The sequence below is a fragment of the Electrophorus electricus genome, chromosome 1 (assembly GCF_013358815.1).
Source record: "Electrophorus electricus isolate fEleEle1 chromosome 1, fEleEle1.pri, whole genome shotgun sequence".
NCBI classification, from domain to species: domain Eukaryota; kingdom Metazoa; phylum Chordata; class Actinopteri; order Gymnotiformes; family Gymnotidae; genus Electrophorus; species Electrophorus electricus.
In genome coordinates, this window is record NC_049535.1 from 8091325 (window position 1) to 8163413 (window position 72089).

The window sequence follows — 72089 nt, forward strand, 5'->3', positions numbered from 1 at the left end:
GAATAAACCAACATACTTTCATTTCAGTTCAATTTTATTTTCATCTTTACAGTAATCTCAGACTTGTCCCCTCACAAGGCTAAGAGTTGTGAGGAAAAATTCTCAGAGGTGAAATGAGGAAAAAAAAAAGTGTGGGAGGTCGAGACTCACAAGGCCAATCCATGCCCTTCCGATCAGCAGCTGTGTGATCAATTACAGTCACAGATGACGTTTTCACAAGTGGGATTAAACAGGGCCGAGATATATGAGAGAAATGCCAGAGATGAATCTTGAAACTGTTAGATCTAGAGGCAATACTTATTATGTTACATGAGATACATGCATGTGCTGAGTAGTCTTATTTTCCAAGCTATGGATTCTCCTGAACACTTTTACAAACACTTAGGAAATTCACGAATTGACATTACATATTCCAATAATGAAAGTTTATCTCACGTCTCGTGGTGCAGGTCTACTATATCGCAAGAAGCACACAACCCTCTTCTAGCCAGCCGCTGCATGGAGGAAGCAGCTTTCCACACTGACAGTAAATGCTATTCAATTAAGACCAGTTAAATTAATGAATAAATCATGTTTGAATCCATTACAAATGGAAGTGCAGGATATATTAAGTTACACAGATTGAATTGCCTGTGAATTAGATTGCATCAAATCTGAAATCAAAATCATTAGAAATTAGAATGCAGTACAACCAGGTAAAGCACTGGCGGGATATTTTCACCCATCGTTGTAAAGACACATGTCCTTTCTGCTCTGCCTCATAAACATGTCATTACATACATGGCAAAAGAGAGGCAATATCAGCCAGGAAGTAGTGAGTAGTGAAAATCAGCTGATAATGAAGACTGAGAGTAGGGGAACTAGAGTGTACTACATAACGCAGCACAGCCCACAACCTTCCGCCCCAACATTGAGATCTGAAAGGTGTATGTGCTGGGGTTACAGCCATGAAGTGACAGAGCCTCCTTCTCGGGCCAGGCACCAGGGTTCCTGTCCAGAATCAATAGCATCAGAATGTTGATATTGATTATGTGAGAGCAAAGGTTAAGAGGAAGGGGGAGGGGTATGAGTAGAGAGGATATAGTGAAGGGTGTGGCACACAGGCATGGGTTATTGGAGGTCATTGCTCCCCTGGGTGTCTATCAGCAGGCCTATGCGTGCAGCAAACAGCTGCCTTTGCTCTCGTTGAGGGAAAAAAATCACAGCATTTCCGCCAATTAAGGGATTTGGATGGGGATGGAGTCCCCGAAGGAGAGGATTCCTACTCAGACTTGCCAAAAAACATTTCATATGGATGATGACCTGTTCCAGAAAGTCAATGGTGCCTGAGGACTAAACGGCAACCTGCTTAAGATACCAGCTGCTGGAACTGGAACCTAGAGAGAGTGTGTGTATAGGTAAGGCAAGTTAATTTATACAACACTGCCGTTTATACAACACTGCAGTTAATCAAAGTGCTTAACAAATAAGAAAATGCAAAGACACAGATATAGGAGAATAAAAATAAAACATAAATATGATTAAAGAGCATACTTAAAATATAAAGTAGAATTAAGGCAAAATTAACAAAATTATAAAAAATTTAAATTCATTTATAAAAGGTACAGCATAAAAGCATGTTAATTATTTTACCTTTAATGTATCTTATTACATTTAACATAGAGTGCAAGTTTTACAGCTCAATCATAGGCATGTGAAAAAATATGTTTTAATTCTGGATTTAAAAATGTCTACATTTGGGGCACATCCAAAATCTTCTTGCAGTTTGTTCCAGCTATATGCAGCAAAGCAGCTAAATGCTGCTTCACCCTGTTCAGCTCTGGGCTCAACTAGCTGACCTGAGTCCATGGATCTGAGATATCATTTTATATTCTTTAAACATATCTGAGATGTATTCTGGGCCAAAACCATTCAGTAATTTATATCTCTAGATCTTGTTGGGTCAACAGACTCTTAATTCTGGTTATATTTTTGAGAGGATAGGAGGCTGTTTTGGTGATGGCTTTGATATGACTAGTGATGGTGAGATTTGAGTCTATTAGAATGCCAGGATTTCAGAATTGGTCTTTGGTTTTTAGAGCCAAAGAATTCCAGTGCTCACTAATGCAAATTCTCTTCACCTTGTTGCCAAACACAATAATCTCTGTTTTATCCTTATTTAATTGTAGGACATTATGTGATTCAGACATTGACACAGTGGGTCTATTGAGCTGTAATTATCTGAGGAGAGAGCCTGGCATATTAGTGTGTCCTTTGCATAACTATGGTAATCATTGTTGTTCTGTAGAATTTTGCCCAAGGCAGTATATACAGATTAAACACCCTGTCACGTTCATAGCTGCCAATAGTGACAAAATAACTCTGACCTTCTAAATAAGAGCTGATCCAATTTAAAAGGACTGTGCTGGAAGGTCCTACCCAATTTTCTAATCTGTCCAGCAGTATTCTATAATCTACAGTTTCAAATGCTGCACTAAGATCAAGTATAACCAGAATTGATATTTTACCTGAATCAGTGTTCAGACCTATATCATTTAAGTTTTATAAAAAGCCGTTTCCGTACTATGGTGAATTCAAAGGCCTGACATTTGTTAAAGAAACTGCTGAGTTGATTGGAAACAACCATCTCAATGATCATGGCTATAAAAGTCAGATTTGAGACAGATCTGTAGTTTAACACAGAAGCATCCATAGTTCTCTTTTTCAAGAGTGGCTTAATAGCACTTAATCTTTTTCAAGAGTGGCTTAATGTTTTAGTGACTTTGGGAAAATTCTTGATAGTAGTGAGCCATAACCAGTGACTTTGCCATTCGGCTGCTATAAAGATAGATTTCATTAGAATAATTAAATGATAGGTAGAACTGAACAGAACTGTCACAGCTTCACTGGAAGTGCATGTTGCATTTTTGCATGTTATATATAGACAAGGGGGAGCCAGGATAACAGGTCAGAGGGGAGAACCAAGACCCAATGGACCCATGGACTAAGATCAACACCAGAGCTACTCTCTGTGGTAGGGAGAACAGACCCACCAAACAGCATGAGAACAGACCCACCAAAGACGGTGACTGAACAACACTGGAAAAGCATATGTAAGTAGGAGGCATCACACGACAACAATGCCTAGTGGTTGGTGAACTTAAAAGCAGACCACAGCAAGCTCCCTGAATAGGATCCAGTAGCCATCAAGCTAACAGATGTCCAAGAAAAGGATCTCAATGATGAAGAGCTGTACAGCTCCAGGCCCTGAAATTGTCCTCGCCTACTAGCTGAATAAGCTAACTGCATTCCATGAATGCCTGACAGCACAAATAAACCAGCTGCTAACAGATAGTTATCTAAAGTTAACTATCTAAAGCTGAATAGTTATCTGCAAGCTAGACAGTCCTGATCCTGAAAGACCACCAGAAAGGGGCAGTTCCAGCCAACTACCGGTCGATAAACTGACTGCACAAAATGGAAGCTCCTGTCAAGCATCACTGCAGCTAAGATGAGTAGGCACATGGTTCAATAGATGAGTGGGGCCCAGAAAGGCATTGGCAAGAACACCACAGTAGCCAAGCAAAAGCTACAGATGGATAAACCAATCACTCGAGTCTGTAAGACCAGACAGACCAATCTGTGCACCACCTGGATTGAGTACAAATATGAATCATGAATTCTGGAATACCTGTCTAACATCAACAGGACTCTAAGAGCCTTTATCAAGAACGCAGTGGAAGGGCAGGTAGGCCAGTGGAAGACATCCCTAGAGGCCAACTTCAGATTTACCAATGAGATTCTCTGCCCCAACTGCTTTCTACATAGGCTTGAATCCCCTCAATGAAATCATTTTCCAAGAGTGACTATGGATACAGGTTATGAAATAGAAAAACCATCAGCCACCTCTTCATGGATTACATCAAGATGTATGCCAGAAATTAATGAGATATCAACTCACTAATCCATTGCAATAGGGTATACAGTATATAAGGAGAGGAAAGGCAGACAGAACTGAGGGGATCATACTACCAGAAGACAACACAGCAGATACTGAGGGCAGATAAAAGTACCTTGGAATCCCACAGGCAAATGGGAACCATGAAGAAGCCACAAGAAAAGCAGCCACAGCCAAATACCTACAAAGAGTGAGACAAGTCCTGAGAAGTCAGCTTAATTGGAAGAACAAGATCTGAGCTATAAAAACCTACACTGTGCCAGTCATCAGATACTCTGCTGGCATAATCAGCTGGCCAAAGGAGCAGATAGAATGGCTGGAAAAGGCTGGATTAAAAGACAGCACAGAGGCACTAACCATGGCAGCACAGGACAAAGCTATGGATCCAAGATCAATAGAGGCTGGGATCTACTCAAGATCGAAGCTGTGCAAAGATACCCCTGAGACAATCCAGTGCATAACTGCAAGATGCTATCACACAGAGCATATATGTAATGCCATAACCAAGTGACAGGCATAGTATACACAAACATCTGTTCTAAGTACGGGTTGGAAGTTCCAAGGTCAAAGTGGGATATATCCCCCAAGGTGGTGGAGAAAGACCAAGCTAAGATCCTATGAGACGTCCAGATACAGACTGACAAAATGGTAATGGCTAAACAACTGGACATAGAAGTGACGGAAAAAGAGCAGAAGAGTGCCGTAGTGATAGATGTAGCAATCGCAAGTAATAGCAACATCCTGAACAAGGGCTAAGAAAATAGCTGGAAAAGTGGAAGGTGAACAGTGGTTTTCATGATAATCAGAGCATTAGGGGCTATGTCCCCCAAACTTGGAGAGTGGCTCCAGCAGATCCCAGGAACAACATCCGAGATCTCCATCCAGAAGAGTGCAGTCCGGGCAACAGCTAAGATTCTACGCAGGAACCTCTAACATTCCCCAAATTCCTCTTTTTATATATATATATATATATATATATATATATATATATATATATATATATATATATATATATATATATATATATATATATAAAGCAGATCAGTTTCCTTAAAGCACTAGTGACAGATGCACACACGCACACCACAAATAACATCCACTGCTCTCTTCATTGTGGCGCACCTATCCAGGTACTGCATGGGGCAGTGGTTGATGGGAAATCATTTAGTGACTCATTCTGGCTCCGCAGATAATTACATGGTGAGAGAAGCTATATGAATTACTGATGTAGGAAAACTGAAAAAATAAAATTCACGTTTCCTTTAAATACAAACCAACATGCAATTTTTTTTGTCCCCCCCTTTTAGAGGATAACTTTATTTTTATAGAAGTTAAAGATTAGATAGTAATGAAAATGTTCTATACGGGTCAACACTAACAATAACAATAACAATATTATAATAATGACAATTATTATAATAGGAAATAAATGTGTTTATATATGCATTATAAATAACAATTTATATGTGCGTGTGCACGCATGTGTGTATGTGCATGTGTCAGTGCAGACATACACATGGACTGATAGGTAGACAGACAAGCAAACATGTGAGATTAACTGGAGCTTAGTATTACTTCGAGACAGTGTGGGTTGTAGGCGACAAATTTGTATGTTAGAGAGTAACTATGTATGTTCCTAATATGCTATAGTAACTCTGTGTGAGCTATACTCGTTGACATTACAATTTATTGTCACAAATAAGTAAAAAGGTAAAGGTTCGTGGAAAGATGATTTTTGTTCACCATACTGTCAAAAGAATAAAAATAATGAAAGGCTAAAAAATGATATATGATCATCTTGCTAAAATTATCCATCAATGATTTTGTGTAATGTAAAAATTTCACCCATATACCATTTGGCCTGTAAAACCACAACCATACAGCATCATTGCTTACAGTATACCAGGCAGCTGTCCAGTTCACACTGCCACTACACACAACAACGGCCCCTACACAATCCTAGCACAACACAAACACAGACGGCTGTTCCATGTTCCAGCCCTTAATTTCGTCAGACATGTTTGCCTGAGACTCATATCTGAAGCCAGTTAGCATACCAGGTTCAAACTGTTTCAATCGGTGATGGACGAATGGAAAAATACAGTTTAATACTGTAGGGGAAAAAAACACTCATCTACATGTTGTCATTCCTTATCTGTGGAAAAAATACCTAGAGTGTAAAATTGAATTCTGATGGGCATTTCCTGGGTACTGCTGCCAGAGGAGAGATGGGGGTGCGGGGGTGGGGGGTGTGAATGGGCAGTCTGATTGGGAGAAGGGAGAGAAGTGAATGGACAGTCTGAGCACAAGGCTGGAAGAGGCCAGTACGTGTCTCTGTGACACGCCACTCTGAAGACCGGTGATAACGGCCTCTTCAGCCTCCACCCTCACACCATTCTCATCTGAATGTAGAGAGTGTTGTTGCCTGAGATCAGGAGGCTAACTTAGCCAGAGGCCTTTTTTTTGTGTTATATATTTACTTATTTATTTATTTGCATGGTTGTGTAGTGTTATGTCAGTGTGTCCCATGATAAATAGGATACTGGGTGAAGATGTCCCAGCATAGAAAAAATCTCAAGGAACATTCATATTTGCAGAACACACTGTGTGACAACAAAATGCAATAGAAAGGTCATATCATAACTTAAAATGCAGCTAACCTAAGCTCCAACATGGAAAAAACCTTTCAAATAACTAACAGTACAAATAGTGGAAAGCAGGTGTATCTGAGATATAATGGCCATAAAGAAACCAGTCTCATCGCAATCATAAGTTCATTATAGACTTGTCTAGACTTGTGAAATTATTCTGCTCAAACCAAATGTGATAATTGAAATCACTCACAACTCCCAGTGGTCCATTTGCATTCTTCCCACAATGCCAAGCGAGCTGTCAGCTAACGCTGTTTTCATTCTGCACTATTCACTGAGGGCAACTCAGTTCCACAAGCACTGATTGCAGAAGCTGTCAAGTAGCCTGCATCTCCCTCCCTTCTGTAGCTATGAAATGGCTACACCACAAGGTCATTGGCCTGAGAGGGTGGTGAACGCGCATCACCACAGGAGCAGTCTTCCACACCTGCTCGTACACACACCCTTCCGAGATCCTGACTATTGACCCCAGAAAAGAATAAGGACCCCAGAAAACAAAATCTAAAAAAATATAGAGAGCCTCTCCTAATTCACACAGGACAAATGCAGGTTGGGCCAGCCTGAACCACAGGCAATCAGAACACCAGCTTAATAATGCACGAGGCTACATAATCATAGTTTAGCTGCTTTCACTAATGTATTAATGTGTTATTTGACTCTGGCTATCCAGGTAATTTGATTAATTTTTTTGCACATTAATGACCTATGAAAAGAATCACTGTTTAAGGTGTGTAGTGTAATAAAATAAAATAAAAATATCCCCAACAGAGATGTATTGACATAAGGCTGTTCCAACTCAAATATGACCCTCCAGATAGGCCTGGCCACCTGCCCCTTTCCTGCTCCTCCACACGCAGGGAGCAGGGGACTGACAGATGGCATTTGGGGCCTTGGAGAATCAGGAACTGGTGGTTCAACTCTCTGACCCTCACAACCAAATCCACTGCTCATTAGAGATGCCTGAATGAACTGAAGGCCTGAAAGACTGGAAAGAGACCATGTTATAAGCTACCGTCTGGTGATGCGTGAACAGTTTCAAAGGCTACAGCCTCAAGAATGGCCAAAAAAAAAAAAACTGTCTGTGAGCACTGATGCACTATGTTGCTGTGAATGAGGCATCGCTACTAAAATGAGGATGCGAATTAATTCCTGAAGATGCAAGAGGCAGGACCTTAGCAGCGTAAAGGAAGAACAATAGAGGGTGCTGCCCAACACTGCCACAGGAGAGTTGGGATGGGGAGGAAAACCTGATTATAGAAATAATGGCCAGCTGTATGGAAAGAGACAGAGATGGAGACAGAGATGGAGACAGAGATGGTCGTTCTTCACTGTGCTGTCCTTCCCCTCTTTTATTATGTTCACTTAGTCTTAAGATGTCTGCAGCAAGGCCCTGTGGCATGTACAATCTGTCAAAACTGTCTGTGACATACCAGAACTCCGTCTCAGACGAAAGTAAATGCACACCAACAGTATCATATAAAGTTAAACAGAGAAAGACAGCCTAAGGTAGCCATGACTATACTTAATGGCCTCTTAAACCTCAGATTTAAATCTATGTTTAAGTCCATCAGGTGACCTAAGCTACCAAAGTATTAAAAGAAACAGCCAGTAAAATTGACAATCAGTAGAGAATGATCATAAACAAAACATGCAATTCAACTTCACTGGCCTTCTTAAAAGGCAAAAAAGGGGGTTGACCACAGACTTTGAAGCTTTTATTAACTGAAATCCAATAGTTCCTAATGACCTTGATGACCCAGGACATATGTCTACTAAGAGACACCAATGCAACATAGAAAAAACTGCATTTCAGCATTTCTGTCACCTGAATGTTTTCTGTCGTTATTATTCATTTATAGAAAAATATATTGCAAGTGACATAATACATTTTGTTGTCTGAATAAAAGCCAGCACACATTCACTGATTAAAGTTTATTGCTCTAATCTGATCAGAGTAATACAGAGTGCAATATCAAACCACATAGACCTCATTACTCAGCACGCCCCTCAGCTCCCAAACAAACTCAGAGACAGGCTCCACATTTTAATGAGAGGGATCTTTCGGAGCAGATGTCTGAAACATCACAGCCAAACGTTTTGACTTTACAATTAGTGTCACTCGCTTGCTCCCCCTCTTAGAGCCTCTCTATCATACTGGTGTTTGAGAGAAACCCTGCTATTGTCTCTGACAGAGGTAACACTGTATTGGCTGATTGGGGTAAAGAGCTTCTTGCCTGGTTTCAGGAATTCCCTTTGAGGACTTTGTGGACTCAGCACAATTACTACATCTAATCTCCATCTCTATTCTCTTTCAATTCTGTTCTCCTTAGTCAAGTGTTTCCCCTCAGACACTATTTCACACTGTCTATTTGTCTGTCTATCTCACACACACACACACACACACACACACACACACACACACCGGATTATACAAAATGAAAAGTCCTGCATCACTAAATTCATTATGCGCTGAGAGTTAGACACCATCACCAACACAGCCGGTTTCAGCAACCATAGCACAGTGACCTAACAGCCATGTCAACTGAGAAGAAAGCAAGATGTTCAGAATAGAAATATTGTGTAAACATACTTGTTATTCTACTGAAGAGAGTAAAAATCACTCAAGTCCCAAAAGTTCGTTATCCAGTTCACAATTTGCCCTCAGTGCCGCCTACAAAGAGGCAGCCATAAAGCTGCTTCCTGCTCTTGCAGCAGACTTTACACACACACAAAAAAGCTCACCTTGATATTTGCTTAGAACGTAATCTATCCAGTCAAATCCAGATCTTAAGAAACAGTTTGAATGACATAAATGATTCAAACTATAGGATCAAAAAGAACAAAATACTGAAAAATATGCCTACTGGAAGCTGTCATCCTTCAAATGACCCCAAAACAATAAACACATTTAAAGCTATAAAGTACAATGAAGTATTATACAGTGTCAAATCTCTGTGAATAACCAATAGAGCACTACAGAGACACAGTATAAACTACTCAATACAACCACTACCATATTTATTCAATTAGGACTATGTCTCTAATGTACTAGATATGTTTTTATTGATCCTCTACCCTCTTGTCAGTGAAGAGTCATTCAGACTCATTTCAAACTCACACTATCGGACAAACACTTTCATACAGCGTTTGCTTCAGTGCCTTGACTGAATTAACAATTCCATCATGAAATGCATTAATTGCACCTTAACGCTCTTTCTCTGGGAATGTCATTCAATAGACACAGAGAGGACAGGGACACCCCATGTGCAGGATCTATAGTCCAAAAAACATCTAATTACTCACAGCACCGGCAGGTATCTGGGAAATCTATAGGTCTGTAGCATGAAGTAATCAGGCAGGCCTCCAATGGACCCTATGAGTTATTTACTTTAGAATGAGTCCCTTAAGCTACATTATCGCATCTGGCTACAGAGATTCAGTCACCGATGTCAATTAACACTTATAATGGCTTCGGTGTGTCTTTACAGGCATCAGTGACATCAAAGCAACTAAAAATGTGTAAAACAGTTTTCTTTAGTATCTGATTCACTCAAACAACAAACGATACATTTCTGAATTTTATTTAAATGAACTTCCTGTGTAGTGAAACTGCTTTAATATAAAACATTATTATACAGGTTCCTATAGTCTTTATGGAACAGGCAGAGTCTGGGTAAATATCTGCTGCTATGGTGAATGACTTCAATCACTGCCCTAATCTTTATGTACTGCCATGTAAGGGGCACCCTTTTCACCATGGTGGAAAATTAGGGCTTTCTAAACCAAAATTAATATTCATACTACAACAGTATCCCCTCTGATCAATTTAGCACACCTGATAATATCAATAATTTATAAGTAGGGTAAGAAAGTAAAAAAGGTATTTATAAAGAACATATGTGCAGTATCCACAACAGCCCAAATGTTCAAGATTGTTCCTTTTCCCTAAAACCATTTCCCAGTCCTTCAAGATCTTTCCTACATGCAGTTATATCCCAAACTCCCTCTAGGCACAAGATTTACCCTAAAACAACCACACCTCAGTTCAGAAAATCAAAAGACAGAGATCCACTTGGCCTAAGCATCAAATCGGATTCTGAAAAGAGCAAAGTGGTGAGGAATACACTGGTCTGGAGGAACCTGTCAACTATTACAGCTCTCAGCATGGAAACTTTAATCCAAACAGCACCTGCCCATGCTAAGGTTTGTGATGCCTCCTAGTATAATCAGCAGTCTCTGGAAAATAAAGGTTTCCAAATACTCAAGACAACCTCCATTTTTATATCTGTTCAATCCCAGCATGACTGAACCAGTTCAATGGTTCTTGATTACGTTGTTCAGGTGAATGGAGCAGGTACACAATACCAAAGTGCACTTGCTGGGACTGAACTGCTGGAAGAATTTATATATAGATATTCAGAATTTGTGTAAGTTTCTTTTTTTTTTAAATAATTCCACCTACAACTTTGCAAAGACAGGCTTCTCATGCAGTGAGTATGCATGCCATACACTCACAAAGAGTGATATGAAAGCTCAGAGACATGTGCTTTACTGCCAATAATAGTGTATAATGTAATCTGTCCCATCACCGTAGATATATGCATTTGTAAGTACTCATAAAGAAAAAAAGGCAAATCTCTGAATGAGTCAATAAAGCTTCCACTGCACCTGGTACCACACTACTGGGCCATATGCCAAGGGACATGCAAGGCCTTAACCAGCCATAAATGAGACATGTGAACAGCTGAAGCTAACTAATACTCCAAAGGTCTTCATTAAGATTAAAGCTCATGGAGGCTTTAGTTCCTCTAATGTTCCAGGACTGATGATGCATGTCCTGCCTTACAGCCCACTCACAGATACGTGAAGCAGAAGTGCTGAAACTCAAGTCCTTGAAGGCCACAGCACTGCAGAATGCAGTGTTTCTGCTGATGTCCCTATATTCATCTCATCAAAGGCTTGAATTAGAAATGTTAGAATGATACGGTTTAGTGTTTTGTGATATTACAGTTATGATCTAGAACATTTAAAGAGTACATAATCTTGCTTTTGTATGGACCCTGCTGTGAGCACTCTACTAAAAGAACCCTACCGGACTGAGAGACTGGACACTGTCCAACTTATTGAAATGCCCCTTACCTTTTTCTGATCCTCCAAACCATGAATCACATGTTTCTTCCTCTGATGCTGAGGCGGAGGTGCCTCTGCCCCTGAATCAGACATCCTCCAATGACTTCTGATATCCCTAGTGCTGATATCCCAAGTCCTTTAATTAAAAATCCAGAGGAAACAACTGTCCTCTCTACAATTTGCTCTCAAGTTCCAATACCCCCAAATCCAAAGTCAAGTCCCACTTTCTCCCTTTCACTTGTCCATCAGAACTATTTGGTTCAACTCATTACCTTTGCCATGGTAATGTCCAGTCATTCATGTGAATGGGTGGGATTTGGAATCACACTGTGCTGCTTGTCCGTGGCTAAAGCCCAGAGCGGCTGCTTTTTAGTGGGCATCAGGAACAAGAGGAGAGTGCAGCCGTGCACCGGTCCAGCGGTCCACACTTCATAGTTGCACATTTTTCAGTGCTCTCATAAGGTGCTTGAGTTCCTTAATCCACTGAGAATTTGGCAATGGTGTGACTGCATTTTTCCACAAGTTTACATCACAGTGGACTCCTGAGGAATCCCAAAACAAAAAATAATAAATAAGAACATGTGACCAAGAGGAGAAGAATTGACATTATGTGTGACTTCAACTCCAGACCTGTTTACCATTGCAAACAGATGGGTGTGTTGTGGGAAAAAAAAAAAAAAAAAACATTACAAAAGGAATTCGTTTAAATACAGCAAACATTTTAGAGAAGAGTAACTATGCATAAATCTTATTTATGCATACATTTTTTATTATTCATAGAGAATAAACCCATGCACATAATGTGGAGCACAGAATGATATATGATATGTTTTTACTTAACAAGATCTCTATTTGATTTAGTTAGAGCAGCATTAGACCACTGTATTTCTATTGTAGGTTGTCAAGTTATAAATGCGCTGCACCTGTGGTAACTAAGAAAGTCAGTGAACGGAGGCTGCTCCAGTGGACTTCACGGGAGTTCAGATCAACGATACCCAAAGATATCCAAACATAAAATTATCAAGGAACAAGAGTAAAAAATAAAAGACTTGTGCGCATATCTTGCAGAATCAGTAACCAGCGAACCGTTAAACGAACACATTTTTGCTTTCTGAAAGGGTCAATTTTACTAATGTATAGTCATAAACACACGACAAAATTACAAACTAATTTCTTCTTGTAATACACTCCGCAAATATGCATGGAATCGCTGGAACGTATTGTCGAAGCCTTCGTGATTAAATAACCTAGTTCTCTGTAAAAACAATCTTACCCTACATCAAACTGCATCCTAAAACATCATACCTTACTAGTGTGTGCAATACAGTCAGTGCACTCGAAACAGACAGTTGTAAAAATAAAATGAGATGAACTACTTACCATAACCGGACATGGACAGGGATGCTACCCAGGACCAGGCATGCGGGTCTACTTTCAGCACCCAGCACATGTATCTTTCCTCCACCGAGGGGACCCACCACCTCAAACTGATCACATTACGTCATGGCTCCGTGCGCCAGTGTTTTCTCACTGGCTTCGTGCCACGGGGCGTTTCCATGGAAACTGACAAGCCGAACGTTCAGGTTGCCATCTAGTGGCAAATAATTAAATGTCATACACGGAAACGATCTCTCTTTGATTAGTAAAATAAGAAGTTTGTGTGCTGCAAGATGTTTCAAAACGTGTAATGCAGATTACGACGATTGATCTGCTAGTACGATTATGAGGGCCCTATACTGCTCCTATAGAACGCAGACTACATTTTTCACTGGTCAGGAAAATCCGACAGTTACAGAGGACAGTTTTACGGAAATATTCAACAAGATGTGAATAGTCATCCTTCGTGCAGAGAAACTTTGGATACATGAGAATGATGACTAAAGCATTTACTCTCCCTAATAAGACATAATGTCTGGGAGACCGCAGACTCCTCCTCAACCGTAGTTTCATCCAGCTGTGGTTGGCTAGGGGTTGTGCAAGCCTGTGGCGGGATAGAGCGCGCTGCACGCGTATCGCTAGGCGGGACGGATGGCTGGTCAAATACTCTTTTTGGCTGCTTACTGCAATTTGTAAAACGGTTGTCCGCTCGAAAACCAGTGTATTTTATATTGAATTATACGTAACTTTATGACTAGGGAAATCTAAGCTTTGTAGGTTTAAAAAAAAGCTTTGGGAATTTTGTAATTCTACTTCGCTGTAGACTATGACCTTACAGCAGATGTGGCACTTTCAGACTAGCTAGCTATATTTGCTTCATTTAGCGAGCTAGGTTTCCAAGTGCTTAATGTGAAGCTTGTGAGAATTCTCATAAACTAGCTACCTTGTAGTTTCCGGATTTATTCAAGTAGACAGTAATATTTGCTGTTTAAACGAGCTGGATTTTGTCCGATGGATTTATGACTGAACGGTGTATTTTACAGAATTCACACTTCAACTTGGGTAAGTTACAACCGTGTTACACCTAGCTACAGACTAAAATAGTACAAGGGAAAAGTTGCTCAGCAAGCTAACCTAGTGAATGTACATAGGATAGTTAGCTAGATCTCAAACTGAGCAATTACGTGAAGCATTTAGTGTGGTAGCCCTGAATTTTGCCGCTCAGCTATTGGCTATCTAGCTAAATATCCCCAGATAAATTACTTTATGAAAGTAACAGGCTGTCCGTGGTAGATACCTATTTCAAGAATACATCTATTTGATAGTCAAGTTGTACCTGGCCTATTATCTGGCCGTACCTATATCATAAACAATAGTTTCATGAGTATCTACATTGTCACGATGAACTTTTAATTTTCAGTGCAATCGGCACAAATAAGACAAGCAAACAAGCAGAACACCTAGGTTAGCTAAGATAGCAAGACAGTTATTCCGCCATCTTCCTAAAATAGCTATGCTTCGTTAGCTAGCTAGCTATATAGTTAAGTAACATAGCAAGTAAAAATAAAAAGAGTGGAACTATATAACTAACCTAGTTAGTTAGCTAAGGTTTGAATACTAGCTATATATGTCGTGTAACCTAGATGTCAAATCTAAATTTAAGCAGTCGCACTATTTGGATAAGTAGCTAGCTACATTGGATGGCAGTAACCTGAACAGGTTTGCCCAATACTTGAAGAAATCATGTTTGCTAAAGCTCCTTTTTCGAAAGAGAAGCAAACCTTAGTTTAACTGTTTGGGTGTGTTTTGACATTTGTGGATGTTAAGAAACATGATTCAGGGGTTCTTTCCTGTTAGAAGTTGTGTTACATTTCTGAGTTCCGGTTTGTATCTTTGGAGCCTAGGAAATTCCGCGCCAAGATTTCAAAAAATGTGTACCTGCGCGGGACTCTGCGAAATTCCGTCTCGCGCTGCACATTCATTGGTTACTTTCGATGTGGGGGCGTGTACTTACGAGTTGTACTCTACAATTCGATAGAACGGATGTCAGTTACCGCCAAGCGTCCAAAAATAGTCAGCTACCAGGACCCGGTAATTTGAAATCAAATAACTTTGGTTTACGCATATTACAAAACATAGGTAGCTGGATCGGTTTGACAAAACACAAATCCTATGTGATAACATCTTGAGCAGATCTTCACTATGATTTCGCCCAGATTGTATAATGCTGTTAAGAAAAGGTAATCTTATTTTGTAAAATAAATAAATTATGCTGCTAAGTAATTGCAACGTAGCTAAGTTAGCTAAAGCAGTAGTGCAGGTCTTCCTATCATTCCACTCGATGTTTATTAGTTTTTATATATATATATATATATATATACACACACACACACACAGATATGTGTGTGTGTGTATGTATGTATATATATAGTTATATATAATAATATATAATTAGTTTTATATATATATATATATATATATATAATTTGTGTGTGTGTGTGTGCATGCAACAAAAAATATATATTTATATAACTTGTCTGTCACTTGTAGGTGGAAGATGGCCAGTATTTTATTGAATGGCCAAAATTTAGACCAGAAACTTCAGATATGTTCAGAGACCTCATCAGTTAATATACAGGTTAGTCAATTAATATCTTTAAAATCTTTCAAAAACTTTGGGTAAGTTACTTTGCATGTTAGCCAGAAGTGTTTGGGTCCATTACAGTGGATTACAATTTGTTGTAACAGGTACAGAGTACACCATAAATCTAAATATCTTCAGTAACTGACAGTCATGTTTTTATTGAAAAATAACCTTTTTTTTTTGTTAACTTATAATAACACATTTACTAACAATGTCTAATTATTGCTTCTTTAAAAGACATGGGGCAAGTTTGTGGAGCCTGTTAAAACCTCAGGGAAATCTGCAACCTCTGGTCCTGCACTTGAGAAGAACATGGGGCCTCTAACAACACCCACAAAGGGCCCGGATGCATCAGGAGAGCCCTGGACCCCCACCTCCAACTTGAAAATGCTCATCAGTGCAGCCAGCCCAGAGATCCGCAACCGTGAAAAAGAGAGGACTGCAGACATCACAGAACCAGAGGAGGGAGAGCGCTCTACTCAGGTAAACCAGCAATTTATGTATGTTACTAAAGCACTGTCCATTGATTTCAATTAAGAATGCTTTCTTTCTTCATCCCTTGTAGCACAAGTGTGTGCATTTGTCTAAGTAACTGTGATGTTTGCTGTTCTCCCCAGGAGCCCGAGCAAAGTGAGGAGGCTGAGAAGTTGCAGCTCAGCCGGAAGGAGAAGAGTCTTGGGCTACTCTGCAACAAGTTCCTGGCTCGCTATCCAGACTACCCAAACCCTGCCATTAACAATGACATCTGTCTTGATGACGTCGCTACTGAACTAAGTAAGCTTTGTTGGAACAATTAAAACTAAAGGGGTCATGTTGTGTAAGAATTTGCCACCTGAACTTGCAGATAATGCTACAATAAAATATCTAAACAGGATAAGTCTTCTTTCAGTGTCAAATGCCTTGTCATTGTTGTCTCAGACGTAGAACGACGTCGCATTTATGACATTATGAACGTTCTGGAAAGCTTGAACATGGTCAGCCGATTGGCCAAGAACCGCTACACATGGCATGGACGTTGCAAGCTGCCACAGACTCTAGCAACCCTGCAGCAAGCAGGTGAGGAGCACCGCTACAGTCAACAGATCCAGCAACTCCGGCAAAGAAGCCTGGAACAGGAGTTTGAGCTGGATGGAGAGGAAAAGGAGAATGAGGAGGCAGATGGAGAGCTCAGCCAGAAGGAACTGAGCTTCACCGAGCTTACAGTGGACTCTAAAGGAGGTCAGTAGCTGTGATCTCATCCACATGAGCACTAATGTATAAGATTATACATTTGAAACTGTAAAAGGAAGTCCCAGTCAGGTGTTTGTGAGTTCCTCTATGGTTCCCATTGGATGCCTGTGTAAGTGTTGTTGAAGGGGCTCCTGCAGGCCACAGCTCTGACTGCCTCCTGTTGTTGTACCGTCCCCCACAGCCAGCAGCCGGAAGGATAAGTCTCTGCGTGTGATGAGTCAGAAGTTTGTCATGCTTTTCCTGATATCAAACCCTCGCATCGTCAGCCTGGAGATTGCTGCCAAAATCCTCATTGGAGAGGATCAGGTTGTGGACCAGGATAAGAGCAAGTTTAAGAGTGAGTTGAGGTCACCAGCCAATCAAGCCTTTTGTACTCTGCATATGGAAATCACAGAGGGGCTCTGTTTGTAACAGAGTGTTGTAACTTTCCCTCTCTTTGCACTGGGTTTGTAGCTAAGATCCGTCGCCTGTATGACATTGCAAATGTCCTGAGCAGCCTGGAACTGATTAAGAAGGTACATGTGACGGAAGAGCGGGGAAGGAAGCCAGCATTCAAATGGACCGGCCCCGAGGACCTTCCCTCCTCTCAGGGTGAGCCTACAGGCTGTAACACACATTAACTGCAGCAGGAAAGTAGCCATGGTTGTATCCAAATATATGTCCCAGGTCTGCACCTAATATGCAGTTACAGAACTTGTTTGTTGCTAATTTGTTGATTTGTCATTATTTTTGTGGTGTTCTCAGATTTGAAGGTTGCTACAGCAATGGCAACTGCATCAGTGACCCGACCACTAGAGTCTCGTGCCTCCATCGATAACTGCACCAAAAACCTCTTCTGCTCACCGGGCTCCAAGCGAAGCTTCACCCGCCATCACTCTTTGGTCAAACTGGCTAAGAGCATAGAGAACGACCGCAGGAAGATCAGCTCAGCCCCATCCAGCCCTGTGAAGATGTCCAGTACGTTCAGGGTTTTCTCTGCAATGCTTCATGGCAGTAATTTAGTGTGAAGATGGTCATTTCCCATGCTTTTCTTCTTTTGGGTGTGTTAGGTGAAGCTGTAACTAGAGAGTTTTATCCCAACAAAATGGCCCACCTGGCAGCGATCTGCAAAATGCAGCTGGATGAGCAGGCAATGTAAGGAAGATTTTTCTTTTGTTTGTTTCACACTCGGTTTGTTTATACAGGGAAGTTGTTACAGGACACGTCTCCTGTTTAAGGTAATATGTACAATTCTTGTTTTAGGGATGTTCATAAGGAGACAGACCCTGAAGAAGGTCGAGTGGAGAGTACTGTTACACTGCCTGGAGGTGCTGCAGCCATATCTGTACTTGAAACTGGGCCCGCCTGTTCTAAAGCGGTTCCGGTTCTGTCCCCAGGGCTCATTTCGTACCTCCCCTCTCCCGGCTCTCCCCTCATACCTGTGCTGCTGCCTCAGCCCCAGGTGGGCCGATCCTATGCCCTCTACGTGCACCACGCCTCTGTCAAGCCCCACATCTCCGCCAGGCCACCACCCACTAGCTTGGCAGTGCGTTCCATGACATTTGAAAGTCCCAGTGCAGCAAACACGAAAGCGTCACCCGTTACCTTGACAGGAGCAGGTCAGGCGACTCAGGTGTCGTCGCAAAGTCACAACCACGGCAGTCCCTCCCTAAAACGTCCATGTGCAGAAATGAGTTTGGAAGGAAGTCCCTCCAAGGTCAGACGGACTGAGGCAAACTCAAAGGTGAGAGGAGAAAAAACAAGTGAAAATTCCTTTAATTGAGTGGTCAGATAGCAAATAGTAATAGTACTGCCAGTTTGTGACTCCTTGGGTTCAGCATAACTGTGTATGTCCTTTACAGAACGCTTCCCCAAAGTTGGGTGAGATCCTGCAAGCTCGTCTGAAGGCCCGCAGGGGAGCTCTGATCTCAAGCCGTCCATCCCCGAGAGCCCTGCACCTGGACCCTGAGTTTAGCAAGCCCCTGGAGAGGCATCCTGGTGCATCCAGCTGCCACAGCGCCCCACTGGAGCATAGCCTGGAGACCTTCCTGGAGGGGGAGGAGAGGGGGCGGGTTGAGGCTGGAGAGGCCACACCTATCTCCCTGCCGCCTGCTCACACAGACACGCACAAGAGCAGTCCGCCACTGCCGGAGGGAGCGGCCTCAGCTGGACATATACATACAGAGGTAGAGAAGTCTGCAGATGAGAATGTAAAAAAGAAAATAGATCATTTAAACTCTCAAAAGTAAAATGTTTTTATGCATCATTCAGATATATATCTTAAGCTTCTCCAAGTTGTGTAATATAAGTGCTGTTGTCCTGAAAATCTTCAGAATGTTGCGGTCAGACATTAATTTCTCTGGTTACTTTTAATCTGTGTGTGTGTGTGTGTGTGTAGACTTTGTTTCCTACAGGTTATATAATTCCCCTCTTTAAGGACAGCTCCAGTGGAGAGACGCTCAAAGCCTCCACCCCCACCTACAACATCTTTCACACTCCAACTGCAGGTCAGCCAAGCTTTATGCTAATTAACTACATAAAACCAGTATGGTTTATGCTGTAAATCATGTTGGTAATAATTAGTGTTGAACCATAGTGTTGTATTGCTCAATGGTTACTGATGGTGTGTGTGTCCTCCAGGCTCCAGACCGCCCCCATCCCAAGAGTTCACACCCACCAGCCTCCCCCTGCATCGGGTCTCTCCTGTCTCTCCTTTCCCTGCCCATGGGCAGCGGGCCCACAGCCCTAGCCCTGCCATCCTCAACTTCACCCTGCGGAATCTGGGGCTAATCCCCCATACGTCCACGCCCAGCGCCACCCCTCCAGAGCAGGGCAGCCCCGCTCCCTGCCCCCACCCAGGGCTTCCCCCACAGGGCATGATCTTCGTCAAGCCCATGTCCCCGGCCGGACCGCTTCCTCCCGGCACGCTGCATGCCCAGCCTCTCACTCTCATCAGCATCCAGCAGGTCAGGGGATAACCTAGCACTAGAGATTGTACACAAACGTGTGTTACTGTCATTGACATGATCTGTTTGTTATGCAGTGGTAGATCAGTGGTTAAGGTACTTGACTTGTAATTGGAAGGTTGCTGCTTCAAGCCCCATCACTGTCAAGTTGCCACTGTTGGGCGCCTGAGCAAGGCTCTTAACCCTCAATTGTTCAAGTTGTACTCAGTAATAATTGTAAATTGCTTTGGATAAAAAGCTTTACTGGCACTAGCTCATTTTCCCCGTCTAAATAGATGCTTATCTCCTGGTCTTCTTTTAGCCGCTCCTGACCACACCCAAAGGTGGTACCACCCTCCAGCACAGTTTCTTCCACACACCTGTCTCCTCCCTCCCCACCATAGCTACACCCCCAGCACCCAGGAGCCTCTACATCCCCCAGAGAAAGCTGGAAGTGAACTCGGAGGACATCTAAATTGTGTTTTACATCCACAATGATGAACATATTTGTAGCATTTATCTGCTGTCAAGCCACTATCTTCTGAGCCTTGTTTGCGTGTGCATGCATGCATGCGATCGAGTGAATGTGCACATGAGAGGTTTGTATGATTTTATTTAACTAGTACTGTAGATTTTTGCTTAATCTTTATTCCTCTGTTTTTCTGGGGTTTTCACTGTGCTTTTGGACTCTGTATGGTAGACTGAGCCAGAGTACGTGTGGGTATGGTGCTTTCCACTCAGATATGCCTCCAAATATAACCTGGTATAGTTCTATCCACCAGGCAGTGGTGGAGGGATTTTACCCTCAACACACATAAACCCAGGGCTTTGTAATCCAATAGACTTGACATTTGATGTGCAGACATTCTTTTGTAATGGATTAGCTTTGTAAATGTACAAAATGCTGTAACATGATTTGTATGGGGATTTTAAAAGGAAAAAAAAACGTATGGGTGTTTTGTTTTAATTCATTTTAATATTCAAAGACTGTGCCTGTCGTTTATACACATCTGTATCCTATCACCTTGACAACTGGTGCCAAATGACCCTAAAATATTACTGTGCCATATGTTTATAGGAATTGCTGGTGCTATGGAAATGAAGTATTATAGATGTATTAATAAAGTAGCGATCTTCCTACTGTGTATTCTTTATTTTCACAGATGTCCAAGCAAATGAAATTCTGTAAATTCTATAGTCATAATTAATTTCACTTTAATGTAATTTAGCAAAGTGGGTGTGGATTTTCTAGCCTTTTCTTACTATAACCTGGATGTTGTAACCAATAACACATTGAGTTCACACATCATCAATGTCTAGTAATTGCACGATTGCAAATGCAATATAGTTTCTCTAGCATGCTTTATAGATTATTGTTTTTCAATTGCAGAGATGTGAGCAGTGTCACAGCACTGTGTGTATTAACAAGTACTTCTTTGTCAGTGGTTATTTTAGGAAGATTCTATAATCTGGTTGTCAGCAACACTTCTGCTCCTGGTGAAAGTGGGTGAGGGGGTGTATACAGTTGGGTGGAAGATGCCCAGTATATAAGGTCTGTCTGAGGGTCTGAAATGGACTGAGTGAATACAGAGCTGGTTGTGTTTCTGGACTGAGTGGAGAGTACAGAGCTGTGTGTGTTTCTTGACTGACTGGGTCATCTCTTAGTAAGTAGTGTGCAAGGATTATGCATCTGAATTACTGAGCTAACAATATATAGAGGTGAAATGAATATTGTATAACTAGCATTTAGCATTTTGCTGTTAACCCTAAAAATACATACATGATATTCCCCTTGTTTAGTCATTACTAAACAACCAGGTACCTGTGCTGTGAAAGTAAATTTCCTGAGTTTCATATTTTCCAATAAATGCAAATATTTTTAATAATTTAATATTCCTTATGAAATGAAATAATTTAATGTTGCATAATTTCAGGACATGTTCCAGAAGTCATAATGTAATTCATACATTATATTATCTAATCAAAACATTGTACTAACCAACTTTAGACTTCACTCAGTGGTTTTATATTGTATTTCCTTAATGTTTTTCAGTTAATGACATTTTCATTAGGGGTGCAACTCTGTGAGACACTAATTTGAACAGGGCAGATTAGCAGGTGTTCTGTATTTTCTAAGCTGTTGCTTTAGCTAGAACTATTTGTGGAGTCTTATCAATGCATTCCACTCTAGTGACGGGGGTCTGCACATGGTTTGAACAGAACATTTGACTCAGACAAAGATAACACATAGTTTTGCTAGCCTCAAGATCACATTATAACCTCATCAGGGGTTACCTGATATTGCCTATGTATGGAATGGATGTGGGTGGGAAATGGCTGTGTGGCTAGTGGGTCTCGTAATATTAAATAAGTAATAGCTTAGAGAAGATTTATGGAATAAGAACTATAATAAGTATTAAGTTATACAAAATCAATTTGCTTATTACATTGTAGTGAAGTCTGAGAACAGATCAGCAGCAAGCAATGGTAGCCATGTTTGTGACTTTAATCGTAATGTTAACAGTCCATTGGGAGCTTAATTGAGTTCTCTTCTTCAAGCCTCCTAAATAAAGCCTTGTTCAAGCCAAGGATGCCAAACTGGGGTGGAGGGGCTAAGTGTGCAGCCTGTGAGAAGACTGTGTACCATGCTGAGGAGATCCAGTGCAATGGCAGAAGCTTCCACAAGACCTGCTTCATCTGCAGTAAGTGCAGCATCTGTTAAGCTTGTGTGGAAACTCCTTTTGGTTCGTTTCTCGCTGTTGTACTCGCTTCCTCTTTCTTCCACTTTCTAGCTGTCTCTAGTCAGTAGCCCTTTTTGTTCTTTCAGTCTTCTTGATTACAGGTATCAGATTTATCGGCAGCTGGTTTACATGACAAAAATGCTGACTAGGGAACTTCCAAGTCTATCAACATATTAACCATCATATAGGCCTTGCTGTCTCAAAATGAAAAAAGATTTAACCTGACAACTTTTACGGAGTCAACAATCTAACCTGCTTCCTTAAATTCTTAGGGTTTATGTGGATTAGGATGTACATCAGACAATGGCTTTGGAACACACCCTTCATTCAGGCCTTGCTCAGTAAATAATCTCCTTTTATTTAATTGCTTCATGTTAATCTGTTTGGCAAAGGCTTGCTGCCTAATGAAATGCACTGGAGGGTGTCCTTTATCAACAGAGGCCCATTATGGTGCTCTAAGCTCTTAGTCAGTAGCATCCTAAAGAAAGCACAGGACACATCTTCTGCAAGCAGAATGCAAGCCAATTAGGACTATCCAATGTCGGCAGCAAAGTGCCATGTTGATGGACACAGAATTCAAGTAATTAGAGAAAATGACCATTCTATCCATCCACCACATTTCAAATGTGAACAAATGCCATGTTAGTTATTCACTGTGCGTAGGGCATGGAGCAGACCAGAACATAGCTAGAAGGGACAACTGGGAGCATTCAGGCTTTGCGGATTCTCCTTGTAATTAGGTACCATTCAAGTGCTGTTTTTTCTGTTTATTGAGCTTTGCACTGGCATTAGGAGATTTGGTCTCCCTGCAGCGCCTGCCTGTTTAGCCCAAAATTAGACACTGATGCCAGTCTTGTTGGGAGTAAGAGCACAACAGCTGACAGGAGACAGGGAGGAGATGACAGGCACTAGAGATCAGGAGACTGAGATCAGAGTCCAGCTCAAGTTCTAGGCTTATCAGAGATAGTGTTCAAAAATCTGACCACATTAAGGACAGGTGGGTCAGTTACTTTAGCCAAACGTAATCAGCCCCTCTCAAGTTTCACATTTTGATGTTTCAGACACATCTTAAAATGGATTCAACTTTGTTTTCAGCAATCTATGCACAGTCCACAATGACAAAGCAAAAACAAAGTTTTGTCAATGTATTTACAAAAACTAAAATATTCCATTTGCATAAGTATTTGGACACTTTACTTCGTAGTTGGGTTAAAGCACCTATACATGACCCTACAAGCATGTCACTTTGTTAGAAGTTTCTTCTGTTAGAAGTTTCCATTCTCCTTGGCAGAATCATTCAAACATTGCCATGTTGGATGGGGAGAGTCTGTGTATACCCATTTTCAGGTCTTCCTGGGTTCAGGACTTAATTCTAGCTGGACCACTCCAGGATTTTTTTTTGAGGCTTTTACCAAAAGCCCCTCCTTGCTTTTCTTTGCCTTTGTGGTTTTGGGTCATTATTGTGTTGAAATGGAAACCGTCAACCCAGCTTGAGAGCTGCTCTAAAAAGTTTCACATTCCCCTTCCTTTCATCCTGATGCATGCTGACTCAAGAGAAATTGTAGAAGCACTTGAAGGACTATCAATAGGGGATGCACCAGAATTAATTTGTCAATATCATAACAAACGGTCTAAATATTTATGTAAATGCATACAAAACATTCTACAAAACAATTTTTGCTCGTTATTGTACAGTATTGTGTAGTTTGATGAGAAAAAGAGTTTAGTCCATTTTAAAATGAGCTTGAAACATACAAAATTGAGAAAAAGATGAAAGGGTCTGAAAATGTTCAATATACACAGTATAGATAAATAATATAATGTATGTTAATATTATGCAAATGTTGATTTTCTTGCTCCAGTAATTATATGAAAAACACATTTTTCTCTAAAAGCTACAGCCATTTGCCAGTCCTATTTCCTGTGTTTTCACAGTGGCCTGTAGGAAGGCCCTGGACAGCACCACTGTAGCAGCACATGAGTCAGAGGTCTACTGTAAATCCTGCTATGGCAAGAAATATGGTCCAAAAGGGTATGGATATGGCCAAGGTGCCGGAGCACTGAGTTCGGATCCAATGGACAACCAAACCCAGCTCCAGTACCAAGAGTAGGTCCAGATCATGCTTTCTGTGCATGAATGTGAAAGATATCTCTGTAAACATTTCAATTACAAGAAAAAATTAATATTATGAATAAGTTGTTCTAGAAAATCTGAGCCATTGTAAAATATTTCTAAACAGCAAAATAAACATAAACTAATTTATTATTAAAAATATAAGAGTTACAATATTTATCATTGTTATTCTACACAAATTGTATCAGTAGGAGCTGCATATAGCTGTTAACAGATATTAAACAAGTAAAAGGTGTAACCAGGTCAGATCAAATCAAGTTGTCTTTGCTTCCACTGAAGACAATATTGTTCTAGTCCATTACTTTGAAAAAAATCAGTGGATTTGCATTTATTCAGTCATAACTTTTAAAATTATATGAAAATCCATTAGGATGACATTTTATGAGAAAACATTTCCAGAAATCTTATGGTGAGTTATGTGGACTGAAAAAAAACCCACCTTTTGTTCTATTGCCAGTGACGAGATTCAATTATGGCACCAACATCACAAACAAGTGACTCATATAAAAGTTACATAATGCATGTTTGCTCTTTTTGTCTTTTGAGACCTAGACCACCTCAGCACTCATCCACAAACTCCAATCCTGTGAAGTTTGCCCAGAAGTTTGGCAGCTCTGATCATTGTGCACGCTGTTCCAAGGCCGTGTATGCAGCAGAGAAGGTCATGGGTGCAGGCAAGGTCAAGCCACTGTCTTTACCATGCATTAGATGGGCTTGACTAAAAAGAACCCCATTCTGACTGCTAAAGAAACTAAAAACAAATGTTACTTAATGATCATCAATAGTAATAAAACTTTCGTTTGGCTTTAGTGAAGTAAACATTACAGTGTGGTTTATCTGCAGCCCTGGCATAAGACCTGCTTCCGTTGCCTGCTGTGTGGAAAGAGCCTGGAATCAACCACAGTGACCGATAAAGACGGCGAACTCTATTGCAAAGGTATACACTGACTGGTGCACTTACCTTGTTGAGCTGATAGAACTGCATGCATTAGCTCATTTGAGTGCAGCTAATCCTATTACCATTGCTTAACTAAGATCTTCTAGTTCCTGACTCAGACACTGGAGAGCAGAATTGCCATTACCCTCTCTTGATGCAATCACCTCACCCACCCTCCTATGAGAGGGGCACAAGTACCCTTGATTATGGTGTGGATGAGGTGTACATCTTTAAAAGCATCTCACTGAGGACTGTTTTTGATCAATGGTCACTCAGCATAATGGAGTGACAGAGGATTAGAATGAGATCACATTAACTGATAAATGTGAGTCGGTAAACAAAGAGCTTTCATTAGCTCTGAGAGGAGTGCGTCATCAGCTGAAAGTGAGTGAACAACTTTGATCAAGAACCCAAACTCTGAAGAAAATAGCCTGAGATTTTATATATATATTCACCACACACCCATTTTGCATTTACATTCACTGGCCACTTAATTAGGTACAACTGTCTTATAGGCAAATTTTATTGTTGTTGTCACAAAGTAGTTCATCTGTCACCATCTGTTACCATGCATAATTAACCAACTATCACTAGTTTTCAGAGGATTTGGAGGATAGTTAATGCAAACTGTGCTTTAACCTGTCTCTAACCTGACACTTGAGCAATATTTCCAATAAATAACATGGATGAGGATGTAAATATTAGCATATTCAGAATACATTTTCCCACAGGCCTATAAGAGGAATGTTCAAACTTCATCAACTGCTTGAGTGGGATGAAAATCAGATACCAATTTATATATATATATATATATATATATATATATATATATATATATATATATATATATAAAAATTTATTTTAAACATTTTTTTTTTCAGTTTGTTACGCAAAAAACTTCGGCCCTAAAGGACGAGGCCTGGGCAACATGGGCGTGGTGGAGGAGAGCGAATGACAGCTTTGACCAACTGGCCAATCCTAAATGTCAAATACATTTTTTATTTACATGGAAGACAAGGCCATCTAGAGAGATTGTATTGAGAGTCCTTTGAAAACATATCAATGCAGCATGGACCTCTATAACAAAAACAATCTACAAACATTGTTTAACATTTGATTATTTTAGTAGCCTAGCTAGATGAATTATCAGGCAACTACATAAAATGCAAATAATGTAAAGCTCCCCTTAATGGGGGGAAAATAAGAGTTATCAATTATACTTCTCATCCATAATTAATGATGCATTTTTCCCTTATAAACTTCACAAATTTTCATACACAAACATTTCTAAACACTTATGTTAATTTATACAAAATTATTCATTAGTCCCTTACTGAACAAAGCCTCTCCTTTATACTAAAGCAGCAGGACAACCTGCATATTCTGCAATCATGTTACAAACACACTGCAGTACCACTTGTATAAAAAAAAGACCTGCTGTTTTATTTTTGAACAGAACTATTTATACTTGTTGGATCACAAATGCAGTGAGTCATCAAAACATCTATCTGGATGAAACACCTTCATAAGCAACTTACAAAACAGAGCTGGTTCTATTCCAAGAATGTATTTTACTTATAGCACAACGTGCTTTCCCAGTTGTAAAATTAAAAAACAGCATCAAATGAGACAAAAAAAAAAAAAAAAAAAAAAAGAGAGGCTGACAGTGTCACTGTATTCAGACACAATGTTCAGTCCTATACAAGGCAGCACTGAGCCCTCACATCTGAGGACAATTCAGTGACTGAAACTGCAGACAATTCTAAAAAAAGATCAGAACAGTCACAGCTGGAACATTCAGAGTAGTGGTCAACAGCTAGAAACAAAGAACTAATAGTGGGCAAATGCTGCAATTATGAGCAGAGTCCAGATATGAAATACAAGCACTTTGGTCCCTCTGATGCATGGTGAGGGGGGGGGGGGGGGGGATTTATTAAGAAATTGGATTACCATTATTTTGAATTAAGCAGAAACATTTTCTGATAGTGATTTCTCTCCATTAAAAAGGCTCAATATAAAAGTATTTTGTCAAGTTATGTACATTTTCTGCCTAACTGTTCCTCTGCTTACAAAATAGTTCAGATCAAAATATACCAGTGTACGTACACACACACACACACACACTTTATATATGTATGTATGTATGTATGTATGTATGTATGTATGTATGTATCTTTACAACTATATTCAGACTTTAAAAGAGCCTTCATTAAATTTAAAGTACAAATTTTTTTTTTCCTGTGAAATATATTACAAAATAAGGCAGACAGTTGCAACAACATGCCATCACTCAAAGCAACGTCCAGTTTTGATTGCACCTCCCCTGTTTGCAATGTATTAAAAGTCCAGAGAATGTGGAGTGTTGGGGAGCTGCTCCCTTTGGGGTTCACACAGTGTCCAGACTGCTGAACATGGGGTGCTCCCTGTTCAGCCCCAGCGGGAACTCAACCGACCAGTCCAGCACCAGAGGCTTACACAGACCACAGCAACGCAGCTGGAAGAAGTTCACTAGGTTCTTCAACACACCATGACTGTCTCACACACACACACACACACACACACACACACACACACACACACACACACACACACACACACACACACACACACACACACACACACACACACACAAGGTAGAAGGTAGTGAGAACAATTGTTTTAGATGCAGTCTTTAAAAGTTAAAATCAAAACATTTATATTTTCAGCATTTGGCAGGTGTTCTTGTCCCCAGAGCAACTTACATATTTATCAGTATTACAGTATGTGTGCTCCCTCGGAATCGAGGTTCTCTCATTCTTGCTTAAATACCACCATCTATTATTATGAACCTATATATGGAGGGAGGGATTGCAAAAGGTAGCTGTACCTAAAAAAGTGATCAGTGACTGTGGGTGCAAGGGAGGTGTTTCTAATAAAGAGTTGGGAGAACTCATACCCCATTTAAAAAGTATTTAATTAAATAAAATGAGACTGAACCATTACTAAATCTCCTTTTCATAGTCTTTATAGGGTAAGTGTAGTTACTTGAATGGGTTCTGCCTGAGAGAGAAAGAGTTAGGTAGCTTCTTCTGCCCATGCATCAAACTGGTCCTCTCAGCAGTTGTGAGACCAAGAAAAGCAATCTGAGAGAGAGAGAGAGAGAGAAACAATTCTTCAATCATTGAAATAACAATTCTTCAATCATTGAAATAAGCAAATCAGTAAACAGGAACATGCCACCCCAAGGTAGATCAAGAAAAATGGCACAAACATGTTCTTTATTTTTGAAACTCTATTTCCTAATGTTCAGAGAGTTCCTGGTTTTAAAATAGCTGCATGTTGATGAATGCTTCATTCTTTAAAAAAAAGTGGGGGACTCTGGAGATGTTCTGGCAGTGAACACTCCACATGCATTATTCAGTGAGCATACACTCAACAATGAGGACAGAAAGTAAACATGCAGTACTGAACTCCGAAGAGCACAAGAGTCTAATAAAAGCGAGGGCTCAGGGAGAAGAACTCAGGGAACTACAGCACACTGCTCTAGCAGGAAAGAAAGAACACGGGGAGGCAAGTATGAAATCTGCATAAGGATCAAGCAGTAGAGAGCAGCGCTCATCCATACAGAAATGATTCTGCAGAAACAGGACTTTTCAGAACCTCCAGAATGAGTCAGCTGATAAAAGACTCCACTTGCCCACCTTTCATTTTTACGGCATAAGTTTTAGTAATAGTCTAGTTTTAGGGAATTTTAATATGAATGGGAGATACTAAATAATATTATATATAAAATAATAAACACACACTGGTGAAAATGTAATGTGACAAAGGACAAATTCTGTAGCCCTAAAAGTTGCTCCTATTCACAGTCAGCACAGTGAGCCACAAACTAGAGAACAATATTGAAACATTACCATCCTAGATATAGAAATATCTGATGAATGAATGCTATTATATATGCTATATTACTTTGTGTGTGGTCAGTATTGCGGGACTGGACTGAAGTTCCACTGCAGTTTGGAAATAGGCTGACCTGATACATCTGTTGTGCAAGCAGGATGGAGACCCAGGTGGTGTGGAAAAAGGCCATGCAAAAGATGTAGAGTACCCAGGGTGAGCAGCCCACAAACCCCGTCACTGCTCCCCACATACCGTCGTCTGCATAATGCCCAATGCAATGCTTCGACCAGTCTGTGGACGGACGGGCGCACACACACACGCGCAAACACACTTCATAAAGTTGCTGGCCAGATCTGCCCTGAAAAGTCACAGCTTTTCTTATTGGATTTATATGGACTTAAATGTACTTAATATATGTGGATGATCTGGGCTCAGTGTTTCTGAATAAAAATGAACACTATTTCTGATTGTTTAAAGATCCATTTTTAGTGCAGCTGGTAATGCCTGGCAATAACAACTTACACATAAGGCTGCCATAAAACATCCAGCAACCCAGCAGGGTCAACAACACCAGGAACAAGATAAAGAACTGATGATTCCTGGCACCTATAGAAAGATAGAGAGATGAATTGAATAAGATGTGGCAAACTGGAATGAGAATGTGAGTACCAGAGTGAGATAGCTGGGGAGAGAGAGTTAGATAGATAGCTTAAGAGACAGAGAGAGAATGAGAGAAAGAGGTGGTGTTTTGCTTTTGCCGGTCACCTATACAGCCATTTATCCAGACTGAGTGGTGGTCCTGTTTAGTGATGCAAGCATTACAGGAGAAGCAGTGGTGGGCTCTCATTGGTTTTCGCATCTATACTCCAAAAACAAACAAACACACACACACACACACACACACACACACACACACACACACACACACACACACACACACACACACACACACACACACACACACACACACACACACACACACACACACAGTTAAAAACACTCAACCACTGAGGAAACATGGTGGGTGGGGAAGACCCTTGTTGCCTGTCATTTGAGAGCCAGTGGGTTTGGTTCGTACAGTAAGCAGTGGCACTGACTCACCATACATGATGTGCAGAAAATTCTAGGGTCCAAACAACCAGCTTCAGCCAGCACCACAATATTCTACAGAAAATGGAAGCAACCAATCAATACATTACATTACTTCACTTCCCAGAAGAACCAATTAGTTTCTACAGACACAAATAGCCAATCAGGAAAAATCAAAATAAAAAAAAAATCAGAATACACTGGAGAAATGATTAAAATAGCAGAAATAGGGCAGCATGTCAAAGTAGGAACCTCCAGGAGCCACATGCTTATCATCACCTTCTTCTTCTCCTCCTCTGTGACTTTGATGACCCCAGGGTCAGTCCTGCAGGTGCGGAGGTAGTAGTACAGGAGAGCTGTGACATTAAGTGTGAAGAGCACCTGCACCACAGCGCTGGGACCATGTGGCCACCACTGCAGTCAAGGGATTTAACACACATACACATGTCCAGATACAAAACAGACTGTAAAAACAACTACACATGTACACATCCAAATTTATAACACAGTCTATATACATTTGAACAGTGACCGTTTCTGGTGTTTTGGCTCTTAAAATTAAACAATGACTAATGAAAAGAATTGTTGTGATAGAGTACAAAATACTGGATTTAATTTGAAAATATTATAGAATAAACCACATAGGATTTATTTGTATTCCTCTTTATGTTAGAGGCCTTAATTATCAAATTAACATCTTAAATAAAATCGTTTAGTACTCGGTTGTGATGTCTATGGGTTGCAGAGTTGAAGGTAAAAAAAACAAAAACACACCTAGTATGTTTTATGCTGTGAGGAAACAAGGAAAAAACTCTGTCCTGAACAGTGTGTTAGACACTGTGTGCGCATGTACGTGTGCGTGTGTGAGTTGGTAAAGGATATCAGGCAAAAACCAGAGGCACCAGGTGACCAGCATTAAGAAGATAGTGGCTATGAGGCTTGTGGAAGGAATCAGGGATTTAACAGCAGCATTTGCCACCTGCCTAAAAGAGACAGACACAGACAGACACACACAAAATACATATAATCAAACCTCAAATATTGCTAAAGTATTGCTTTTTTCACAGCCGCAATTAAGTTTTTTAAACCTCCAGTTGTCCATTTAGTTTTTTTCAAGTCACAATTAAGAGACCATTAGCCTGCTGCGTGAGAAACGCCTCTGAGCATTAGAATGCATCCAGTGCCATCTTATGGTGGTAAATAATATTGTATGGAAAATATACTAATAAGGATTGTGTGCTTTCCTTGTAACCAACTACCAACCAAGATAAAAAAACCCAAAAAACTCTTGATTTAACTGGCACGGCACAGTGCTCTCCATTTTGGCATTTTATGCAAGGGTTAGTGAGCGCATCAGCACAGAAAAGGACTCCGTAGTTATCTAGCTAAGACAATAGTGCTGTTGTAATGCACTGCCACATTCTCTCCCCTGACATAATCCTTTTAAGTGTCAGGTATTTACTGACTGAGCAAAACTATATGAGAAATCTTCCTATTCGGGTGTCTATGTTGCATACACAATCTTTATATTAAAGCAGTTATTAGCCACTTAAACATCTTGCCACTGTAGGCTCTGAAATCAGTGGCTAAAAAAGATCTAGTTGTAACAACCCATTAGGACAGTTTCCTAGATGGTGGCAGTCCTGCCTTCTTTAGCAGGGCTTGCATGTGTATGCATCACATAGAAGAGCAGACTAAGGCCAAGTGTGCATGTGATTGGAGGGGGGCACTGGAATACATCTAAAAGCTTAAAATCAGTATATAAACATACACTAGGTACATTATTTACATCACAGTGGGGTGTCCAGGGTGTGTGAGGCACTAGTTTTATAAGAGGTTTTTTTTTTTTTGTATGCAGCATGTGGTGGGTTATGTGCATTTGTGTACCTGCAGGTGAGGTTGATCACAGCGATTACACATGCCAGAAGCAATCCTTTCAGTAGCCAAGACTCTGTTTTCATATCAAATATAGCTCCCACAGCCCACAACACACACACATTGAATAACCACTGCAGGTAAACCTAAGAAACACACCCCCCCCAATAAAATGAATAGAGCAAAATGTTAGATAGAACTGAGAAAGCACAAACAAATAACATTACTGCATTTAACAAAAATGGACAGGCGGGCATATCAGATGTACACACGCGCAAACACATACACGCACACCCATGCACACAGATTAAAACTGACTAAAGGTGAAGGTCTAAGTAGATGCTGTAGCTAAAATTAGTCAAATGTGCATAATGAGCAATAAGCAGTTCCTGTTTACTCATGTTCCCAAAGGATTACACACCAACTAATGCATATTTTGAGAACCATCACAGTACGCGTGTATACCCGGTATCTGGTGAGAACTCTCCGGCAGGGTGAGTTTGCTTCCATGCGTTCCTTCTTCACCACAATGAGCATGTGACTCAATAAGGGGCTGTGCACCTGGTGGGCCAGGTCAATCGGTGTATGACCCTGCAAACAAGCAAACAGACAGACAGACACACACAGGCGAGTAAGCCAAAATATTGTTTTGTTGTTTACCACAAATACCAAAGTAGTTTACATTTACAGTTTTACATAAATCTTTTAGAATACAGAAGAGCAGACTTCTGAGTCTGATCACCAGCAGTCATATTCAGCACACCAGCCTTAAAATACTCCATCCAAAAACATTGCTGAAGTTTTGAGTGCTGAAGAAAGGCCAGTTTGGACCCATTAGCATAGCCTCAGCAGGTCCCTACTATCTTTCAATATTAAATCAGCAACATAAGCGTTGGGCAGGCAAGCCGGATGTGGCCGTCTCCAGTAGCAGTGCACTCACATTGGTGTTCTGCAGGTCCACGCTGGCTCCAGCCTCCAGAAGGAGGTGCACGGCATCCACGTTGCCCGCCAGCACGGCATAGTGCAGCGGAGAGTTCTGGTTCACCTTGTCCACCGCATTTACAGACGCATTACACTTCAGCAGGAAATTTGTGGGCTCAGGGCTGTTAAAGAGGAAATATATTACACAGGCCATTAGGAGTCAAGTGTAGGAGGGAGATGAGCATGATGCAGGGAGAGAAATAGAAATAGAGAGAGACAAAATTGGAGTGAAGTACACAAGGTTTCATTTACGGCATTTAGCTGACGCTTTTATCCAAAGCGACTTACAATTATGACTGAGTACAACTTGAGCAATTGAGGGTTAAGGGCCTTGCTCAGGGGCCCCCAACAGTGGCAACTTGGCAGAGGTGGGACTTGAACCAGCAACCGTCCAAGTCAAGTACCTTAACCACTGAGCTACTACTGCCCCTGTTTCAGACAGGTCCTTTGTGATTTAAACATCTACTTTTTCATATATAAACTGGTTCCTCCACCTACTCAATCAGAAGCTCTCTGCTTGCATGGAAAGGATCCACATCCATTCCATGCAGACTCTCCACTGGTATCTCCCAGGGCTCAGAATTAGGTCCTTTTGTCTTCTCTTTGTATACTTGTTTTCTCTGTGATACAATATCTCCTCCTACCATTGTTATGCTGACGACACCCAATTAATTTTTTCATTCCCTCTCTCCGACACACAAGTTTCCAGGTGTATCTCACCGTGCTTGACTGACATTGCATCATGGATGAAAGCCAGCAAAACTGAGCTTCTGTACATCTCAGGATCTCCCAAGCCTTACCATGACCTCACAGTTTCCTTTGAGAACACCCTGGTATCACCATCTGAAGCTGCTCGTAGCCTGGGCATAACTTTGGACAACCAGTTGTCCTTCTCAACTTATATTTCAAATCTGACCTGGACTTGCAGAACATACAAAGGAGTCGACCCTTTCTCTCGCAGGAAGCTACCAAGGTGTTCTTGTCATCTCATTGCTAGACTAATGCAACTCGCTTCTTGTTAGCCTTCCTATTCTCTGTCCTGGCTCCCAGATGGTGGAATGAACTATCTGGACAGAAGAGTCCCTCACAGACTTCAAACATAGACTGAAGCCTCTATTTGTGGAATATTTAAACGACCATTGATCCTGCACTTGTTGGGTAACCAAAACTTGTATAGTTTGTATAGCATGTATAGTTTGATATTGTTAGTTACTGAACTTCTTTGTCTGAGATAGAGCTTATACTTGTTTCACACTGGTATCAGCATTGCTGTCTGTATTTCATCAAGATTCTAGTTTAATATCTTACACACACACACATCCACGCACGCGCACACACACAGGCCAAAAAAAAAAAGGCCACACACTAATATTTCATTGGACCAAGTTTAGCTTTGATTATAGCACGCATTTGCTGTGGCACTGTTTCCACAAGCTTTTGCAATGTCACATTTATTTCTGTCCAGAGTTGCATTAATCCCCCCACCCCTTGACCACTGTGCAAAGTCTTCCCCAGCACATCCCAAAGATTCTCAATGGGGTTCAGGTCTGGACTCTGTGGTGGCCAATCCATGTGTGAAAATGACCCATGCTCCCTGACCCACTCTTTCACAATTTGAGCGCGATGAATTCTGGCATTGTCATCTTGGAATACGCCCGTGCCATCAGGGAAGAAAAAATCCATTGATGGAACAACCTGGTCATTCAGTATATTCAGGTAGTCAGCTAACCTCATTCTTTGGGCATATAACTTTGCTGAACCTAGACCTGACCAACTGCAGCAACCCCAGATCATAGCCCACACAGGCTTGTACAGTAGGCACTAGGCATGATGGGTGCATCACTTTAGCCACCTCTCTTCTTACCCTGATGTGCCCATCACTCTGGAACAGGGTAAATCTGGACTCAGACCACATGACCTTCTTTCATTGCTCCAGAGTCGAATCTTTATGTTCCCTAGCAAATTGAAGCTGTTTTTGCTGGTTAGCCTCACGGACACATGTTTTTTTTTGAGGCTGCACAGCTGTTTAGTCCCAATCCCTTTAGTTCCCTTTGTATTGTGCATGTGGAAATGCTCTTACTTTCACTATTAAACATATCCCTGAGTTTTACTCTGAATTAATTTCACCACACGTTTAAGTGATCGCTGATCACAATCATTCAACATTTTTTTCTGACCATATTTCTTCCTCAAAAGATGAGCTTTCCCCACTGTCCTTCCACTTTTAAATAATGCATTGCACAGTTCTTAACCCGATTTTAGTAGTTTCAGCAATCTTTTTTCAAGCAATTTTCTCTGCTTGATGCATGTCAATAATTAGCATGGTTGTTTAACAAATGAGCAGCTACTCACTGCATCAGTTAGAGTTAAATAACTTGTTACCAGCTGAAACAATCACCCATGCAGTAATTATCCAATGGGAGGCTCTTACCTATTTGCATAGTTAAATCCAGGTGGTGACCTTTTTTTTGGCCAGGCAGTGTGTGTGTGTACACACACACACACCAAAAACTTCAAAATATAAACAGACTGTTATTTTGGAGCAGTTACCCAATGATTTTTTGTGCAGCCAGCATCAAAGACGTTTGTCCATTTATGTCTGGTACATCCACTTCCTATGAGGATGAACACATACATACATACATACATACGTACGTACGTACACGCGCGCGCACACACGCACACACACACACACACACAGTTTCAACACTCACAGTACAGAAGGCTTTCAAAAAACACATCTTAACCCTGTGGATCATTCAGGACAATTTCATCAAGAGAATTTCACATCCAAAAATGTGTTAAACTTGAACAAGCAAAGAAAATGCTACTGTAATAAGTAATGAGCTTGAGACAATAGGGTCATCTGGCATTATACTAAGGAGATTTTGAATCTGCTGTTGAAGTGCTTCAAATGTCCTGTGTGTGTGTGTATCTCACCTGGCCCTTGGCCATCAGGTAGGCTGCTATCGGCATGTGTTGGAAAAGCACAGCGAGATGCAGGCTTCTGTAACCCTCACCGTCGGCCAGTGAAGGGTCGGCCCCATACCTCATCAGCTGGATGACCATTTGCAGGTGGCCCTGTCTGGACAACCCCCAGGAATGACACCCACATACCCATGTAGTACCACCACCCATACTGACATCTACATCCAACAGCAATGTAGGACACTACTACATCATAGCCAACTTAAACTCACGGTAGGTTAACACGTATAAGCAGTACTAGGGATGCAACGATTCATCATGATGCAGAAATGTGTGCATCTTGGCGATGGATGACATTTCATTCTGTTTATTATGCTATCTAGTACCATTGCATTGTCTGAACACCAGAGGTCGCACTTGACCTATGGCAAAGTTGTTACAATTGCAAATTTTGATACAGTAGCATGTTATAAACAAATGTTCCTTGAACTTTTAATTGCAGTGGAATACAAATTCTTTAATATCTGCAGTATTTGGCATTGTTTATGCTTCAGAAATAAAAAGGAATGCTTTCACTTGGTTATTTAATATATGATGAAACTACATTTTGTTTACAGTACATTTTGCTTAACTGTAAATATCTGCTCCCAATTTCTTTTAATTGCATGGGACTAAAGATTATTTTCTGTTGTGCAATGTTTTTTTTGCATTTTTAAAAATATCCCACGATCGTGAATCATACCAAATCGTGAACAGAGTGCATTGCTACACCCCTAAGAATTACAGATTTCAACTGCATGGCTCTATGATTCACAGTGTACATAATGGTATGCAACATGTATAATATGGTCCAAGGTACAGTAATTAATCACAGCTAGAAAAGCACAGAATAGAGTAGGCAGGATAGGATGGCACAGGATGTTTAGAGTGACAGTGATGTTCACCTTATGGCCCAGTGGAGGGGGGTGGAATTGAGGTCGCCGCCCAGCTGGTCTACAACTGCACCTTTAGCTATATAATATCTGCAGCAGAAGCACAACACAAACATGCTGCACCACTCGAATACAATATAATCTGAGATGCACTTCTAAACCATTAGCGCTAAACAACAGTATAACACAAGAGACGTTGTTTTTTTATGAAGTCTTGTCCCAAATCTCTCAAATGGTGATATCTAGTTACACATACATCAACTGACGAACGAGTGAGGGTGTGCAGAGACAGAGAGAGAAAGAGAGAAAGAGAAAGAAACAAGCGCTTACTTGACCAGATCTACCCGGTTATTGATAGCAGCCCAGTGCAGCAGAGTAACATTTTCCTTGTCGGGTTGTCTGACATCATAACCAGCTTCCACTAGCTCTTTACACCGCTCAAGGGCTCCAAACCTGCAAGTAACACAACACAATTTACATGAATGTGAACTGCAGCATAGATAGATGGAATGTCAGGGACAGACTGAGTGTATATGTAAAATATATATGTTGTATTTATTAAGTTGGATTTTTGAGGATTCATTTTATTATTGAACAACTAATGTTCTCAGTCAATCCAAAATGTTAATAAACCTCAAACCTGAATATATAAGAAAGTAAAAGTGAGGTTTTGGCTTTCTTAGGAGAATATCTGTGTGTGCATAATTATTGGGCGACTACAAGTTGGCAGAATTATTATGCAACTAAATGAAAAACAAATTTTCCCATCTTATTTTCATCTGTTAAAGTGAGAATAATAAACAACAACTCAAAATTTACAAATAAACAATTCTCACAATCAGTGACCAATATAACCACCCTTCTTTTCAATAACAGTCATAAGCTTTCCATTCATGGAGTCTGTCAGTTTCTTAATGTGTTGATGATCAACTTTTTATGTAGCAGCAACCACAGCCTCCCAGACACTGTTACAAGTTCTCAATAAGGTTTAGGTCAGGTGAGGAAGGGGGCCATGTCATTATTTTTTTCATCTTTAAGGCCTTTACCGGATAATCACGCAGTTCGATGCATGTGATGGAGCATTGTCATGGTCTTCTTGAAAGACGCAGACTTTTTCCTGTACCAGTGCTTGAAGAAAGTGCCTTCTAAAAACTAGCTTTAGGTTTCGGAGTTGATTTTGAGTCTATCTTCAACTGGAAAAGATCCAACTAGCTCATCTTTAATAATACCAGCCCATAGCAGTACCCCACCTCCACCAAGCTGGCATGAGTCCAAGTTGAGCGATGTGACAGTTACTGATCCAGCCACCATCCATCTGGTCTGCCAAGAGTCACTCTCGTCTCATCAGTCCATAAAACCTTTGAAAAATCTGTCTTTAGATATTTCTTGGCCCAGTCTTGACACTTCACCTTATGTGCCTTGTTTAGTGGTGGTCAGGTTTCAGCCTTTGTAACCTTGGCCAAGTCTCTGAGTACCGAGCACCTTGTACTTCAGGTTGCAGTTCTGGAATATGACGGCACTGGAGGTTAATGGGTTCCTGATTGCTTCATGTTCGATTCTTCTCAAATCTTTGGCAGTTAATTTGCATCTTTTTTTCTCTCAACACTTTTCACGCGACCCTACTGACTATTTGCAACAAAATGTTTGATGGTTCTGTGATCACGCCCAAATATCTTAGCAAAGTTTAAGAGTGCTGCATCTCTCTGAAACACTTTTTACAGTTTTAGACTTTTCAGAGTCATCTTAATCTCTTTTTTTTTTGGCCCATTTTGCCTGAGGAAAAGCTGCTGTCTAATAATTATTCACACCTTGATGTAGGGTATTGATCTCCTTAGGCCACAGCCTCCCTCATTGCACAAATACACATCACCTGATATGCTTAAATCCAACAAGCATAATTGTGCATACTGTGTGTGTATTATATATAGTGCCAACAGCGGCTTTTATATATATATATATATATATATATATATATATATATATATATATATATATATATATATAAATAAAAATAAAAGCTGCTGTTGGCACGATTTCAGCTGTTCCTGTTAGATACATCCGTGATCTCCAACAAAAAGGCCTTTTTCCTCACATGCTCAAACCCAGTCAGCAGAGAAGGTGCATGAAGATTAGCAGTCTAGAGAAAGGGGCAAGCTCCAAGGTTGCTAAAAACTGTTTTTCCTGCCTTGCACTTTCTCTGCACAATGAAGTCTTTGTCTTCCCGTATGGCTTACTCCTTTCATTCAACTAGTGCCTATAAGTGCTAATTCCTCACATACCGAAAAGCATGATGGCAGACTATCAGCACTACACCTGGCTCTCAGTATCACCATGAGAAAATATTTATTGCCAAGATAAAGCAAGAGATAACTTGTGCTTGTAGTCTACAGTAAAATCTTCTAAAGTAAGATCATACAAACTAGAGCAATGGATTCACTCTTATAGATTAAACCTGCAGTTTGAAAGAATACAGACAGCAGTCTGTATCAAAGCATGCTAAAGAAGTCTGTATCAAAGTCTATCTTCAAAGCATACTAAAGGAAACGTAGTCCATCCTCAGCATAATTCTAGAGAATTATTGTCAATATTATTATGTTCAAGACCCAACAGGATTCATTCAAAGCTTTGTGCAGTCAGCAGTTAGAATTCTGCCTGCAGGAGTTTCTTACTCAACCATTTAGGTACAATGTTTCAGTTTAGATACTATCAACTATTTAACAGTGATAGCTGTGAAACTTTAGGGAAGACGGCAAATACTGTTTAAACTTAGTGGAGTGGGGAGAATTTCAGGAAGGAGAGGTGTTCCTTGTTTCCTGCTCCCATAATCTAAATCTATGCACAAGATTCTGACAGTCATGACACAGCAAAGTGTGTCAGTGTCACAGGGATGAAACTTACTGTGTTGCCTTGACGATGTCCCAGCTGCTACTGTCATCCAGGTGTGAGTATTTCTTGGGCTGCTGTGTGGGATCCATCATGGCCTCGCTCCTCTGGTTGAACTGGGTGTGGAAACCAGGCATGAAACCATGCATCATGCCACCAGGCCCATGGCTATGGGAGTGGCCTCCATGTCCATGAGAGTGACACTGCAAAGAAAGACATTTAGAAAATGCTCACTTGCAGAGGCTTATTTACTCAGATTTAAGTCTGTTTAGAGAAATACAATTTGGCCAAAAACACATATAAAGTTGTGGTGCTATAGCCTTTACTTCTACATGCATTGCATACATTGCAATATCCTTACTGAAGGTATAGTTTGAGAACTGAGGTTAATGTTTGAAAAGAAGCCTAGAAAATGACATCAAAATTGGCATCATGTGTTAGTCAATTCAAAGTGGAATTAAACTGTCCTGTCAGACAAAACACACACATGCTCTTCACAACTCACAATTCTATAGCAATATTTGCAATATAGCGCAATAATAAGAGGTTTTAGACAACCTCAGAAAAAACTGTTGAAACTGATGAGACTAGAAGAGGCAAGTTGAGGATTTCTAAAAGACTTGGATCTCTATCAGTCCACAGTCAGGGAGCCACTTTGCAACTGGAATAAGTTCAACACTGTTGCTATTCTGAATAAGAGTGTTCCTCTAACAAAGACCATTGTGTGTAGATAACAGGTGGTAAGGCAATAGCTAAGGCATCCTTTGCATTTGAGAATATCTACAGTTTTCTTTGGGCAGATGGTAAATGTTACTTTATTGGAAGACCCTGCATGCCACCAAATATCAAAAAGCTATCCCTACTGAGAAGCACAATGAAGGGAATGTAATGGCAAAGAGCTGACTTGCTGCCTCAGTGCCTGGATGGCTTGCAATCATCATCACTGAGGGACCAATGCCTTCCAAACTGTGTGAGGACATTCTACAGTGGAATGGCAGGGCTTTTTTTCTTTTTTCTAAGGCAGACTGTACAATAAAGACATTCCAAAATAAGAAACAGCTTAACATTAAGGAATATGCCGAAATACACCCTAACTGCTGAACAAGACAGCAGCAGCTAAAGAGAGTACTAAGTAGAACTTAAAGCAAATATAATATTCAACACAAAATACTAAATATCACATACACCACCACCCCCCCCCCCCTCCCCAAATCAACAACCTTGTTTAAACCATTTGTTTAATAAAGATGCAGCGTTGTAAAATTGTGCCAAAATATCAGATTAACCTATACAAAACAATGATCTGGCCAGGCATAATCCCCAAGATGGTCAGATCCCTACATATGCAGGTCACAGAACTGATCAAGATGACCACTTTGCCACAAGTTGCCTGAGTTTGCTACTATTATAATCAACTTTACTGTCATTATGCTAAGTACTGTATTTATCGAGACAATTTCTCTCCCCTACACCCTCTTTCTAGCGAGAAGGGGAAAAAAGAGACGCGCATACCCAGTTCTATATTTTGATGTTTCAACCTAGCAATCAAGAGAGCTATCGCTAGCTACCTAACTAGCCTTTCGATATTTCTCTAGGATAAGTTAATGGGAGCGTTTCCAAAGAAAATCTCAGTAAATATGCTGATTAACATACACTTGTTTTCTAGATAGCTAAGGTCACTAGTTACACTTAGTTGACTAACAATTGCTCAAGGTATCGATAACTCTAGCTAGTTAGGTAATCTAACCGCTAGCTAGCTAGCGTTAGCACTCTTGCTGTCATCAATGCTAGCCAATGCTGAATAGGTTGGCTCAAATTTAGGATAGCTAGCAAGCTACTTTGTAGCTTAAGATCCTCCGGAAACAATATTATAAATTTAAATACCGAAAGACTGTATGAAACCCAAAAAAGAGAAAAAAAATCACCCCGTCGTCTTCTTTCCAATCCATTAATATTGCATGTAGCTCTCTAACAATTTAAACCAAATTATTCTATTAATCTGGCTAGCTGGTCTTAACGGCGTGTTCCTTCACGCTGTATCGCACTTCCTGGATACGAGACACAACTCCTAGCCGTTGATTGGTCAATTTCAACGTCACTGTGTTCGCCATAACAAAAGCTACACGCTAGACTTATCTCATATTTTACCCTTCGTTCCCACTGTCCTGGTATTTTTAGCCTTTTTAGTTTGCGATAATGCTGATGGTATGTATAACCATCGGACCTTTTTGATGCGTTTGCCACGTTCCCATCTGTTAATTCAATCTAATTTAGTGGTTAATATATAAACTGGGCTAATATTCATCAGATAATGTTTGAGTATAAAAGCAAACTAAATATTATTCAGCTTTCTTTAAACGCTAGCTAAAATTATGTGTAATTAGTTAACTAAGCTACTAAGTTGGTTTGCTAGAGGATTCATGAGACTCCTGTGATGAATAAATGGTTCACTCACCCCATCTCTCCCATCCATTTTCATAACGACGCTCTCCTATAAATTGTTTCACTTAACAGTGGTCTCTCTCAAAATCACAACTGAAGCATAATGAAGTGATGTGTACATATTCTCATTCCAGTAATGCATTAATAAACCGATAAGTGCTGAATTTATATGCCCTTTTTTGTTTTCGTTTATATAGTGAACGTATGTTCACAGCATTTCACTTTCAACTATCTATCTAATTCTGTCCACCAAATTGTACTCACTTAATGTAAGAGCTAGCTGTCCCAAGCCTTGTTGCGCTGCAATGGTGGCTGGCCAATAGAGGATGCTAGGCCGTCACCATCCCTGGGGGAAATGTTTTATTTTCATTTTTAAAATAAACATTTAAAAACATTATCAGTAACTACTTATTTTAAGCATTAATGCACAATAAAATGTAATATATAAAATATATTGGGGAAAATTAGCCAGTCAGAGCAGTAATGCAATCAATTGTTGACCATAGCTGACACAAGATACACATATGGCAACAAATTTAGCCAATCAGCATCCCCAAGTCAGAAAGGGCACTTTCGTCCAAAGCAGAGTCAGTCAGTGATGGAGTAGGGATATCTGACATTATCTGACATCTGACAATGAGGAACATGATTAGTCAAGAGAAGGATTTCAGCCTCCCACAAATTCAGTAAGATCTCCAAAATTCATTTGAGAGTTGAACTTTGGTGAAGAAACTACACATCAAAGAGCTTGGACCAGATACACCTGATATAAAAATCACACATCAGGCTAGCAAAAAAAGTAAAACATACATGTGAGTCATTCATCAAGTTCACAAGGCTGTTAAACTGTGGTTGCTGCTGACTTTCTGAGTTTTTGGTGATTGTATGAAAAGCTAAGAAGTATATTGTGCTACTCTAATAGTCTGCAATGATTGTATGATAAAATGACAGCAAGATTAGCATATCTTGCTACCTTTACATTGAATCACATTGGTGTAACTAAATCAGATTTAGTGGATGGCTTCAACAAGATAAACACGTATATAATTTTGGTGATGACTGAACTAACCCTTAAGGATTTTTTTTTCTGGTGTGGTGTAAATATTGAATATACCTGATTATATGCAGAATTTATGAACAGATTTGTAATGGCAAAGTTGTCAATCCTGAAACATTTTACATTGTGCCAGCATTCACTGTTCTTCTATTTTAAACAAAATGAGGTATTTCAGGTTAACCTTGTTTTCACCTAAATGACCACTGTAGCCTCCCCAGAAGCCGATTCACACCTTGGTATGACTCCTCAATATATCATGTCATAACAAAAATAGTATAACCAAATAGCAACTTTGGTCAAATGATTGCCAACTGATGATCCCAAGTACAGGTTTTTTCAACTTGGTGTGGAAGGGCTCCGCCCACAATGATTGACTGACATATAACATTTACATTGTACCAAAGGTTTGTTATTTTTGATAATTATTTACTTTGAGATTGTGATTATGATGTGACCAATTTTGAGTCAACTGAGTGAAAGACCTAGGACTAGTTTGAAAAATGCTTCTTTTAAATAATGGTGAATAGTGCAAAAACTGTGAGATGTAAAAAATCACTTCAAGAGGCAAAGTTTCACAGAGTCACATTATTTGAAGTCAATATCATGTAGACATATTTTAAAAAAAGATTTTGTCTCCCAGTGGCCAATTCCCATGAAGCTCCAGCATGTATTAGAGTGTGTGCCCACATATACCTTTCAAATTCTGTGGATTTCCAGTGGTAAGCCTTTCAAATGTGCTCTGGTGCACTGATAGCGTCCGCCATTTTGTAGACATTATATCACACTTATAGGCCCTGTGTCAGACTTGCATATAGAAGCTGTGTACCAAGCATCACTTTAATCAGACTATCTTGATGTATGGTAAAGTGTCTTGAATGTTATATATTTGTACAAGTCTGGTGAAAAATCTAAGGCTAGTTTGTGCTCAAAAATATGTGTCATTTTGAAGAATGATCTCAAAATCTTAATGCTTATTAAAAACAAAAGTTTGATGGTTTTTGAAAATTTTTAATAGACTGTAAGACTAGAAATATTGTCTGTATGACATATAGGAGTTATGGTCTGCAATGTGTTTGGGTGTGCTATAGCAGCACCTATAGTCCCATAGACATATGCTTATGTAGTGGGAAGGGCTGCTATCTATCGATCAAGTTTTATGTCTGACTTTCAGTCTGGTCTGCGCAATTTGTTTCACTGAGGAATCAGAATAATAAGAAAAAAGCTAACAAATATAATAGTGTTCCAGCACCTATGGTGCTTAGACCCCTAATAATAAATAAAACAAAGCTATTTTAAATTATGGGTATACTACAAATGAGGTGTAAAAAAGAATATTGAATATGAGCAATATCGGGAAAAACGTGATTGTTACCAGAAGAGTAGGTTAAAACAATAAATAATAACACATTAAATAAACTAGCACAAAGTACTTGCCCATATTACAAATAAACATGAAAGCCTGAATTATGTGCCATAAGCCTGATGCTTTTTTTTTTTTATCAGGTACAGTCCAATTTTGTGAGTAAGGACCCCATGTAAGGACCCTGGGAAAACAACAGAAGCAACAAACAGAAGCAACAGAACACAGGCTGTACTCTGTGGGAGGCAGGCTCAGTAGTGGGCCGACGTTTAGACCTCTCTATCGCATTATTTTGCCTCACTGCTCTTTTATTTCTTCCTCCCTCTTTTCTTCAATACCTACCCAATAATTCATTTTCTCTTCTTGAATGCTTGTCTCTTTGCTTATTTGTTTTTCTTTCGTTTTGTTTTTGATCCATTATAAAGCAACCTAGGCCACGTCCACTGAGTAGAGCCTGGAGAAAAGATAAATCATCCGTATTCATTAGTTTGGTGTATGTTCCAGTCGGCAAAGTCTGGAGAGTACCACTGGGTGGCAGTATACCTCTTCTGTAATGTTTTTGTTTTTTTTTTTTTTTTCATATTAAACCCATTAACTTCCATTAAAGCCCGTCTTGTGCCCTCACAGCAGCTTTATCAACTTAGTGGAAACTGAAAGACCAGATCCACAGTTATGTCCTTACAAAATCAAAGATCCACATTTATGTCCTTACCAAAATCAAAGATTTTTAGAGGTACATTTACATTCTTAACAAAATCATGTCCTTTTCACACTACTTTACATGAAGTCTGTACCTCAAAAATAAGTGAATATTGCTCCATAAAAGTAAAAGGGCAGTGAAAAGTAAAAGATGATCATTAATTTTGAAAATAATTCTATGAACAAACTTAAACATTCCTGAAATTCATTTTGTAACCTTTTGTAACATTTTTGTAACCTCATTTTGTTCTCTCTCTCTCTCTCTCTCTTTCTCTTTCCCCCAAAGGTAAAGTAGTTTAATTACATTGTACATCCAAATATATTTACACTGTGGTATGGTTTTATTGAATAATCACATATAGTTTATTAAGTTGAAACTGCAGTGCAATAGTTATTTTTTAGAATAGTTATATTTCTTCTAATCAACCCTCTTAACACAGGAACAGTTAGTATACAGATTCAGTAACATCAGAACAGAGGACTGAAGATATGTTCTCAGATTATGCTATTTTCGTTATAGTGGTGTATACAGAGTGTTTGATAAAGGTTTTATTTCACACGCCATATAAAAATAGCGCGTGTGTGTGTGTGTGTGTGTGTGTGTGTGTGTGTGTGTGTGTATATATATATATATATATAATATAAAATAATGTATAAAATGAATAAAATGTGTGTGTGTGTGTGTGTATATATATATATATAATATAAAATAATGTATAAAATGAATAAAATGTGTGTGTGTGTGTGTGTGTGTGTGTATATATATATATATAATATAAAATAATGTATAAAATGAATAAAATGTGTGTGTGTGTGTGTGTGTGTGTGTGTATATATATATATAATATAAAATAATGTATAAAATGAATAAAATGTGTGTGTGTGTGTGTGTGTGTGTGTGTGTGTGTGTGTGTGTATATATATATAATATAAAATAATGTATAAAATGAATAAAATGTGTGTGTGCGTGTGTGTCCAGCAGAGGAGGAGGGAAGAGGTTGACTGAATGGTTTGACCTTGGCCTAATCCAGACTACTGTCCACTTCCTCTCTTTCATCTTCCCTCGCTCTATTCCTCTTCTCCTACTCTTCCTTTTAGTCTCACTCTTATCATTATCATCTTCCTATTGCCAGGAGCTCTTTTGTGTTTCTCTCTCTCTTTTTTTCTCTTTCACTGTGACTCTCAGGCAGTGCAATGATGATGTTTGGTATGTGTGATCAGAGGTCACTGCAACATTTACAGCAGTGCAGATTCTTCACTTTTCCACAACACTCTTGTTCCACCTTTTACTGTTTCCTCTTCTACAACAGCAACCCATGCCAATGTCTAGGGATTTTTTCGATAATTGTAACCCTTTATGCAAACCAATGTTTTAAAAATGATATCTCACATAATTTTAGACTTATACACTATATGGCTAAAAGAATGTGGACACTCCTCCTAATTATGGACTTTAGGTCTTTAACAACGCCCATTACTAACAACTGAATAAAATCAAGCACATATCCATGCAGTTCATTTAGACAAACATTAGCAGGGAGAGCATCCTTGCACTGGCTAACAGTTAGCTACAGAGTGGAATTAAAGTTTTTATTTTTTGTTTTTAAAGCTCTACATGGCATGGCTCCAAGCTATATCACTAATCTTATCAGCCTCCATTCCACCCCTCAAGCACTACAATCTACTAATCAGATGATTTTATTTGCTCTACGTTTGACGCTGAAGTCAAAAGTTCTCTGTAGCTGCTCTAAAACGTCTGTTTTTCATCAAATCATCCCACACAGTAGGCATTTTTAGACCAGTAAAATTTAAAAACCTTTTTTCTCAGGCATTTGAGTCCTTTTAGAGATCATGCTTGCAGTCAGCTATTCTATCTTGGGTTCTTTCTGTCCTGTCATCAGTTGCTATGTGTCTTTTGTTTTTTCTTAATTGATTATTTTATTCTCTCAGCATGTTGCTTTTCTAGGTAAATTATTTTACTTACTGTGCAAGTCTTTGGTAGCTTTTGCCTTTAGTTATCTCTTTTATTTTTTCAAATTCATATTCTTATGCAGTTGATCAATATGCTATATAAATGTGATCTATAAATAAAGCTGTTGTTGAGCTCAGTGATTTTATATATGCCACTATAAGATGCTACCTTTGCTACCTTTGGTTGTGATTTTTATGCCCTGGTCAACTGTAATTTTTTTTTATTATTGGAATGGAAGTAACAAGGAGCAACAGCTCATCCACAGTAGTCCACAGTGTGTGCTGAGGCGCAATAGGGTGTAAACATTGCCTATCCTCGGTTGCATCACTTACTAAAGCACCCCAATCTCTGGAAACAACATCACCACAAGAACCATAATGGCTGGCATAGTGTACAGAAACATCTGTGCCAAGTATGGGCTGGAAGTTCCAAGGTCTAACTGTGATATACCCCCAAAGGTGGTGGAAAATTACTGTGTTAAGATCCTGTGGGACTTCCAGATACAGGCAGACAAGATGGTAATGGCTAACCAACTGGACATAGTAGTTGTGGACAAACAGCAGAAGAGTGCTGTAGTGATAGATGTGTCAATCCCAAATGATTGCAACATCAGGAAAAAGGAACATAAGAAGCTTGAGGAATACCAAGGGCTGAAGGAAGAGGCAGAAAAGATGTGGAGGGTGAAGGCAACTGTGGTTCCCATGGTAATTGGAGAACTAGGGGCTGTGATGCCCAAACTGGGAGAATGGCTCCAATAGATACCAGGAAGAACATCTGAGATCTGGGTCCAGAAGAGTGCAGCTAAGATACTATGAAGGACTCTCTTATCTCTGAGGAATATTTCCAGCACCTCGTTGAATCTATGACACACAGACAGTTGCGTTCTTTATAAATGTATATGCTTAATGACAACACACAAATGGAATACAAAAATATAGTGAATATTTTGTAAAAATGTAGAAAAATAGTGCAACTTATGTAGCAGTACTCAATGAAGATTGAAGATGCACTATTCAGTAGCTTGCGTAAGATGTGTGTTGTGTTGTCCATTATTCTGATCAGTTTGTGCAGCATCCTTCACTCTATTACCATCTCTAGGGCCTCCAGAGAAGTTCCAAGCACAGAGCCAGCCTTCTTTAACAGCTTGTTCAGTCATGCATAGCCATCCCAAGGTTAACTCTGCATATACCAGCAGAGAGCAAATGTGCATGTTGTACAGTTTAGAAGAGGCTAGAATTAGGGCTAACATAAGGACAAAGCTATACAAATACCTTTGTTATTGCTGTCTCTGCAAGTTCCTGATTATGACCTTCGGTCATCCAGTATCCAGTCTTCTGCGGATTCTGGGAAAATAATGTTATTTTTGTATTAAGACAAAATTAGCTAGTGGAAGCCAGGCTAAACAACAATTAGATTTTAATGAGGATCCCCCCCCCCATAATTTGAAAAGCAGGTACATTTCTATAAAGAGTCAGAAACTAAACATGTCCTTTTCAAGCATATTCAAAGTAGAGACACATTATGAGCAATAGACAAACAGCTGCCAGCAAGCCTACTGTAGCAAGACCTGTCAGTCTGCTAATAACATATGGCAGCATATTCCAGTGGGGAAGTGATATTTGAAAAGATTCTGCTTATGAACACATGCACACACAAAAAAAGTGATATAATATGACTCCCAAATCGATATTTGAGGGCTCTTTACTCTGAACTCAGAAATAAAGAGTCTCATTACCCCGCACAGCTGCAGTTAGTTTGACAGAAAATTTCAGACATTCTAATCAAAAACACATGTCATTTAGAACAGCAGAGTAGTGACTTGGCCATTTGATTTGCTATGAATCTGGAGGGAACAGTTAGCACCCCCCACCCACCCTAGTCCTCTAAAGATGACTCAGTTTCATTGTATGCACACTAGAAATAAAGTGGATAATGCAACTAATTTGACTGAGAAGCAAATAATAGGAAAGAATAAGCTAAGATAGGCCACTGAGAGTGTGATCAATCTGTACAGCTGTACCCATATACTAATGTTAAGTGGTAATGATATGATAATAGTGATATGTTAATGCTCTGGTTGTATAATAAGAGGTATGGTTTGAATTGATTCACAAACAGAGTTTGACTCCTAGTGCTGCTGTTTTTTCATGAATTATGAAACACGAGAGTCAAAAGCAGGGGATGTTTACCCCTCTCCCTCAGACTCCCCCCAGACATGAATAAGAACTGAATGACCACATTCAGGTCACTTGACATTCTGATGCAGGTGTCTTTGTGTGTGTGTGTGTATGTGTATGTTGGGTGTGTGTGTGTGTGTGTGTGTGTATGTGTATGTTGTGTGTGTGTGTGTGTGTGTGTGTGTGTGTGTGTGTGTGTGTGTGCGTGTGTGTATGTGTATGTTGGGTGTGTGTGTGTGTGTGTGTGTGTGTGTGTGTGTGTGTGTGTGTGTGTGTGTATGTGTATGTTGTGTGTGTGTGTGTGTGTGTGTGTGTGTGTGTGTGCGTGCGTGTGTATGTGTATGTTGGGTGTGTGTGTGTGTGTGTGTGTGTGTATGTGTATGTTGGGTGTGTGTGTGTGTGCGTGTGTGTATGTGTATGTTGTGTGTGTGTGTGTGTGTGTGTGTGTGTGTGTGTGCGTGTGTGTATGTGTATGTTGGGTGTGTGTGTGTGTGTGTGTGTGTGTGTGTGTGTATGTGTATGTTGGGTGTGTGTGTGTGTGCGTGTGTGTATGTGTATGTTGGGTGTGTGTGTGTGTGTGTGTGTGTGTGTGTGTGTGCGTGTGTGTATGTGTATGTTGGGTGTGTGTGTGTGTGTGTGTGTGTGTGTGTGTGTGTGTGTGTATGTGTGAGAAGCTCATTCATCAATCTATTAAAGCAGTAGTATCTTCTGGTATTTCAGCATGTCTGTCAAGAAGACATAGACTCCCAGGTGGTGGCATCTCCCATTCTCTGCCTCCTTCTCTCTCCCTTTCCCTTCTTCCCTCCCCCACCTATCCTTGACTCTCAAAGATTCTTGCATGCCAAAAATTACTATTGACATTTCAATTCAAAGCTGCCTTTTCCAGAACCTCCCTGTCCCTCTCTCCATCTCTTTCTTTCTCTCTCTCTCTCTCTCTCTCTCTCTCTCTCTCTCTCTCTCTCTATCTCTCTCTCTCTCTCAACTTGATGACATATTGGAGAGGAGAAAATTTACATTTGAATAACCCAGACAAAGTCATGCAGGCATTCAGTGCGTTCATTGAATTCCATGGCCAAGGTTGTGCTGTGTAACTGGTAAAGCAAAAACATCCAAACACAGTTTATACTGTGTTCAACTAGCATTAATCTAGAATGTTTCCGCCCCATTTAGATGCGGAAGTGCTGGCTCAGTAACCATCAGACTTTCAGATATTATAAATAACCATAATTTATCCCATGCATGTGTAACTCCTTAGTATCATCTACTTTTACCTTAGGTTAAATCACAGTTGTATTCTAAATTTAATCTAATCTACTCCCTTAACCAAGCCTTTTAAGTGCCCTGTGCAGGATGGCATACCCTTCTGAATCTCAGATTGGCTAAGGATTTCTTCCCTTATTCTTCTCTTATTTGCTTTTCTAGGTATTGCCACAGTTTAGTGTATGTTTGGCACCAAACATACAAAGCCCTTAGATACAAAGCTGCACAGAGGTAAAACAAATAGAATACCTTAACATTGCAGTTTTGCAAAAGCCTAAGCGATTCAAAACATTGACTCTTCAGGAGAGGAGCATAATTATAATGTTTAAGAACAAATAAGGTTTAGGGAGGCTTAGGGAAGTAGCTCTTGGCATTCTAAAGTGCACAAAAACAGTAAAGAAGACAGTCAAGCCTATTTTTTTATCCAGCAGATGTACAACTTAGTAAAAGTTCTACTGTGTATATGAACTTTTATGCGCCAAGGTTTACATTGGGTATTACACTTGGTTCACATTTGTTGGTGTGTCAGGGCCACAGATTTCAGACTATGTAAACAGACATACTTAATTTTGACAACTCTTTTAAAATTAAATTATGGCAAATACCTACTTCATCCCCCATGTAGGTCTTGTGTGTAACATAAATTGAATGGTAAATCAGGCGCTCATGTTCACTTTCTTCTTGTTTACCCATGCCAAAGGAGTGTTTGTGTGTGTGTGCATTAATGTGTGTGTGGTGGGGTGGGTTTGGGGGGACTGTGCTGGTGTTGAAAATCCTGTGACATAGCATAGATCTTCATTTTTGTGTCTATGCCAGTGCAAAGCATGATGTTAATTAAGAAAAATACCTGCTCCAGTTCTGTTGGCCTGCAGTGACTTCCCTTAGTTTTGCAGGTATGAAAGCCCCATCACACAGGAGAAAAAGAGTTCTACCCTTTGCTGAGGTTTAAAGCACCCACTCTCCATAATGAGGCTCCATTAATGCACTATGGTAGGGTAATTAGGCCAAAGTCAGTGCCCATTACCGGCTAGCCTTATTGACCAGATGCTTATGTTAATAAAAAGTTTCATCCAGCACATTCAGAACAGGGTAGGATCAATACCCAGGTTGCATTAAAGCAACCCTCCATCTCCTGGCAACTGGTCAGGAGCACAGGCACCTCCCCTATTTGTTTGCCTAGAATGCCTGAGGATCTAAGGATAATACTTTCAAAGGTCCCTCCCCTGTTCATCTGCTGGCTCTTTTTCTTTCTCAGAGATGGTAAACTCTAAAGTGTTTGGCCCTTTATGGGGCTGTTTCCTCTCGTTGGCGATTTGCTGGGTTTTTATTCGTGATCGTTTGCCCCAGGCTGATATGAGAATTGCTCTTAGCAGCAGGACAATTCAACAAGTCAAGATGCACTGGTCCAGGCTGGTCTTCTTTCAAACCATCTCCTAGTAATACATGCAGGCACCCCCCCCCGACACACACATACACACACACATACAGACAAGCTCTTAATGATACCTTCTATATTGCAGGTTCAACCTGCTTTGACTTTATGCATTTCCTTGTTGTTCAGTGGACAAACTAGAGGAGAGAGGCACTTAGGACTAATATCTCCAGGCCAGAGCCTTTTCCAGGTCATCTCCAGCTGCTCAAAAGTCCATCTCAGCATTCCCAGAGCATGTGCAGGGCCAGCACTTCAGGACAGGAAGACGTACAGCCTCTGAGGACAGTTCACCTATAAATCTCAAATAGGAAAAGCAGACAAGCCTAATGAAGGCTTCCCAGGACTCACAAAAGTAAATAATGTAAATTGTGGAAAAATATTACTAACCATTGACAACTTATTAGCACTAATGTGGTCCAGTAAATATAGATTTAGCCTTTGTCTTTACAGTCCATTGGTATGAAAATGACAATTGTTATGAATATTGGTGTTTTTTGTCTGTGATGGTGAGACACATGTCCTCAGAATGTAGATTTCTGCAGAGTCTCTGCAACCCACCCCCTCACACACAAATGCATTTCACCCATATATTTCTCTTGGTGTCTTCCTGTCCAAAAAAGATGAAAACATCTACTGTCACTCCAGTGTTCGTTCTGAGTCCAGTACTGTGGTGAATGCTGGATGGAGGAGAGAGGATGGGGAAATGGGGATGTCACTACAACACAGATGTTACAACCAGTGTCCACAGGTTTCCTTATTTTGAAATGCCCTGAGTGAAGCTCCATTCACCTCTCACTTACAGGCTCCTTGAGTGCTTGGACTCTGATTGTCTCTGTTCTGTTTGGGCCCTAGCAACTGCAGACTGGCTATAGGGAAGCAGTAGCATGCTGGACCATGCCACCATACTCCCTGTTACATCCTCAGAGCTCATTGTTCTCCCTGTCATTATCATGCAAAACATCCCCATAGTTAATTTGTCTAAATGAAATAGTCTGGCTATGCTGATACCACACTGAAGTTGGGCATGTACCATTAAGTTATTACAATCCCACACACACGTAGCTTCACAACAAATGATGTTTGTTTTGAATGCTGCTATTGCAAAATGAACTGTGATTCATTAAAAGTGAACATCTAGCCCTGATAGGAAATTTAGAATTTTATTAAAGGATTACAATGTACACAATAACAATAAGTTAACCATACCAATTAAAAGGAATAACAGCTACTTACTGCTTGGCTAATGAAGCTCAGTAGGGACAGTAAGCACCAGTGGCTCAGTGTGGTACAGCTTGAACTAAACAGGCTGAAATAAACTGGAAAGTTCATATAAGGGTTATTAACCTGTATTTTTTAACACACCTGAGAGACAGAGAGGATGAGATAGGGATGACAAGAGAAAGAGTTAAAGTTCAAAGCTAATCAACTCTAAGTCATAACATGAAGAGAGACATTAGTGAACAGTGGGAAGCAGGTTGTACAAGCATTCTCTCTCTCTCTCTCTCTCCTCGCCTCATCACCCACAATGTGATTAGCAGTGATTTAATTAGACAGAGAACAAAAGGAACGTGACATCCATCTGTGCAGAGATTAACAAAGCAACCTTCTTCAAGAAACTCTAGCCACTGGAATAAGTGCACCCACAGCTATAGGTGCTTAATGCCCATTATTGTTCAGATGAGATGTAAATAAATGCAGTACTCATTGATTTTGTAAGGAAAACATATATATATATATATATATATATATATATATATATATATATATATATATATATATATATATATTCAGGTGGCATTTTGCTATTCTTCTATTATATATTACTCTATGGGTTTGGTGAAATATAGAAAAACACTTTTTCTATGGCTACATTCTCCTAAATTATAGGACCATCTTTATAACAATTAGCCATAGACGCTCAGTTATATTTGAATGAGTAAGACTTCAGTAATTGAGGGTCAAGGGCCTTGCTCAGGGCCCCAACAGTAGCAACTTAGCAGTGGTGGGGCTTGAACCAACAACCTTCCAATTACCTTAACCACTGAGCTACCACTATCCTGCACATGGAGCAGCCTGAGAGAGGAGAGTCAGTATGCTTCCCCTGCATGCTTACAATGACTGTAATTACTCAGAAGGTCATTAAAGGAAGCCTACATACCTCATCGCCTCAACTGTGCAAATAATTTATGGCTAATTAAACAATCACCCTTCAGCTCAATGGGAAAAAAGCTGAAACAGGTGAAGAGAGAAAAGAGACAGAGAGAAATGGAGAAGGTAAACAAGAGACATCTCACAGATGCTGAAACACCCATCACAGTGTTATGAAGATAGAATGTACGAGGTCATTGCATGACTTGCTGTCAAGCAGCAGTTAATCTTGTTGCCTTGCTACCTGATTGATGTTACTAAATCCAGACAAAGCGAAGCTCATATACCTGAGATGTGTATCAGTTGTGTCAGTCTCACATGTCACAGAAGTCTCCAGAAGGCAACATCTCAGCAACAAGTCCTGCTGTTTTTCTATTTTAATGCATAGAACACTACAGTGCAAGCATTCAAGAAATTTGTATGGTCATATTAAGCAATACATTCTGAATATTAGACTTTAAAGAAGATTAGGCTTTGTAGAAAACAAAACCCACAAAACAATTATTTATAGTATTTGAAGTTTGTAGCATGTTTAAACAATAAGTGTGTATTACATTATATAGTAAACTGCTAAAGGTTTAGGTGGGCAAAGGGGTGTCAGTTGCAGTATACTTGACCCAAGGAAAAATGTGATTTTGCTTTTGAGTAAAGATTTCATTGACCATTTGCTCTGAATTGTTGGGAAATGTGCACCATAGGTAAAACCCACATTTATAAATACCCAAGTACACAGGTGTGATGACAGGCACACAAATTCATGAGAATCCATGGGAAGTTTAATCAGAAACACATTACCACACAATCCAAGGGTAAATCAAAAAACAAGGTCAGAATACAAAGTAAAAGTACCAAAAAAAAACCCCCCAAAACAAACAAACAAAAAACCCAATAACAAAAACAGATAAAACAACCAGGGCAAAAATACAAAGGGGTAATCCAAAAGAACAAACATGAGAGTCCCTAACACTAAGGTCAATGGTTTCATTTCCCAGGGATCATAGGCACAGTCATACTGACAAATATGTGCAAGTTGCTCTGGATAATAACTTCAGCCAAGTGTTGTAAATATAATATAAAATGAGAAGCAATACAAAGGTCAAACACTGTAGTTACACAGCGAATAAATACTCAGAAATACACAGGCAAGGATTCACAAAATAAAGACAAGGATTCACAAAAAAAGTGTAGGAACAGGGGTATAAGGACTTCCTTCTGTAAAGGTGCAGCCATGGGTCCTTTGGTGGACCATTTGAACATGCCAGAACTGAGAATGAGGTCTACATTCATGGTCAACATTGACTTTCTGATGCCATCTAGGATAGGAGGTGCGTTTGCTCAAAATTTTGCCTAAGAACACTACCATAAATAAGGAATGGTATCAAAACATCAAGGTATCATGGTATCAAGAACAACTTCTCCCAACAATCCAGGAGCAATTTGCTGATGAACATTGTTTTTTCCAGCATGACAGAGCACCATGTCACAAGGCAAAAGTGATAACCAAGTGGCTCAGTGAACAACACATTGAAATTTTGGGTCCAAGGCCAGGAGACTCCACAGATCTCAATCTCTTTGAGAATCTGTCGTCAATCCTCAAAAAGAGGGTGGACAAACAAAAATACAGAAACTGTGATCAACTCTAATTACTGATTAGGCAAGAATGGGCTGCCATCAGTCAAGATTTTGCCCAGAAGATGATTTCCAGCATGCAAAGGCCAATTGCAGAAGTTTTAAAAAATGGTCAACACTGTAAATCTTTGCTTAAACTGGATGTATTTGTCAACAAAATGTTTTTAAAAACTTATGAAATGCTTATAATTGTATTTCACTATACCATCTAAACATATGACAAAAGGATCTTTAAAAAAAAAACTGAGGCAGTAAACTGTGAAAACCAAAATTTGTGTCAGCCTCAAAACTTTTGGCCACGACTTTAGATGCACATCTTTGCATATTTTGAGAGAGCATATGAAGTGAAGATAAGCATGACATCAATAAAAGCAATGACAACTGAGGAGGACACAACAACAAATGAACGATTAGAAATCCGGTACAATGACCAATCCATAGCTCATGGCTAGAGATTTGGCCAGTGGAAGTGACGAATGATGTGTTCCACTCTTTCCTGCTAAGGTTATGAGGGGAAGAGAATAGTGATACTTCATGGTAATCTCATGATGGCCATGATAGTCAATACAAGGTCTGAGATCACCATCCTTTTCCACAAAAGGCTCAGGACAAGAATGAGGATATGCCCAGTCATTAGTCCTATGTGGGGACTTTGGCCTTATTAAACACCTCAGCCAGATCTTGAAGAGAATGTCAGATGAGGAGTTAGTTTCAGGGATTTCAGGGGAAGTAATAAAACAGCACAAGGGCATATTATCACAAAAGCATTGGGGCTTCCATGTGGTGAGCTCATCCAGTTTCCAGAAGAAAGAAGCACTGTCTTGGCTGAGCCATGCCTGACCACAGGACCTTTCAGGGGCTTGATCAGAAAGGAGATGGGACTCAATGCAGGATTCAGTTAAACATTTTGAGCATTGTTGAACTTGTCCTTTTCATGGATTTTGTTGTCTATACCATACAAAGTGAGGACTGGAGAATCCTAAAGGAGAAGAACAAGAATTTCGGCAGCAGTTTCCCCTTCGATGAAATTTTCAACCACACCTGAATCTATAAGGGCTGAAAACATATGCAAACTGTTTGATCACCTGATCTTAACAGGAACTGTGCCTCTATGGCACTCAATGTTAGGGAGAATATTGTTTCTCAACTTGGATTTACTGAGCTAGAGATGAAAACAATGGAGATTGGTGCTAAATGGCCATCACCAAGTCAAAGACCTTACTAGTGAGGAGCAATTAATGATGCACCACGAGGAAACCCTTGCATTTACCGGATGAACCCTCATAGTTGGCAGAAGGTACAACTTAAGTGATGTGCATTCATATGGAGTCTATTTTGCCTGTTGGAAAGCCACCACAATTTCCTGCAGTGCAGTGATTACCTGCTGCACCTGAATGTTGTGATTATCAAGTATGGTGCCGTGTTTGGCAATTGTAGCATGTAGCTCCTGCAATTCTGCTGGAATATGTCATATAGGAAAAGTCTTATGTAACAGAAAGTACAAAAAATCAGAGATCAAATAACCAGGTCAGAAATACAAATAGGCAGTCCAAAAGGGATGAGATGTGATTGTGAGGGATGAGATGCAACATGAAATATAACACAGACTCAATCCAGTTAAAAAAAACAATGCAGAGGGAACATTCAAAAATGAACATTCAAAAACTAAAGCACAGAATGAAAACAAAAAGTGAAAAGCCAGAAAGATAAGATTATACATGATTATACAAGATGCAGGTAATGCCTGGACCAGATTACAAGAAAATCTGTCTGATTTTGAGGCTGATTTGCTCTTTCTTTATTTGCAAAAGTTCTCTCAGCATAAAGGTAATCTTAAATGATGATCTTCCTAGATTATTCTGTGTTGTGTGTTGTCTATAATCCAACCCAATTGAGTCCTTCAAAAGGGTCGACCCCTACAAAGCTCTGGGGCTGGATGGTATCCTAGTCACTGATCTCAGGGCATGATTAACTGACAGAGGTGTTCACTAACATCTTCAACCTCTCCTTGAGTCAATCTGTGGTCCCATACCTCTTCAATTTATTCATCATCATTCCTATCCCAAAGAAATTAGTAGTCTCCTGTTTAAACAACTATCAATCTGTCAGTCAAATGGTCATTATGACATACTTTGCACAACTAGTCAAATCCCACATCTGCTCCTCTCTTTCTGACAACCTATATACCCTTTTCACTTTGCATGGAGACCAAACAGTTCCACAAATTATATAATGTGGGTCACAGACTGCACTTACATACCTGGTCAAAGGGAGTACATATATGTGAATGCTCTTAACTGATTACAGTTCAGCGTTCAGTACGATCATTTCCATTTGCAGCTGGATATTTGACTTTTTGATGAGTAGGCCTCAGGTGGTGAGAATCGGCAGCTATGCCTCCTCCATGTTGATCCTCAACATTGGCACACATCAGGGTTGTGTGCTCAGTCCCCTCCTTTACTCCTTGTTCGCTTACAACCATGCTGCCAAACACAGATCTAACATCTAATATCTAATATCCAATATCCAAGTTTGCTAATGTAGTGGTAGCTCAGTGGTTAAGGTACTTGACTTTTAACTGGACGGTTGCTGGGTCAAGCTCCACTGTTGCTACTGAATTGGCTGAACCAGTTGCTCAAGTTGTACTCCATCATAATTATAAGTTTGGATAAAAGTGTCAGCTGAATGAATGAACGAAAATAATGACACAACCATTGTGGACAATGCCTATCCCTCAATCTCTCTTTAGTAAAACTAAAGAGTTGATTGTGGACCACAGGAGGCAACAGGGGGGCCAACACCACCCCATCTACATTGGTGATGCTGAGGTTGACAGCTGGTTGGTCAGCATATTCAAGTTCCTTGGTCAGTTGTGCACATCACTGGGGATGTTTCATGGACACCATGGTCAAGAAAGCTCATGAGTGGAGGTTTGGCATGAACATGAACTTCTACAGGTGCACCATTGAGCTCTTACTGACAGGTTGCATCATGTTCTGGTACAGGAGCTCCTCTGCTCACTACAGAGTTGCAGATCACTACAGAGAATGGTGGCAGTGGCACAGCACATCACTGGCAACAGACTCCTGGCCATTCAGGATATCTTCTAACAATGGTGTCTGTGGAAGGCACACAGCATAATAATGGACCACAGTCACCCAGGCAAGCAGGCTGCTCCCCTTTTTACCATCTAGCAGAGAATATAGGAGCATGGCTTCCCAAATTACTAGGCCGTCAGGCTTCTCAACTCTGAATCCACTGCTTATCTTCATGGACAATCAATCTATTGAACTATTGATCATGATTACGGCTAATGATGAACTCATCTGCTTTACTTCCTCATTGTGGTTCTGTTCCTTAGTTTTGTTTTCTCCGGCCCTTATGACTTGTACCTGCGTCTTATTTAGTGTCCATTACATCATGCATTTAAGACGTGTTAGTTAGGTGTTGTGGCTGTTCATTGTAAGTCGCGTTTGTTAATGGTAGTCGCTATCGTGTTTCCCAGCCGTGTGTTAATTTTAGTTTTCGTTTCTCCTAGCCTGTTTGTTATAACCTGCTTCGCCTTTCTGTTGCCGTGTGTTTGTGTTTAACATGTATTCTCGGACTCTCTTAGTTGGTAATTTGACCCTAGACTGTTACAATGACGCAGACTCTGGATTTGCCCCTAATTAATCTCGCTCTTCTCCGCACATGCGTCCGCCTCCTTACCGCTCATCATTACACATTTAGATTAGGGATTAATGTATAATTAATTAATTAATGTATAAGAACGCATTATTTGTTTTGTTGTTTGCTCCTGGAATTAAAAAATAGACCATTAACAAATGTGGCCTGGATTTAAACAATATGTTCTGGCTGCGTCCTGGAGCTGTTTCCATGGGGCGGAACAACCAATGATGACTCTCGATGGCTCCTTTTCTATCGTTTTTTTTTATTGGCCCAACTCTTCCTGTCGAATGCAGTGTGGCGATAGCATCAAAAGCGTCTTTATTTTTAATACCTGGCGCTGCATTAAATTGCTCACAAATGTGTCATACCTTTAGTGATCTAAATTACAATTAGTAATTGGTCATTTAAACTTTGCACATAAACAAATGGTTATTCCTCCGTGTATGTTGTAGTATGATGTGTAACAACCTTAAAATAAAAGACTATTTACATCAGTTTGTAACACAAGATTCAGTTACTTTGCACGAATGTAAAGAAAGAAATACAACGAACCTATTTGTCTACTCTGCATAAGGCACTTCATGGATATTTTAGCTATTCTTAAAAGTTACTTTGCAATGAAGACCTGTAATTCAGGCTGCTGTCATGGCTGCAGTAGTGCCTGTCAAACACATTCTAAAATTACTTTTAAACATGACAGGATTTGGAAAAATCAAACAAATTGTATTAATAATTTATCCACCTCTGGATTGAGTCTGTAATTTATGATGCAACCTCGCAACATACATGCAACGTACCTAGATAATTAAAAATTATAACTGTATTTCTTGAAGACAATGCTAGTGCCAAGGTTAATTAAATGTACATATTTCACAAGTTGTTAATTTTGACAGATTCACCCTCAGTTTGCCTACTGTTTGAAGATTTATGCTACAAATGACTGCAGCTAAAGGGACACATTTATGTATGATATACTCCATATAACATTTTATCATAACCTATGAATAACTAGGATAATATTCGTTTGTAACAATGGCAGAATATAAATGAACTGTCTTGTACCTTCACAGTGTTCCAGTTTTACATGTATGTGTTTCATTTTGTTTCAATCTCCAGCATAACAGTTTGGTGATGAATTACAGTGGCATGTCTGTTTATCAAGAATCACTGACCTTTACCAGACAAACTCCTGAATACTGTTCACAAAATTTCTCCACCAGATCTGGAGATTACATGAAAGAGTAAAACTAATTATTTGTTATTATATAAAACAATGAATTATATTTTGGCCACCAAATTTTGGTGCAGAGTACAAATGCTTTTTAAATCTACAGTATGAAAAACTATACTTGCCTCAGCATATGAACTCAAGAAAAAATGTCTTAAGGTCCAATTCCAGTGACATCAGAGGACATTCACTTCCCTGACACTACTTAGCTTTACTTAGACTTGGCTGTTACAGCAGCGCCATCGCAAAGTTGTCAGCTGCAATGTTGGCAGAGATGACATGTCATTTGTATGTAGTGGCTTAATCTTTGTGTGCTGTAGGCAGCAGCTAATCACAGGAATGGAAATGACAGGAACTGAAGGCAAGCCTGGCATGCGCAGGCACCACATACTAAGCACACATTAAGGCATCAGCATGCACTCTTACATTTGTGTGTTCAGACTGACATGAATGACCAACTGCTATGACTCAGAAGCCCACAGTCAGGCTACACTGCAAAGAACACGTGTGTGGGAAAGTCAGCAAGTCCAAAGCTAGGTGACTATGCAAAGAATGTGCATATGGAAGAGACTTTATAGGCACATTAGTGCTTTGAACTGTGTGAATATTAAAAATGTGAACTGTGAGGAAATGGTTACAGAATAACTGAAACATTACATTAAAAGGCATACCATGTAGAAGTGGGCTGATTTTTCTTCTTTGCTTCAAAAGGCAGCTACATTAGTGACAGGAACAAATCCTGTGATAGTACTGCAAGAACGTATGAACTTAAGCGAGAAATCTAAAAACACATTGATGTGTCTTTTAAAACTGTATTGGTGAAAAGTTGTTCACTGAAGAAAAACTAGACACTAATCTGCTACCAGCCATTCTGAATTTAACAGACCTTTCCCCAATACTGAACCATCTCTGCATATATATATATATATATATATATATATATATATATATATATATATATATATATGCATACTTCATATTGTGGTTTGTTCCTATGTTATTTTCTTTTTTTTTAAATTTCAGAGTTCCTTCAACTGATCTCCAACCACAGCTCTAACTAAGAAATGGTTGTCAACCATGGTAATGCCAGGACAGAAACAAAACGGATCTGAAAATTAATTTATTCAGTGCTTTATAGTTTCATGAATATTGGCATTATTATATAACACTGGGGTTTTTTTAATTTTTTTTTTATTTAAACCACCTGGTAGTCATATTCCACAATAGTTTACATGCTTTCAAAGTCAGAGTATTTATTAAAGACTTTCAGTTCAACTAGAAATTAGTTTGATTCTAAGATGATCAAGATTTTTAAAATTCTGTTTGAAGGGAAGTGGAAGCCAGTTGAAGAGGCACCCAAGATATACAAATTAAAATTAGATTGCTACCTTCAGTGGCAACTCATAATTATCACTTTCATTTTTATCACAAATTAATTTTATTTAACACCGGTTCCTAATCAATTTCTAATTCAAATAGATTGCTCTATTGTTGTGGTTGGTTAAAGAAAGAAATGAATGCTGCCTGAATGTGATTGCAGCCATATTGAGATAAACCATATGAGTCATCAAATGCGTCTGATTGCAGTCCCTCTTAATTGCGCTTCATTAATTTTCCAATCACCAATCATTGCGAGACATACAAAAGTTTACAGCAAGTCAGGTTATTTGTGAAAAGATAGAATGAGAAGTGGAGAGCTGAGGTTAATTAGCGGAAACTGGGAAAGCTAAGGACCTTTACTGCTTATTTGGTTTTTACTTTGAACAATCAACATGTTAATCGTACCCGCCTAAATCCAGTCATTATATGTATGTTTCACATGTTTATGAGTGACATATAGTCCAGTAGGTTTCAATCAAATTAACAGTGTAATCATCACAAAAAAAAAGCAAATAAATAGAGCCTTTCAGGGGCTTTCTCTGCTGTGAAGCTAGGTGGTCACTCTGAGGAGGAGAAGCAGAAAGAGAAGGGATACAAAGATAGATGAAGAAGAGAAAATGAAGACTTGGTGCATGGCAGAGGGAAGCAGTCAAATAAGCAGAAAATGACTAAAGAAAGCTGAGTTTGGAAACAAATCATGAGCAGCTGCGCATTTATTGAGTTTGTAAGTGTGAATTCAGAGAGATCACTGCTATATATTTTCATCCTGCTCTGAGTGACCTGCAGGCTCCCACATCAGGCCTGCAGAAGCAGATTGAGCCAGTCAGCAGCTCCAGAGCTCTGAACCAGGCCATGTCGTTACTGGAACACTGCAGCGGTAATGTCAGTGCAGAAAAGGAGGGAGTGTGTTTACATGACCAAACAAAACTGTGAATGGTTAAACTACAGCTTGCTGGAGGAAGCAACACAATGAGAATAACTTAGGACCTTGTAAATGCAGGTGATAAACCCAGGTAAAAGGTGAAGATTTTAAAAGCGCTTTCACCCATAATCAGTTATTGGCTTTGCTGTTCTATTGTGCAGGGAACATCCATAATCCACCCACTAACACACAGTGGCATGTTTTCTGTTTTAAAGCCAGTAATGGTCAGCATTCAAAAAGAATCTCACATGTTGAGTCTAGATTCAGGATCAGCTTTTGACCGTAAACAGAAACCTCTCAGCTGAGGTTTGGAACTCACCTTGATTGTGCTGTGAGCAGTACAGTTTATGGGACTGGAGAGAGTATGGTAAAATTATTAGTAGCACTCTCAGCAAAGCCAATTCAAAAATCACAGTGCTATGAAATATTCCAGAATCTATTATCCTACCCTTAATGTTGCTGCACGGGTCCATCTTATGGTCTAGTGCCTTTTTGCTGCTCTACCACATTTGCAAGAGTCTGGGATAGGTAGCAGACATTATCTGCTAATTTTAGCACAATGGGAAAGTCAGTCTGGAAAATGAAGAATACTACCTTTTATTCTGCATTATACATCCATAACTACATGATATTTCTGTACATTTTAGCTTCCAGCACTTGCTTTTTCTGGACTATTTCTGCCCAGCTGAATTTGTTTTTGCTAATTTTGTAATCTTAACAGAAACAATAAAATAATATTGCTAATAAATATTTGTACATTTGTAAAGGTGTGAGATGATAACATGGAAAGGAACAGAAACACGTTCTTTCTGGTGCTGCTTTTGGTTCATTACTTTGGGGGTAAAATCAAGACTACAATACCAGCCCAGCTGGCCTCAATTAGGACAATGTAAACACTCCATACTGGGCTGCTGGCACTAGGAAAAGCCTTGCGGAGCAGGCTTTCTCTCTCTCCCTGTCTCACTCTCAGACACACACACAGATATGCCCACCTAAATCTTTAATCATAAAAAAACACACCCATCCTCATGTCCAAGCTCACCACTTACACAAATAAAGATTAGTCTACTTTAGCATAAAATAGTTTTATCCAGTTTGTGATATATGAAGTTTGTGATATTGAAAACAAAACAAATAATGGCTATGTGCACTTGTATGAAGTGCATCAACTAAATAATTCGATTTTAAAAAAGAAACCTTTTATTCACTGGTATAAAAGGTATGAAAGTTCAGATGTTATGTTTATGTCTATGATTTATCAAAATACACACACACACACACACACACACTTTCTCACATAATGACAGAGGGCATTAGCCTTCAAGAGAGTTACACCCCATCCATCATGGTGGCACGAAGGCTAAGTTGACAAATTTCCAATATCGATAGCAGCTGTCGGGGCATGGTAGGCTAATAGTCCCTGCTGTCAGCAACACCTATTACTGCCAGACCCCCTGCTGGAGGACAGAGTAATTAATATACTCTCCCCATCTAACACTCCCACTCCACTTACACATGCATAGCACACACACACATGCAGCACTTACAACACACACACTTACATGGCTGGGAGAGAGAGGAGGAAGGGAGACATGTGAGCGTGTGCTTTTGTGCGTAAGGTTGGGGGTGGGGGTTGACATTAAGAGACTTGGCACTGCTGCTGATGAATACATGAATTCCTAATTTTTGTTCCTGGTGTCACTGTGCTGTGCTGTGTGTGTGTGTGTGTGTGTGTCAGCTTTCATGTCTGTAGGCCTGTGCTATTGCTCCTGAATGATGGACGAGTCCACAGACTAGCTGCATCTCTGTGGCAGCATCCTCACTGTCATTTCACTAAAGGACAGAGAAGCTGTAAATGTATTAATGTGTGTGGTGGCTAGAAGGTTATATGTAGATGGGAAACTGCTTTGAATGAGAGTAATGATAGGTCTGAACATGTGTGTTTTGTGCAAATCCTTGAGAGCACAAGGTCTTTATTATACTGGTTTCCCTCATAAATATTTCCGAAATCCCATGTTTGTGGTTGTTTGTTGCCACACCCATCTGTATAGTATAGAGACACAGACTTGTGAAATTAATTGGCATTTCTGACAATTTCTGTTTTGGTGACAGATTCAAAGATCAGATCCAAGAGGCCCCAAACACATCTTAACTCAGTGCGGAGAGCTAAAGCAGCTATGAGCACCTGCGCTGATTCACAGGGTTAGGTTAATGTGATTAGCTTGGATTATGCTCGTGAGCTAGTTTATGGTGATATCATATGGTCTGGTTTAGGGGAAGTATTAACTGATTTGGTGCCCTTCATATGATCCTGGTGGAAGGCAGGTAGAGGGCCATTTTTGTGTGCGCTAGAGTGGAAGCAAATTCACAGGTGTCCATTTTTGGCCACGGAGGGATGGCATTAGCTTTAGAGCACAAACGAGGCCTGGTTTGGTCTGGGAGCCCCGAGCTGGCTGGCTTCCTTCCTCTCATCCTTAACTGATGTATATTTATCTGTGTTTCCTGCTCTCCTGCTCTCCATGAATACAAATGGGATTACAGAGATAAACTAGACTGGGTGACTCTACACATGACCTGCTTTTTTTTTCCATGTGCATGGAGTAAATCTTTTCAGAGGATTCCTGTACTTGAGAAGATTCTTGCATAGTACATGTGAATATTAAAACCCACTACGTTTTACTACCGTGGAAACCAAAAACAACAACAACAAAAAAATCACAAAACATAACAACATAAAACATTAAATATATTAAGTAAAAACTTTGCAATTTTATTTGCATATAAAGGCAGCTAAATATATCACAATAAAAGGCGGAGAAGAACAGAAGATGTAACCCTTCCCAGGAGCAAGACTAAGGACCATAAAAAGGCCAAGGGGCATTTACAGTGACAGAGCTGAAACAACTATTGGCAAATTTTTTTGTGCTAGCAAAATTGCATTTACACACAGTGCAAAAAAACAACAACAAAAAACCAAAACAAAACTAACACACCAACCTTCCAAAACCCAAAACAAAATTAAAATAAAAACTAAACTATCATAATCAATAATACATTAAAGGACAACTAAACCTTATTTAAGCAAATGAGGAAAACAATCTTTTAGATTGTACATTAAAATATACCTTTGAATTAGCATACTGATTTTTACACATGGTACGGCAAATTTGCCATGAGGTGGGTAACATTCAAAGAACATTAAAAAAGTCATTAGAAACCAACAAGTGTGCATTGTGCACATTATCCTTTACAAGCAAAGCGATATTCTCTTCTGATAAGATGTTTAGAACAAACCTTTAGAGATTTTACAGCATACACATACATATACCTATATTCTTATTTTAAGACATTTACCAATTTATACGCAGGCGAAGGGGCATCCAGAGCTTTCTGAATAAAGTTTAATCAGAGTCTTCCCTGCTTTTGTACAAAAGTAAAAAGTGTTCTCTGAATGCAAAAGAAACATTTCAAATTGACACATAATAAATACGAGGCTTTCTCTTTGCTAGCAGAAAGGAGGGGTCCTAGCTGGGGAGGTTAAAGCTAGTTTAAGGCAGTTTCCCTGTCAGCCAAAAGAAAGCTTAATTGTCCTGAATATAATATAAAGAATGAACAATGGCATCCAATATCAAGGAATTATGACAATGGCAAAAAAAGAGAATTTTTACAAATTCACAAATGTTATCTTACAGATTTCTTCTTTTTTTTAAAGAAATTGTTTACCTTGACCCCACCCAACCCTTTCCACCCACTAAGTTCAAGTTCCACTGAACAATTTACAAAGAAACACTTAACATAATTATTTTAAAGTAATATTAAGGGGAAAAGGAGGGCAATGAGATGGTTTCAAGATGTTCAAGAGCTGGAGGGGTTTGGGAGGTCAAACACGATAGGAGGGTTAGTTGGCTGAAAGCTGACGGTGCAGGTAGAAGCATTAATGAATGTAGTGTACCCGTCTGTCATAATGCCATAGCCTATGGGAAAAGAGAAGGGGACACCATTAACACAACACACAAACTCTACAGAGCAAATTTTCATGATACTCCCAGAAATGAAACAGCATGGAAAGGTTTCCCAGCCTTAGGCCTGTACCTCTATGGCCATTTGCAAGGACTAAAGAAAATAATTGAAAACTGTCAATTTAAACATTTTAAAGCTCATCATTTGACCCAGCAGCCAGTTACAGTGCAAGTGTGACACATTTTTCATTACAAACATTTATAGGTTTTTAAAAAATGAATTAGTTAGACCTCCATTAAAAAAATCTAACCATTCATCTGAAATAAATTAAGAGAAAACAGAGATGTTCCTTGTTGCAACAAGTCTACAAAACATGAAATTTTAAAGCATTTATGTGAAAATCTGTTTTTCGAAACTTATGAGGGACTTCTGTGTTACTCTGGACTTGAATTTCAATTAACCTATTCATACATCTGCCTTCTTACACCTTAGGACTATTGTCCAAGTTAGAGTGGTAGTTATTTTATTCTGCAATTAATCTGTTTTACATTCCCTCACATTTTACATTCTCTCACATAAACCCTATTCAGATTAGATTAGTTTATCATTAACATTTGTAAAGAAACATTTTACATGTCTCCTCAGTGATGAAACTCATGCATCCAGATGGCATTAAAATTAATGATAATGATCTATACCTGTAATGATCTATACCTGTAATGATCTTAATGATTTATACCTGTACTGATCTATACCTGTAATGAGCTTAATGATAATGATCTATACCTGTGATGATCTATACTAGTAAAAACTTAATGATAATGATGTATACCTGTAATGACTTAATGATAATGATCTATACCTGTAATGATTTAATGATGATCTATACCTGCAATGACTTAATGATAATGATCTATACCTCTAATGATTTAATGATAATGAGCTACACCTGTAATGACTTAATGATAGTGAGCTATACCTGTAATGACTTAATGATAATGAGCTATACCTGTTGCTGCGATTATAATCATCCCTTTAATAAGCCTGTAGGATCTTGCTTCTCTCATTGATCTTAGTTTCCTTTTTCTAATGCAAGGTGACATTTGCCTGGTAAATCACAGGCGGATATCCAGGCAGCACTAAAATTATCAGCCGAGCACTGAGTTAGGTGGAAAACAGTAGATAAAACACTGACATGGCCAATCCTGGCGGAAATACAATCACAGGGGAGAACCTGTAAAAGAAGTAATTAGCACCCCATGTAAATGTAATCCTGTCCAAACGGACTACAGTAATGCAGTTTATCTTGAACATCTTAAAAAACTTGAGAGTGTGCGACTGGACCAGTCACGAGTTCTGACACAATCTTGAAAGAACTACTAGAAAGAACTACTTTGCTCATTTAGTATTTTACGGATAATGTATCATTGTTACAGTGCTTAATGGTCCTGCTACATTGCTGTGTGTACTACATCATTGTTCTGGATCATCCTGCACAGAACAGGCACTTAGTGTTTACAATGCTACAGTCAAGGCATGTAGGCTTTATTTTAAATGTTCCAAGGTTGTTATGGCTCCACTGCTTCTTTGGGGAGATGGCTCAGGTGTGTGTATGTCACTCTCCCTTTTTTGGTATCTTTGTCTGAATGAAACAGATCTAAAAACAGATTTCCGAAAATCTGTTTCGGAAATGCACCAGAACAATATTGATGTTGGCTGTATATATGAAGAGGTGTGCCATACAGGTGTGGGCATGGGGATGTCATTGTGTAGGTTGGTGCAATCAACATCTCAAAAACAGAAAGCAGTTACTACAAAACTTTTGCAGTCATTTATATTTGGCAAGGTGTGCGAGTATGTGTGTGCATGTGTAAGTGTGTGCACGTGTATGTGTGTGTGTGTGATCTCTTTAATCCTCACCCTCATGTATTCCCCCGAAGGTGTGCAATTTTGGTCGCACCCGCCGCTGCACTGTGTTCAACAGCTCCACACAGCCAACACGCTGCAGCTCCTTAGGCACCCAGTCACGAAAGCCTACACACACACACACACACACACACACGCACACACATTTTAAGAAAAAAAAATCTGTGATATTTTAACAGACTGATGGAATGCTAATACAGTAGAAATCACAAACAGGTTTAATTGACATGCTCTGACCTTTACAGAAAGACATTAATGTATGTGTGAATATATGAATAATTGTAAAAAGGACCATTAGGATTGGTTAATTGTACCCACCAAGAGGAGGTCCATGGGTCATGAGAATATCAACACCCTCTGGGATCAGGTTCCACTTATCAAGCAGGGACTGGCCCCGGGGTAGGTTAAAACCCCAGCCATTAAACCACGGGGTCCTGAGGGGAAGAAACACACACACACACACCGCAGTAAAAAACTGCAGGTTAGCATCACCAATGCAAATGCTAAATTCAAGTAGTATTCAACCCCCTGCAGATTTTGCAAATTCAACAAGTTGCAAATAATTTAGAGTCTTCAAACTTTGTACAAGAGTAGCAATTATTAACAGATGCCTAAATATTACAAACAAAAAGTACAAGTTGCTCAATTAAATTATAATACATTTTAAACATAAAAATTAGGGTCAATTATCATTCAACCCCTAAATTTAATATTTTGTGGAATAACCCTTGTTTGCAATTACAGCTATTAATCCTTTTTTATAAGACTTGATCAGGCCAGCATAGGTCTCTGCAGTAATCTTGGCCCACTCCTCCATGCAGATCTTCTCCAAGTTGTCTAGGTTCTTTGGGTATCTCTTGTGGACTTTGATCTTTGATCTTGAGCTCCTTCCTGAGGTTTTCAATTGGGTTAAGGTCAGGAGACTGACTAGGCCACTGCAACACCTTGATCTTTTCCCTCTTAAACCAGCCCTTGGTTTTCTTGGCCGTGTGCTTGGGGTCGTTGTCCTAATGGAAGATGAAATGACGACCCATCTTAAGATCCATGATGGAGGAGTGGAGGTTTTTGGCCAAAATCTCCAGGTAGGCTGTGCTATCCATCTTCCCATGGATGCGGACCAGATGGCTGGGCCCCTTGGCTGAGAAGCAGCCTCACAGCATGATGTTGCCACCACCATGCTTGACTGTAGGAATGGTATTTTTGGGGTCGTATGCAGTGCCATCCTCTCACCAAACGCCCTGGGTGTAGTCGGCATCATATACCTCGATCTTGGTCTCATCAGACCAGAGAACCATGAACCAGTCTGCCTCAGAGTCCTCCAAGTGATCATGAGCAAACTTTATACAGGCCTTGACATGACTTTGAAAGTAAAGGTACCTTACGGACTTGCCTGGAACAGAGACCATTGCAGTGGAGCATGTTACTTATGGTATTTATTGAAAGGGTTTTGTACCCCTTGCCAACCTTGTGACCCTCTACAATTTGTCTGTGATGGCCTTGGAATGCTCCTTAGTCTTTCCTATGTTGATCATATATGAGTGCTGTTCACTTGTTTGGGGAGAGGCTTTTATAGTCAGAAAAGGCAGGAAAAACTGAAACTTAATCCAAGCATGTGAAGCTCATTGTTCTTAATACCTCAATTACTTCTTAATACTTGAGGGAACCAAACAGAATTCTGGTGGTTTGATGGGTTGGATAATAATTGACCCTCTGGTAAACTTTGCAAAATTAAAAAACAAACAAACAAACAAAAAAAAGAGAAATAACGATTCTTTTTTGCTGCAGTGCATTTCACATGTCCAGGCCCATCTCCAGTCCAAATTACACAATGCTAAGTTAACTCCAAATGTGTAAACCTGCAAAATTTGCAGGGGGTTGAATACTACTTGGAAGCACTGTACACACACACACACACACACACACACACACACACACTCCCCTTCACCAAGCCAAAGGCCTTGTGATACACAAAGGACAGTGATACAGAGAATGGGGATCAATGGTCAGTGCATAGAAAATCTTGCTCCCTGTTAAAATTTACAATGTCTCCCAGAAAGCATATTATAGTGAAGATATTCAGAGGAAAGTTAAATTACAGAGAGAGGAGAGAGAGGAGAGAGAGAGAGAGAGAAGCAGACAGGAGATAGAACATGGTGTTGTGGGCGCTATTTTTGAGTCACTTATCTATGATGTTTTTGTGCTGAAATTGACAGTTGGGGTGGGGGTAAGGGGCTTGGGGAAACATCAATAACGATTGTTGCAGTGAGGGATCGCTACAGCAACAACACCAACCAGTGAGTATGGAGCAGCAGGCAGTGGGAGGAGGTAAAGCTCCAGCACAAAGAAAGCGGACCCCCGCCCACCCTCACCCATCTTCGATCCAGTGTGGAAGGTGGGGGAAAAAGCACGAGAGGTAGGAAGAAATACAAAACCTCCAAAGATTAAATTTGTGAGCACCCAAAATAGTGCAGGAGAATTAAACAGATTTAGACTTGCTAAATTACAGAAGAAGGGAGTAAAGGAACCTGAGAGAGAGAGAGAGAGAGAGAGAGAGAG

The 72089-nt window shown here is 39.8% G+C and overlaps 4 protein-coding genes across 6 annotated transcripts in view; 2 read left to right on the forward strand and 2 right to left on the reverse strand.

The window, feature by feature from the left end:
- The first annotated feature begins 13720 nt into the window (after window positions 1–13720).
- On the forward strand, window positions 13721–20853 carry e2f8 (E2F transcription factor 8). Of its 2 annotated transcripts, none has more exons than XM_027011150.2 (14): window positions 13721–14157; window positions 15646–15733; window positions 15977–16222; window positions 16357–16513; window positions 16658–16957; window positions 17151–17306; window positions 17423–17560; window positions 17714–17926; window positions 18019–18103; window positions 18212–18692; window positions 18811–19134; window positions 19347–19455; window positions 19589–19914; window positions 20216–20853. In XM_027011150.2, the coding sequence occupies exons 2-14, from the start codon at window positions 15653–15655 to the stop codon at window positions 20366–20368; spliced, it is 2769 nt and encodes a 922-aa protein (XP_026866951.2). In that variant the 5' UTR covers window positions 13721–14157; window positions 15646–15652; the 3' UTR covers window positions 20369–20853. The 2 variants fall into 2 exon arrangements, with proteins under 2 accessions (XP_026866951.2, XP_026866949.2); XM_027011148.2 differs by lacking the exon at window positions 13721–14157 and adding an exon at window positions 15287–15335.
- A 610-nt stretch (window positions 20854–21463) lies between these two features.
- Window positions 21464–27359, forward strand: csrp3 (cysteine and glycine-rich protein 3 (cardiac LIM protein)). The gene is made up of 6 exons (XM_035527279.1): window positions 21464–21557; window positions 22453–22595; window positions 24570–24741; window positions 25315–25447; window positions 25612–25705; window positions 26587–27359. The coding sequence occupies exons 2-6, from the start codon at window positions 22484–22486 to the stop codon at window positions 26658–26660; spliced, it is 585 nt and encodes a 194-aa protein (XP_035383172.1). The 5' UTR covers window positions 21464–21557; window positions 22453–22483; the 3' UTR covers window positions 26661–27359.
- Window positions 27128–42311, reverse strand: zdhhc13 (zinc finger DHHC-type palmitoyltransferase 13). Of its 2 annotated transcripts, none has more exons than XM_035527274.1 (17): window positions 42198–42311; window positions 40288–40475; window positions 37720–37842; window positions 37402–37479; window positions 36470–36614; window positions 36080–36144; window positions 33489–33651; window positions 33014–33139; window positions 32561–32694; window positions 31556–31656; window positions 30953–31077; window positions 30686–30748; window positions 30350–30443; window positions 30107–30190; window positions 29718–29875; window positions 28730–28827; window positions 27128–28236 (listed from the first exon to the last, which is right to left on the reverse strand). In XM_035527274.1, the coding sequence occupies exons 1-17, from the start codon at window positions 42219–42221 to the stop codon at window positions 28092–28094; spliced, it is 1914 nt and encodes a 637-aa protein (XP_035383167.1). In that variant the 5' UTR covers window positions 42222–42311; the 3' UTR covers window positions 27128–28091. The 2 variants fall into 2 exon arrangements, with proteins under 2 accessions (XP_035383167.1, XP_035383169.1); XM_035527276.1 differs by having other exon boundaries at window positions 28092–28236; window positions 42157–42233.
- A 24081-nt stretch (window positions 42312–66392) lies between these two features.
- mpped2a (metallophosphoesterase domain containing 2a) overlaps window positions 66393–72089 on the reverse strand; it is a 44083-nt gene continuing 38386 nt past the window's right edge. The window contains exons 5-7 of the mRNA XM_027011169.2: window positions 69852–69967; window positions 69528–69641; window positions 66393–67621 (exon numbers count right to left, since the gene is read on the reverse strand). Of these exons, the coding sequence (XP_026866970.1) occupies window positions 67503–67621; window positions 69528–69641; window positions 69852–69967 (349 nt within the window). The 3' untranslated portion in view covers window positions 66393–67502. The remainder of the gene's footprint in view (window positions 67622–69527; window positions 69642–69851; window positions 69968–72089) is intronic.

Excerpts from the sequence above, each read along its gene's own strand:
- csrp3 (XM_035527279.1), top strand. The coding sequence starts at position 22,484 with ATGCCAAACTGGGGTGGAGGGGCTAAGTGTGCAGCCTGTGAGAAGACT. Across the intron at positions 22,596-24,569 it reads CAAGACCTGCTTCATCTGCA|TGGCCTGTAGGAAGGCCCTG; the intron begins GTAAGTGCAGCA and ends GTGTTTTCACAG. Across the intron at positions 24,742-25,314 it reads ACCCAGCTCCAGTACCAAGA|ACCTAGACCACCTCAGCACT; the intron begins GTAGGTCCAGAT and ends TTGTCTTTTGAG.
- e2f8 (XM_027011148.2), top strand. The coding sequence starts at position 15,298 with ATGATTTCGCCCAGATTGTATAATGCTGTTAAGAAAAG. Across the intron at positions 16,223-16,356 it reads AGGGAGAGCGCTCTACTCAG|GAGCCCGAGCAAAGTGAGGA; the intron begins GTAAACCAGCAA and ends TGTTCTCCCCAG. Across the intron at positions 19,456-19,588 it reads CTTTCACACTCCAACTGCAG|GCTCCAGACCGCCCCCATCC; the intron begins GTCAGCCAAGCT and ends TGTGTCCTCCAG.
- zdhhc13 (XM_035527274.1), bottom strand. The coding sequence starts at position 42,221 with ATGGATTGGAAAGAAGACGACGGG. Across the intron at positions 37,843-40,287 it reads GACATCGTCAAGGCAACACA|GTTTGGAGCCCTTGAGCGGT; the intron begins GTAAGTTTCATC and ends TGTTACTTGCAG. Across the intron at positions 33,652-36,079 it reads GCTGCACAAAAAATCATTGG|CCCTGAGCCCACAAATTTCC; the intron begins GTAACTGCTCCA and ends CCTCTTTAACAG.